Source organism: Cheilinus undulatus, linkage group 13 (assembly GCF_018320785.1).
Source record: "Cheilinus undulatus linkage group 13, ASM1832078v1, whole genome shotgun sequence".
Taxonomy (NCBI): Eukaryota; Metazoa; Chordata; class Actinopteri; order Labriformes; family Labridae; genus Cheilinus; species Cheilinus undulatus.
The window spans coordinates 39,242,534-39,314,204 of NC_054877.1; the positions used below are offsets into that span (position 1 = coordinate 39,242,534).

Consider the following 71,671-nt stretch of genomic DNA (forward strand, 5'->3'; position numbering starts at 1 on the left):
GCCCTGGAGGGCTTGTAAAGGTAGAGGGTAAAATGAATTTTGCGAAGAAGGACAATCCTATTAAGTCTGCAAGAGAACTACAGCTTGGGAGAAGATTTAGTTTCCAGCAAGACAATGACCCAAAGCATACAGCGAAAGCTACACAGATATGGTTTAAAGACAACAAGGTGAATGTTCTGGAGTGGCTGAGTCAAAGCTCAGACCTCAATGCAATAGAGAATTTGTGGCTTGACTTAAAAAGGGATGTTCATGCCTGACCCCTGTGCAACCTGACAGAGAATGCCAATTTTATTTAATTAACATTACTTTGTGGGAAAATGTTTTCACTTTGACATTAGAGAGGTTTTTTTTTTACTTATTTTTTTGTCAAAAAAGCCAAATTATATTGATCTATACTGATTTATAAAATCAATAAAAGGGTAAAGCATCCTAGGAGGTTGAACTTTTTATAGACACTGTATTCCCACCAATTTTCAGAAGTTAAACCTGCTGCTGGGATGAATTTTTTAAATATTGTGTGAGGCACCACTGTACCAATAAGCCATGCCCACCACCAATAACCGGATCAGTCATCTCAATTTTCCACTTTTTTAAAGTTTTTCTTGTTGGTGATGGAAACATGCTCACACTACATTTTCTTGTAGAATTCCACAACACTCACCTGCTCACGAAAAATCAGAAATTCAGGTCAAAGTTAAAGGAGACAGCTTTGCTTTGAAAACTGTAAGGGGTCATTATTGAGACTGTCTGGACTGGGTTAGTCCATGTTGGAGACCCCCCCCCCCTGAAAAAAGGTCTGATGTTCCCCCTAAATTTCATAAATGTTTGAACCTGTTCAGGCCCTCAAAAGGACGCAAAGAAAACTGAACTGGGACGATCCAAGCAATGACAATGTGGTCCTTTTACCACTCAGTGCTTGAGCCCTTTAATAATAATAATAATAATAATAATAATAATAATAATGATAATTTATGTCAAACTTTTGGTGAAAGAAATGCACAGAAATTCAATATTTCAACAATAGAAGTTCAAAAACATTCACTGATAAGCAAATTTGAGGTACACACTTAAAGTTTTTAGTGATCAGTTTGATCAAAAATTAATAAACTCCCCATGCAGAGCTCATTAAAAGCTATCCTAAAAGAACTCTTTATCAACAAATCCTGGGGGCAGAAACCCCAGACCCTCTACTGAGGTCTGACAAAACAAATCTTTGCTGGTATTAGAGAGTAGACTTTCTTTACTTTTCTCCAAGGTGAAGACAAAGTACCTGGGATGGGGGCACCAAATAATTATCTTGTCTAGTGGCTAGAGCCAGCGCCACTTTGTGTTAAGGTACTGTTTACCCTGTCCAGGTTTCATTCCACTATAACAACAGGTTAAAGCCACACTATCACATTTTCCCCTGCATGCTTAGTAGAAATTCTGCAGTTTTTCTGAGCACTGGATTAAAGAAAGCAAACATAATATAGAAATGTCATTTCTGTCTTTGTTTACCTGCATTTATCTGGACACAGCTCAGCTGTCACAGTAAACGCAAGAGTTTACTGTCATTTTCAGCACAATACTGCCACCTACTGGACTTTACCTGAACTCCAAGGAAAAGGCAGGGATTTAAGTATTACTTAAAAGGTTTTAAAATTATGAAAGGTTTTACTTGCAGAAAAGGTTGAACTGTCTGGCACAATCATAAATTCATCTTCCTTTTTCCAGGCTTTTAATGGAAGAATGTTCTTGATATTTTCATGTTCCTGCTTCTCAATCTGTTGGATTAAGAATTCTGTTAACATTTGAGGAAAATAAATGGATTTCACAACATTGATTTATAAATTAGATGTCATCTGTCTCTCTTTCTCTCAATTACGAGATATTGAGACCACCTCTACCAGGAGCAGCAGCTCTAGTATCCGACTGTCCAGGAGAGGTGGATGTTTTGCACCCTGGTTTTCCTCAGTGACCGGTGAGTTCACCTGGATTTGTATACAGAGACAAATGTCACACAGCAGGAAGAAGTGCACCATGGCAACACAGTGTAAATAAAGACCAATAAACCAACTCAGAACAGAAATCATTTTAGTGTTATTATAGTGAGGTAATATTATAAACAGCTTGAACAATATAACAACATGGACATTTAAAATACCAACTGCCATCAAGACTCAAACAGTGCAGATAAACAAGTGGGAAATATTGTAACAGTCCAGTGATACTACCCCCTCCCCCAGACTTGACGCTGTAAAAATGCATTTGGGACAAAGGCCATAAGTCTAATAGTGATGAGCAGTGAATGTCTGAGTCAATGCCTGTCTTTTCTACTCCTCTGTTAGCCTTGTTGCACATGTTCAATCAGGATTTTTCCCCTCTTCTCCATCTCTGTCCACCTTTGGATGTGACGTAGGCTCCTGGTTCTCCTCCATGACTGGGTAGACCACTGAGCAGAGCTTTTGGCACAGATGAGTCATTTTACCTGGGTTAAGTTAGAAGAGACCAGTCATTTGTGGTTCATGGTAAATTCATATTCATCCTGACCATTTAACTCTCTCCATGTTTGTGCCATGCTCTGTAAAAACTGTAAATCTACTACATACATGTGTGATTTAGGGGCAGTGCCTATAGATCATGCTATAGATTATATAGCAGAAGCTGTTCAAGTTAGCCCACGTCTGCTGAAATACATTTCTGTTTAGCTAGTAAAACCATGTCTGAATTACGCTTGCAGTATTAGCCGGTCGCAAGGGCTAATGTTTCAAGCACATACATGTAACAATTTTCTAATGCTTGACATTTAACAAATAATTTGATTTATTCAAACATTTTCATTAATTTTTCCCTAATCAAACATTTCCTCAAATGGATGAGTGATTATGAAATAATTAGGAAAATCATTTTCCAAATGATGGAAGTTAGTCATTTTGGTCAAATAAAACAGTGTCAGCCTTCCTATTATAGATGCAGTAAAAAGGCACATCTAAACCCCTCCATTTAATAAAACCCCATTTCCAAGAAAAGTTGGGGCAATGTGTAAAATGTAAATAAAAAAAAGAATGCAATGATTTGCTTTTCTCATAAATCCACATTGTATTCACAATAGAGCATAAACAACATTTTAAGAGACATTTTACCATTTCATAAAAAAATTTAAGTTAATTTTAAATTTGATGGCAGCAACACCTCAAAAAAGGCGGGACAGAGCCATGTTCACCATTGTGTAGCATCCTCTATTATTTCAACAGACTAAATGCTTTGGAAGTGGGGAGAACATGCTGGAGTTTTGGGAGAGGAATGCTGTCCCATTCTTGTCAAATTTAGGATTTTAGCTGCTCAACAGTCCTGGGTTTTCTTTGCCAAATGTTTCCTATTGATGAAGGGTCTGGACTGCAGACAGGCCAGTTCAGCACCCAGACTCTTCTACTGTGAAGCCATGCTGTTGTGATGGATGTGGTAAGTGGTTTGCCTTCGCTTAAATAGTCGAGGCCTTCCCTGAGAGAGGTGTTAGCCATTTCTCAAAGTCTAGGATCCTTTATTCGTAGGATGGATCCTCCTGAATCAGGTTGTCAAAGGCAAGGCCAGTCCTCCCTGGCAATTGTTAAACACACATTTGGAACAGGCTAGCAGGTGTGTGCAATTATTGGAATAGTCGAACCTATATATTTAAGGTGGAAACAGGACGTTTAAAAGTGTACTGAACGCCCAAGGATCTGGCTTCCTCCTGATATTGCACTGTTTTTTGAAGAGAAGGAAAACTGTGTGCACTACATTGTGGGTAATTCCTGTGAGCAGAGGATACATATGTGCGTCAATGGAAATTCTGTCTCTTGAAACATTTGGAGGATCCTCAATGTTAGAACAATCCTCCAATGGCAGTCAGTGATGTACCTTTTAAAAACTGCTGTTCCAGGATCCTTCCTTGGCTTTGAGAAACAGCAGTTTTCTGGATAGGAACATACGCTGCTCTGAAACCTCTATACTTTTCAAAATTTGTAGTGTCTTTCCAGACATGTAAGCTGCCCATATAGGCAGTAATGCAACCTCATACCATCAGAGATGCAGGCTTTTGAACTGTGTGCTGAAAACAAGCCGGATGGTCCCTCTCCTCTTTAGTCTGCAGGACACACATCCATGGTGTCCAAAAAGAATTTCACCATCATTTCATCTGACCACAGAACAGTTTTCCATTTAGCCTCAGTCCATTTTCATTAGCTTTGGCCCAGAGAAGACAGCTGCATTTCCGGATTGTGTTCATATATGGCTTTTTTATTACATGAGTTGTTCCACAGTTTTTAAATGCAGTTTTTTGCAGATTGGTGAACCTCTGCCCATCTTTACTTAGAGACTCTAAAATGCTCTTTATCATACCCAGTCATGTTACTGACTTGACACCATTTAACCAAATTAGTCGTCAAATACAGCTCCAGCCGTTTATCATTAGTACCACTTATTTTGTCCAGCCTTTTGTTGCCCTGTCCCTACTTTTGAGATTTGTTGCTGCCATCAAACTCAAAATAAGCCAGTATTTTTCATGACATTGTAAAATGTCCGTTTTATGAGAATGACATTTGCAAATCATTACATCCTGTTTTTATTTACATTTTACTCAGTATCACAACTTTTTTGGAATAGAGGCTGTATAATGAATACAAAGTTGCCTTACCAAGAGTGACATCAAAACACTGTGGCTTTTTTTCCCAGTAGACTCCCAGATAATAAACAGGGACGCCGGTCATCATGATAGCCAGACCGATACCACAGACAACAGGCTCGGAGTAGAGAGAAAAGATGAGCAGGAAGGCCCAGAACAGCAGGTAGATCACTGGCCAAACCAGGCTCACCTGGAGGATGAAAAGACAGATATTCATGTAAAAAATTACAAAATTGCACATTGGGTTTAGATGTTCACATTACAGTTCTACCTTTTTATTGATTTTATAAATCAATCATGGTCAAAATAATTTGGTTTTTTGACCAAAAAATGTCTTTGATATCAAATTAAAAACAGATTTCAACAAAGTAATGTCAAGTAAATAAATATATGTAATGAAAAATAAGTGACTGCATAAATATTCACTGGTTAATCCATAAACCTGGCTACCATTACACCATGAAGACAAAGAACAACAAGCAACTCAAAAGGGTTATTGAGCAGTATATGTCAGGGGATCAATGCAGAGTAATTCCAAGGCATTGAACATACCCCAGCAACAGTTAAATCCATGTTAAAGAAATGGAGGAATGTGGCACATGTGTAAATCTGCCAATATCGGGCTGTCCCCACAAATTGAGTGACCTTGCAAGGAGGAGACTAGTGAGAGAGGCCATTGGCCAGGGTACTAAAGTATTATTTATTTTGAAAGGGCATATGGAAAACAAGAAAATGGCCCGTAAGTTAACGTAAACTTTTCAAAATAATAGCCTGAGTAAGAAAATAAATGTCTATCCATCTATCCAAGTTATTGTAGATGAAGTTGTGGTAAAGAAAGGCTAAAAGAAACAGTTATAAAAACAAATATCAACTGCACATCTTTGCAGTTTTCTTGATTTTCATACAGTCAAATGCCCTTTCAAAATCAATGATACTTTGGTGCACTGACCAGCCACCAAGACTACCCTGAAGGAGAGACTGCATCCAACTGTTACCCAGGTTTTTCACCAGTCAAAGCTTTATGGGAGAGTAGCAAAGAGGAAGCCACTGTTGAAGAAAACTCAGGTTAAATCTGGACTAGAGTTCACCACAAGGCACATGGGAGACTCCATGGTCAAGAGGCAGAAAGTTCAAAGGTCTGATGAGACCAAAATGGGGCTTTTTGGCCATCAGACGACAGAATATTTGGAGACACCAAACCCTGCACATCCCCACAGACGCACCATCCCCACTGTAAAGCACAGTGGTGGCAGCATCATGCTGTGGGGATGTTTCTCAGCAGCCAGCCCTGGAAGGCTTGAAAAGGTAGAGGGTAAAATGAATGTGACAAAATACAGGAAAATTATGGAAGACGATCTTATTCAGTCTGCAAAAGAACCATGGCTTGGGAGAAGTTTTATTTTCCATCAAGACAAGGACCCGAAGCATACAGCAAAAGCTATTCAGAAATGGTTTAAAGACAACAAGGTGAATGTTGACAGAGTTTTTTTTAGAGGGGTCAAAAAAGCCAAACTATATTGACAATGACTGATTCTTAAATCAATACAAGGGTAAAGCATCCAAGAGAGTAAACACTGTTTATAGGCACCATAGCTGTCCAATGTGTTTCTTTACCTTGATTGGTCGATACATGTTGGGCTCTTTGATGCGCAGCACAATCTGCCCAGCGACAGTGACGCCGTAGAAGAGGTAGTTGATGAAACCCACATAGTTTATGAGGGTGTAAATGTCACTGGTGCACAACATCAGGAGAGTGGAGATCAACTGTATGTGGTTAGAGAGGAGAAATGTTTGAATGTTGCTGCTGGTGAGAACACAAGATGTATAAAAGTTGAAAGTAAGAAGTTGTGTTCTAGGACTCACAGTAAACAGTAAGGCTGGGATGGGAGTGCAGCGCTTAACATGAATCATAGCCAACAGACGTGGGAGATGACCTTCCCTCGCCCCGGCAAAAAACAGCCTGAGATACAAAGACAACGATGGGTTAGGTCATCAGAGAAGAGCCAGCTGGTACATGATCAAACATGTGCACTCGCCATTGAAAATAGAAGCCTGTAAAGTAAGAAAATAAAAGGTGCAAAATGTGCAGCTCTATCAAGTGTGTTGGGACATGTAACTCAAGCAGGACCATCTTGGTAGAGTCCAATATGCTTCTCAAAGAGGAGAGAATATGATTCAGGCAGTGTCCCCTCAATCTCACACTGAGTTTGTTAACACAGAGATGAATAGCTGTGCTTGTTTATTTTACTCCTGTTTATCTTCTTAATTTCACCCTGCTTGCCCTGATTTTCCATGTAAATCAAATGGAAGTAAAAGGCGAATAATTAAAAAGGGAAAATGCTCAACAAAAGCAAAAATACCATTAATAAAAGCAGCAGCTGAAACTGGACAGAGAAGGAAAGGAGGACAAGACAAGTGTGGAGACATGGGAGACAAACTGACCGCGATGACGTGAAGAGGGAGCCATTGACCCCCCCGAACGTAGAGAGAGCCACAGAGATGGGCATGATCCATGACATTACTCCTAGCAATTTCTCTCCAAATGTCTGGGAGAAATATTAGGAGTAGAGAAAGAAAAGAGGAGCAGACAACAAAACACTTATAATTGCAACTAATCTGGATATTTCTAAGTGAAGTGTTTGAGGGAAACAGATTAAGCATGGCTTGGATAGATGTCATCACTCTAAATGGCTGCTGCAAAGACAAAACTACATATCTAGGTGATAACAGGCTGTGCTAACTAAATGCCTAGTCATGCATTATCAGATTTAAATTATGTAGGGTTGTTTTCTTACCACTGCCACAGCATTGGAGGCCAGGAGCTCCTGTGGGCTCATGGCGGTGACATAGGCCACGTTGGCAAACACATAAACAAAGGTGACCACAGGGATGGAGATGAAGATCGCACGAGGTAAATTCCTAAGAAAACGAAGCAAACAGTTACTTATTGTACGTGAATCCTTTTCTGTGACATTAAGTTTATGTTCCCATAAAAAACACACAAAGTAAAAAGAAATCTTATTGTAAATAAGTTCTCGTGAGCATAAATGTAAAGATGTGAATCTTCCACACAGTTGTATAGTTATAATGATGATGTATGGTTGAACAAATTCCCACTCCACACCTGGACTTTCCTCAAGGCACACCAGTGTGACTCTGCACACCATCTAGGAACCACAGGTGTCCACTATTAAGTGTTTGGAATTTCCCCTTGTAGGACTAACAAAGAAATATCTTATACTATGACTTTAGTTAATATAATTTGACAACCTAGGAGAAGACAGAGCCTCATGCCCTCATGCCATTTAGCACTGATGATAAATGATTTTGAGATTTAAAAAAGTAAAAATGGTAAGTTTAAAGACTCAGAACCTGAGATTAAAATTTTAACTTATGAGCTAAAAAGGCATTTAAAGTCAAAATCATGTTTTTAAAAGGCAAATATATAAGAAAGAAAGATTTTATTGTGATTTTTATTGGTCAAAATGTGATAAAATTAGAAATCATAAGTTTTAAAAGATCAAAATATGAGATAAATTTCCAAATCATTGGTTTAAAATGTTAATAGTTGAGGAAAAAAATAGATTTTGAGTTTAACAGGTAAAATATTACTTAAAATTTAGAATTGAGTATACAAAAGACCAAATTATGAGATAAAAGTCAAGGCAAGGAGCTCAAAATGTAAAAACGCAAGAAAAAAAACCATAAAAATCGTGAGTTTAAAAAGGTCAAAATATTACTCAAGAATTTAAAATTGAGGATCTTGCAGATAAAAAAATAAGATTAAAGTTCAAAAATGTGAATTGAAAAGGTCAAAACATGAAATAAAAGCTCAAAACCTTAGCTTTGCGTGATAACTGTGAGATCCAAAATCAAGAAAATGAAATTAAAAACAGAAATATATTTTCCCACATTCCTGACTTTTTATCTAATTATTTTATTTTTTTCTTATTTTTATGACAGAACAAGGATATTTTAAATCATCGGGGTTAGGCTGACATGTTTAAACTGGAGGAAATCTGCAGATCTCAAACCAGTGGGCCAGTTAGCCTATAATAAAAATATGTTATGACCTGGCGGGCCAGGTATAACTGTACCACGGCCAGATTGGGCCCCCGGGCCTTGAGTTTGACACCCCTGCTTTGTGGTTAACAATTTCTTCAGAAATTGTAAGGGAATTCATGTGGATTTTTGAATGGAAAATGTCCAGGAAATCCCGTTTTTTTTAGTGCTTGGGATTAACAAGTCCTTGTGGTCCATCTGCATGACACTGGTGCATGTCATTACTAAGGGAGCCACAAGAGGGGGTCAGAGTGCCAGTAAGCATTACTGTAATGCACTGACTATTCATTATTGTCTCTGACATAAATATGCTGTTTGTTTAATAAACGTGTGATGACTGCAGAAGCTAAATGAAGCTGTGTGATTCTGAATCTGATTACCAGAGGTACAAGGTCTCAGACAGAAGCCATTCCTTTCAGAGAAGCCTGTTTTTATTTTTTGGCAAGATCCAAAAGATAACCAAATAAAGTAATTTTGCTGCAGAATATTTTCATACCACCATCCATTTAACAAACCACAGATTTCAAAGTGAAAAAAAAAATGCTAAGAAATATGGTTGGCTTTAATTTACCTCCTGTAGGGGTGTCTGAAAACCTTTTCTGGGAGTCTGTCTTTTACCATTTTTATCTCTAATTGTATTTATTTATGGTGCTGTACTCCCCTTTGTCAGTGCCGCTGTGTTACCTGTAAGGATCAACCAACTCCTCTGTGACGTAGTTGAGGAAGTTCCAGCCCCCATAAGCGAAGGAGCCTTGTAGGAAAGACAGAGCGATCAGACCAACTTCATAGTCCCTGAAGGTCTCAAAGGCGTGGACGGGCTCCAACCAGTAATAGTGGCCTGTAAACCAAAAAGCAAGGATATGTTTCATTAAAAACTATGCCTTAATGTCAGCTTTTTATCAACTGGCTGGCATTTTGTCTTTAGTATCTAGGTTTTTATAATCAAAATAAAATAGAAATAGTATTTAATCAGCTGAAATAATTGTACTTGATTCAATTGCTGTGCACATGTAAGTCCCTGTTTATTTGAACTGGAATGAAACCCAGTAACTCCTCTCATGACCTCAGAAAAAAGTCAGGAAATAGTTCCTAAAATAACCAAAAACAAAGGCCTGAGTCAGATGAAGATGTTCTCTGTGCTCATGTCAGGATTATATGCATGACTTGGTGCTGTGACTCTAAAATCACATGAGAAATAAAAGAGGGCTTCATTGTAATAACAGCTAAAGCCAGTTTCTGTTTACACATCATGCAGACAGTAACTTTCAAACTGATACAGGAAAATGGAGGATACATGATATGAAGGAGCAAACATTACCCTTGCATATTTGGACGACACCCATGATGATGATAAGGCCCAGGGCTAAAAGCTTTCCTGCAGTGAAAACATCTTGGACACATGTCGCCCAACGCACACTGTAGCAGTTCACCCACGTCAGCAGCACTAAAAGAAAAGTAAGGGATTTTTTTATGTGGGCTGATATTCCAACAAGTGAAATATTAATATGAGAGCTCAATCTCAAGCAATTTGAGTGCATTCGGAAGTGCCAACAATTTTTCTCACATCAAATTTAGCTTTTTGAAAGAGACAACACTGTAAATGACATGTTATCGTCACTTGAGTAGAAATCTCTCATTCTAGCTTGGTTTTAGCTTAGCTTGATTTTTCCTTAGATGAAGCTCACAGACCCAAACAGCTGTTCTGATACACTGAGGCAGAAGAACATATAGCCAGTAGCCAAAACTCAAACTGCAAAATGCCAAACAGAGGCTTTCTGGATGAAAAATAAAACTCTTCAAAGATTTCTGAGCCAGCATTGTTTCTTGGCCCTTTTTAACCTTGAACTCACTAAATTACACAGAGCAGCTTTAACCGTCTGTGGCGCCATATAGCCTAGCTTCTCTAAGCTCATCCTATATGAAGGTGCAAGGCACACTGAAATCTCTGAAGGACAATGGCACCACTATATATACAAAGCAACTTCAAAAATACAGAAAAATCCCTTTTAGCTTTGAAATGCCTCTATGCACAATGCAGAAATTACATTTTCATTCTCTGATTTAAAAAGAAGGCATGAAAAACTAGTGTCAAAAAGAATGGCAGCTTCAGAAATGGGGGCAACCTGCAGGAAATACCAAATTTGGTAAAGAATATACTTGAACTATATCAACCCTAGTCTTACAAACGTATAAAACTGTGGAGACGTAGAGCAAGAACACGAAATAAAGCACGCCATCCCTGAAATAAAACCGCTGTGCTGCTTCATAAGCCATATCTGTAAATGCACAAACCTTAATCGATACACCAACAGCCATTTAAACTTAGGTTTTACTGAATGACTCACGCAGGCAGACAGCAGCCAGCAGGCGCAGGCTGCTCTCAGGGGGGAGGCAGGAGGGGAAGAGGGGCTGCAAGATGTAGTTGGAGAAGGTGAGAGCGATCACAGCCTGGTTAGTCGGGTAGATAACCAACAGTGCAATCCACAGCCGCAGAAATCTAAAGGAAAACAAAGAGGTGGTTAATGAGCCGTGAAACAGACCGGTGTCTCACATTCTCAGAACAACAGTGTTATAGAATACCAGCCATTATTATAGATAAATGTAATAGGAAAACAAAGCCTAATAAGCACATTAGCTGAGAGCATTATAGGGAAGCACTAGAGCGTTGTTTAAAGACAAGAGGAATGACTAAGTGGGTCAGCGACATCACTAGATGCTCTTAATGTACAAAAATGCATTAAGAGAGGCTTTAATCACACAGAAAGTATAGTGGTGGAGGAGCAGAGAGGGGCGGAGGTTTGCTGAAAATTCTCATCAATTACTAAAGGCTTGTAACAACCTTATTATGTGCATTTTTAGAGCGCTTTCATGCATCATTTGGCACAATACTGCAGCAAGAACAATGGACTGGAACAAAGCTTTTTCATACAGAAACCCGTGTGATTTCTATAAGCCTCACTGTGGATAATCATGTCATTTTTGGCGTGCTTCAAAAGGATTCTGACTCAGGTTTGTGTTTGTGGGAAAGAAATGCAACGCTGGTCAACCTGCAACTAAACTACCTTCAATATTTTGAAGTTAATATCTACTTTAACCACATAAGGCATTTTCTGTGAAATCCTGTAGTTCTGCTACCTGATATCCAGCTACAAGTGCATCTAAAAAATCAGAACATGAAAAAGTTCTTTCTAATACAGAAATGCCAGCCTGCTGGGAAATCATGTTCATTCAAGATTCAGTATTTGGTTGAGGTTCCTTTTACTTTAATCACTGCATCAATGTGAATTAGCATGGAGGCAATCAGCCTGTGTCACTGAGGTGTTATGAAGCCCAGGTTGCTCTGCCTTCAGCTCACCTGTATTGTTAAGTCTGGTGTCTCATCTTCCTCTTGACATTTTCTAGGAGATTCTCTACAAGCTTCAGGTCAGGTCGGTTGGCTAGCCAATCAAACACAATAACACCATGGTCAACAAACCAGTTTGTGGTAGTTCTGGTTTTACTGTGGACCGGTTTCCTGCTGGAAAAGGAAATCAGTATCTCCATAAAGCTTCTCAGCAGATGGAAGCATGAGGTGCTCTAGAATCTCCTGGCAGATGGCTCATAGCATTGACTCTGGACTTGACAAAGCACAATGGACCAACAGCAGCAGATGACATGGCCCCCCAACACCATTTCTGACTGTGGAAACTGAAAACACCGGACTTCAAGCACCTTCAATTCTTTGCCTTGAGCCATTAGCCAGAGTAATAAAAGTTTCTAATGTTTTTGAGTTTTGGTGAAAGTAACGACTTCTCACATATCCTAGCCACATGAGTGTAAATTGAAGATCCTGATGTTAGTTGTTGAGGTCTAACCACATGGTGCGCCATCTTTTCAGAACAAAACTGTTAGCCTCTAAGGCTAACAAAGTTTGCTAGCTTCTAAGCTAAAAAATGCTATGCAAGTGCCATTTAGTTATGCTAAATGTGTTAGCCTTGACATTTTTTCATCTGAAAATAGCAGCTGTTTGATATAATACATCTAATAAGCTGAAATCTCTTTAAGAATCCTTCTGAAGTTGTTGCAAAACAAACCCAATTACAGCTGCTTCTCAGAGGCGGTGATGCCTCTCTGTGGTTCTGGAGTGGCTTGACACCAGGAACACAACATTTGAGGCCATATCCTGGACCCATCTGTGTATTGTGACTCTTGATGCACTGGCTCAATCTTAATCTCCTCCTTAAACCCTGAACCCTTAAGGACTTAACTGAATGCACCTGGAAAGTGATCAAGTGTGTGAGGCTGCAAGTGCTAAAAGTGGAATGAATAGGAATTGTACAGCCCTTTGTGTTTCTCGTTGACAGCATGGCGTCATATTACCGAAGATTGCAACATTGGGAATGTTAATTTATTGAACAAGCAAGACAAGTGTGCCTCGCCCATAGACCTGTTTCCACAGTGGATGAAGGCTGTTTGATATAATATAACCAGAGGAAAACTTATTTTTTGCAGTGTCAACACTGATTGCACCCTCCATGTTTTTAGTTTACCGTACACTTCACTTTTACAGTGTTCACTACCAGGCTTTGCCAGGGAATCCCCGTCAGTGGTCGCAATCCCATGAACTATGGGTAATTCCTTCATGCCAAGTCTGCAGATATGCCCACTCATGAGAAGGGCTCAAAAAGTCTGTGAAAGATCCCTCATGCACTTTACAACCTGCCAGTGTGACAGCCCTAGGCCCTTACGGACTTAGTGGGAACGTGCCTCAAAGTCACTGAGTGTGGCCACTGACTCCAGCATCAGTCTACCCCCTGTGAACCTCACCCAAGTTCTTGAATTGGCTTTGTGTGACAACCGCCTAAAGGTTTGTCTCATTCCTGTCGTTTGTGCATCTTTTCTTACCACACCTTTCCCTTCCAGTTAAACTATTAATATGCTTTGATACAGCCTCTGAGAACAGCCTGCCCTTCTGTTGCTTACCCTCATTGTTAAGGGTGTCATTGATTGTCTTTTGGACAACTGTCGAGTCAGCAGTCTTCCCTGAGACTGTGGTTGTGTGAACTCAACAAAAGAGAGAATGAAGGCCCCTGAAACTTTTGCAAAGTGGATTTTTCCACAATATTCTGATATTCTGAGTTGCACCTGTACATGTGTGCACTATCAGGCCAGGTCTACATGCATAAGAACCTCAACTTCCTGGGTTAGTATACCATACATACTTGGGCATTTTAGTGGTTCTGAATGAGCATGTATTCACCAATTCAAACTGTTGGACATGGACATAAACAAAGCCTGAATTCCCTTAAATCTTCGCCTGATAATATCTTCCTAACTCACCCAGCCAGACCTCCAAAGATGTCCTTCACATACGAGTAGTCTCCTCCTGACTTTGGGATAGTGACGCCCAACTCTGCATAGCAGAGGGCTCCAATGGCTGTGATAGCTCCTGTAGTTACCCAGACAATGATGGCTACACCCACTGAGCTGGCATTCCCCAGGACCCCCTTTGGACTCACAAAAATCCCCGATCCAATGATGTTGCCTGGGGAATAAAGGACACAGCAGATGAGGACAAGTCAGAAAATAACTTCTTAAAAGCTCATAAAATAATGGAAGTGATGACGTTTGGCTTATTCACAGGAGGCTAAAAACAGCTTGAAAACAAGCTCAAAGTACAAACACAGGAAGAGATCGAATTTCTTCATACAAACTGTCCTGTTTCCTGTGGTGTTTGTGTTTACAGTTTCTCCAAACAAAATTAACTCAACTTTGCGTGGGTTTGTTGGTCAGCCCCTGTGGGAAATCTTGTTTGAAATCTTCCCGCACTATTTCAAGGCGAGTAAAACTGAACGTAGCCACAACTGAGCTGTTCGCTGTGATATCGGACAAGTGTGTAAATGCTTTTATTTGCAGCAGACTTTGTAAAAGAAAACAGAAAAGACATCTGATTTGTCTTTTAATGCCTGAGGAGATGACAGAATGAGTTCACATGCTGTGCCTGCTGGGACCAGCAGGAAACAATAAATCAAGTTCAGAGATAAATACAGTTTGTTTCTTGGGTGAAAGCATCAACATTGAAGAAATGACGGGCTGGGTAAATGTGGGAAAAGAGAAGAGTTTATCAAACTGACTACTGACGGAAGTTTAAAAGAAAAACACTGAACCTGTGATGGCAACACTTGTCAATTACTGGTTGTACAAAGTAATAAGCTAGCACTGAGAGTTACTGCATTTCACTGCAGTGCCAAAGGAGTTCTTACCAATTCTGCCTCAGCATGGCAGGGGTAAAGTTCAGACAGTCTGTCCATATTTCAAAGATTAATTAAATCAAGTTAATTTAATTCTGCCCTCTACTAATGTTTGGATTATTAAGTTGTGCCAAAGTGTAAGTCGTTCTATGAATTTATACACATGTATAAGAATCAGGCCATGAACATAAAGATGATAAGGCTGCATCTTGTCCGTGGTGCTGCAGCCCCATTATGATATACATTTCTCTCGTTAATGGTGGACCCCCAGCCATCAGTGGGATTGCCTTTTTTTATTGGATATTTTTTCTTTGTGCAATATGTTAGAGCTAAACAGAGAATATGGCAGCCAACAGATCACTGGAGTAATGGAACTGCCAATGAAATATCATGCACTAGATGTACAGACAGAGACAAACAAAACAAAGATAGCCTCACTAAACACAAAATGCTGTCTCTCAATGATGATTCAGTTTATTAGAGGTACAAAGCCATCCCAACCTACCTGGCACTGTGTGAGAAAGTAATTGCCCCCCTCTTATATAAACATGAATTACTATGATGAACCACATATTTAGTGGAAACTGTGTTAGATTTCTCTTGACTGATTGCTGCCAGACCTTTGAAATCAAGAAATCCCTTAAAGGTCACATATTATGCATAACACACTTTTTCAGGCTTTTCTAACAAAAATATGTGCCCCTGGCCTGGCCATAATCCCCCCCCCCCCCCCCCCCCAAGAATCTCAGATTTTCCCCTCATGATGTCATGCGGGGAGTTAGCACCACCCACAGGTTCGGTTGGCCCCCCAACTCTGAAGAAAGTTCCACCCTCCTCTCCTGATCTTCCTCTCAGGTGGCAGCTGAGAGGAGCATCAGGAGAGCCACATCCATCAATCCACATCCATTTCCTGAAAGGGGTGGAGTCAAAGGCGGAGTCAGACAGTTTAGTAAGATTTAAAGCCACAGACACAGAAACAGCTCGTTCTGAGCAGGGCTGAAACAGAGGGGGCTTTTTAGACATGCAAAAATCCAATACTGGTGTGTCTTTTCAGCAACAAACATCACAGGCATGTTTTGGGGACCTCTGAGACCAATATAAACTTGTCTTAAAGGGGTCAAATGTGTGACCTTTAAATCGAACCTGTCTGACAAAGTGAAGTCGGCTAAAAGATCTCAAAAAGCAACACACCATGCTGCCATCTAAAGAAATTCAACAACAGATGACAACAAAGTCACTGACATCTATCAGTCTTGAAAGGGTTACAAAACCATTTCTGAGGCTTTGGAGATCCAGTGAACTATGGTGATGATTGCCATTATCCACAAATGACAATCCACAAAAACTTTGACCCAGTGGTGAATCTTCACAGGATTTCCTGGCCAACCAAAATGACTCACATCAATGATTCATCCTGGCCACAAAAGAACCCAGAACATCTAAAGACCTGCAGGCCTCACATGACTCAGTTACAATCATTGTTCATAATTCAAAGATAAAAAAGACACGGGGGAAAAAATGCAATCCAAGGCAAAACCACTGCTGGCAAAAAAGAACACAAAGGCTCATCTCACATTTGCCAGAAAAACATCTTGACATCTTAGGAAAATACTCTGCGAACGCATGAGACAAAAGTTGAACTTTTTGGAAGGTGTGTGTCCTGTTACATCTGGTGTAAAACTAACTGTGCATTTCATAAGAACGACATCACACAGACAAACATGGTGGTGGTGGTGGTGTGATGGGCTGGGGCTGATTTGCTCTTCAGGACCTGGATGACTTGCTGTGACTGATGGATGCCAACACCAGCAAGTCCACCTCTGAATGGCTTGCAAAAAAAGAACATTTTGGAGTGGCCCCGTCAAAATATGGATTCAAATCTGGTAGAGATGTTATGGCATTATCTTAAACAACCCATTCATGCTCAAAAACCCTCCAGTGTGGCAGAATTAAAAACATTTCTGCAAAGAAGAGTGGGCCAAAATCCCTCCAAGGATGTGAAAGACTCATTGCCAGTGATTATAAATGCTTGCTTGCAGTTGTATCATTTTTTAGCAGCTGTCAGGTGATGTTGCTGTAGCACCAAAACCAAAATAAACTATAACTTTCCCACAGGAGAATGAACCCAACAGATTAAGGTACATAAAGCAATTCAGTAGGCTATATAGTAATGCTGACTCAAATGAAGGGTGAGATGGATTTTTGTACAAACATATCAAAGCTGAGTGATGTGCTCTTACCGATTATAATTCCACAGGCGCTGACTAAGCCGATCTGTTTCTTCAGAGCCACCCCGGAGTCTCCTGCATCCTTCCCCTCACCAGACTGAGGGTCTGAGGGCTCTGGCTGACCCCCACCACCGCTGGTGCTACTCCTCTTCCTCGGCACCTTCGTCATCCTCAACACCTGGCCAGTGTGTCCCCCTTAGGGTCCTGTTACCTGGGGGTTATCTACCCTATCAAGCATAAACAGAGTATAAAAAGTGAATTGTTTACTAAAAGTTAAACAGCTCTGGCTATCTTTTTCCTGCTCACACTGCTGATGAACTCCCTTCTGACCATTAGATGTGAAAATGCCGGTGGCATTGGTTGTGTCGTACTGTAGTAGACTAAAGTGGAGCTAAGAATAGAAACCACATCCTAGCATTAATAATTCAGAGTGCTACACGAACTGCGGTACAGGCGGAGACTTTAACTACAACAGAATACTGAAGACCACAAACATGGGCTGCGCTTAAATTCTCTACTTAGAAATACAGAGTAAAATTAAGCACGAAATATTGGAAACTTAGGCGTAAATTCAACAATTCAAAGGCTTTTAAAAGGAACAGCACGAGCTTTCCTCTTCTCTCCGCGTAGCTAACAAACGAAACTTCTGGGATTTGCAATTAACCAATCAGCACAGCGCTCGTGCGCTTTGTTTCCCAGTTTTAACCCTAAAAAGAGAAACTTATAAATCAATGACTCACCTCCACAGCAGCAGTAGTGCCTGCGAAAACGCCTGAAAGCTCCGTGTTAAGTGACAGACTTCATGTTCGGCGTTCTTGTTGTCGTCTGTCGGTGAAGAGGAGCGAGGAGGTCTAACAAAAGACTTTCAGCTGACAGCCTCGATAAATGGAAAAGCGGTTCCTTTTCAGCCAATCAGCGCAACTGTCAACACGATTCAGGCCCCGCCCGCTGTAGTTTTACTACCATTGACTGCAAAAGACAGGCTTACCTCCAGCTTTTCCCTCATAAACTAACTGCAATGAGTGAAATAAATACAATTTTAAAAAAGAGAGGAAATCGTGGTAATTTTATTGAATCAGAAAAACGACAAAAAGTTCAAATTCAGGATGAATTCAATGGGCTGGTTTTATTATTTTTTGTAAATTGTCCATTTGACCGTTGAATTTGACATGCACAAGCTCTGACATTATAAAACAGTGGTTCCCAAGTGGTTCCCATAGGGGGGACACTGAGAGGGGGTTGCAAGATGCTTTCACACAGAGTATTTGTAAGTTGTTTAAAATTGTAGGCTATATTGTACCTGTTATTGAAGAAATATAAGCATATGAGTGGTCCAGTGAAAGCATGGCCATTTCATGAGATTTATGCTAAACTCAATGTAATAATAAAAAAAACTCTTAAAATGTTATCGAGCACATGACTGTCCTTGAATGTGCACAGCTGTGTTCAACTATGCTGCAACCACTCTGCTATAAATGACAAATTGATTATTAATTTGTTAAAAAAAAGTGGGAAAATTACATCTATTTTTTCATTATCAGAGCTAAAGTTCACCCACTTTTGAGCAACACCACATGCTCAGGTAAAATGGGCCAACAGTGATTTTTTTTAATAAGATATTTTTTAATCGCAACAGTGACTGTTTACTTCGATGAAAATATTTCATGCGTTCGGATATATCTTATTAAAGATTAAACTATTCGTTAAAAACGTGGGGAAATTACATTTATTCTTAAATTATTAGAGCAAATATTAACCCACATTTGAGATACACCAGCATGCCTAGATAAAATTATTATTTTTCTATTCAACATGTTTTTAAAAAGTATTTTAATTTTTTTCATCCTATTTTTTTTTGTCAAATTGAATGTAAACATGTATTTATGTGGCCTATTTTAGCTGAAAACATGATCCTAATTCCCTTCCTGGATATGCTAAAATAGGCCAGTGTCTGAAATGACTTTTTCCCCAAAAAAGACAAGTTTGTTTTCAGATTTAAATTTATTTCCATTTAAAAAAGCAAGTAAAATAATCGATCAAAAAGATTTTACTTTATTGGTAAACTTATTAAATGATCTCTATCCCTCTCATTCGGATTTTCTCTCTGTCCCTGCATGTTAACACTGTCCTTCCCACCTCAGCAGCCTCAGTCCAATAAAAACTGACACTAAATATCAAAAAAAAGTTGAAAACAAAATTCAAGGTCAGTCGTTGTGATTGGCAGTTACATTATAAAGAGCCGTGATGCTCAAACGTTATTTAGCCTATTTTAGTTCATCCTTTGTAGACAAGCACGATAATTTTACTGAAAATTAAAGAAATAATAAGATTTACTTAACAACAAAATACAATTAAGATGTAGCACTACCTGTTGTACTGCATATGTACTTTTTCACAAGTAGTATAGATCAACAACTTCTACAATTACTGTTCAAATACTTATGAACCAAACAGTTTATGTTCTCCTGTCACAGCTGATGTTGATCCCACTTGATAAAATGTAATGACAACATGACATTTTTCAGCTTTGCCCTACTAACAACCGTCTTTCCTTCACTCTTAGAAGTCTCCTAAATATCACCATAGTCTAATTTCACGCATGTCAGGCCACGCACACACCCTTTCTGCTCTTATCATGTTGCATACACTTGCTGTACATATCTAACAAGTTTCAGTAACTGAAGACAAACAACAGAGACGGGGTCAGAGGAGGATTGCAGCATATAGAATGACTGACTCTTTCAACTGGAATTAAAATAAACTAGAATGTTGTAAGTGATTTCTGGCAATGTGACAGAAATAGTAAAAATGGTCAAATCTGAATTGTCATCAAATGAAAAATTAGCATCTTGTTTTAAAAACTGTATAAAAAATAGTGACACTAAAGACAAGCTATGAATGATGTAGGACGGTGGTTCCCAACCTTGGGTCCAGGCACTGGCCAAAGATCTCAAGGGGGGAGACGTACCCTGTCTGCTCTGATGTTTAAAAATTAGATGTAAATTTATACATTTTTTAAAATCATGATTAGAAACAATATATATAAATTATATGACAGCGTATTAAAGAAGGATCTGCTCATCTAAGAGCGTAAAAGCTGAAATTTTGGGAAAAAAATAAAATTTTTGAGATTAAAAAGTTGTATATTTACAAGACAGAAACTCTGAATTTTTAGAGTTTAAAAAGTTGCTCATTTACAAGAAGAACTCGAAATTTCCAAGTTAAAAAATGTTAAATTCTGAAATTAAAAATTCAAAAATTTCAAGTGTTTAAAATCATAAATTTAGAACAGTGTAATGTTAAAAACAGACAGGAAACAAAACTGACAACAGCAATTGGATTTCTGGATTTTTTGAAAAATTCCAAGTCTTGGTTCATGTGCATTTTTGACTTTTAAAGTAAAAAAAATAAATCTTTTTTTTCTCTTACATGAATAACTTTTTATTATGTTGGGATTTTTTTCAATGAAAATTCAAACTGATTATCAGGAGAGCAAAATGATTCAGACAAACTAAGAAAAAATGAATGTCTATTTTTAATACTTGGATGAAAATCTTTTGCATGGCTCCCATGGACATCACTGAATTCTGGGTTTCCTCCCAGTATGATTTGCCAAGCCTTTATTGCAACTGCCTTTCTGCCTTCAGTTTTGTCTTCATTCACTAAAAAGTGTGCTGCTCTATTGGGTTGAGATCTGGTGACTGACTCGGCCATGAAAGTTTTTTTCCCTCTTCTCTGCCTGAAGAAACTCTTGGGTTGCTTTCACAGTATGATTTGTGGTCTTAATCCATCTGCACCAAAGTGCAGTCCTATTAGTTTGGCAACTTTTGGCTGAATGTGAGCAGAGAGTTAAGCCATACACACTACATAATTCATCTTGCTACTCCCCTCAACGGTCACATTGTCAATAAACACCAATGACCTGTCCCATTACTAATAACTCTGCCTCTACTATAAGTTTATCTTGTTTTCATCTGTCCTTAAAATCCAATTCCAGACCTGGGAGGGTTTTTAGATGTTTTCTAGTAAGGTCTAATCTGTACTCTTCCTGTTCTTGAATGTTACCAGTGGTTTGCACCTTGTAAAGCCTCCTTGTTTACATTCAAGTGTTTCTTGATTGTAGACTTTGACAATAATACGACAACCAAGCGTTTTTAAATTGTCAACATGTTATACAGAAGTGTCCTCCAACAGAGAAGGAATCTGTGTTCACCCACTTTCTACTGTGGTCTTTCAGGCCTTTTGGCATTGCTGAGCCTTCCAGCCTACTTTATAACATTCAACCAAATATCCAATCTGCTCTCCTGAAGTGTTTGCTATGTATAAGATTTATCTCTTTTTCTCCAGCCTGATTATGGCCTTCCACTCAAAATTATCTCCAGACCTTTTATCTGCTTCATTAGTCCTGAAGTAACAGGCTACAACAGGCTATTAAACTGCTAATTTTACAAATCCCTTTGAACCCCTGATTCTAGAGGAGCCCTCTGTGGTCAGCACACACAAGTTGAGGATGGGTTGCGAATCCCATCAGTAAGTACCTCTGATCTATCCGACATCTAAGATGACACCTACTGAACAACCCACATCATTACAGTCTTGGCTGCATCTGAGCTGGACATGTCTTATTTCTTTATTTTTTCATTTCTGACAACAGCTAAGAAAAAAAATCTGAAGAAAGGCCTGAAAAGGTGATTTTTGCATATGTCCCCTTCAATGCACTAACAAAACATAATCTGATCTGTAATAGACTGAAGAAAATACTGACATACCTACATGCACATTAGAGAAATGTCACAGATTTTGAATGTCCAGCACTAACATTTTAGTCGTTTTAGACTCCTTGATAAAAAAATTAACGTAATTTTTCAGTTATTTATAACCAGAGATCTATTTAGTCTCGTCTTCCTCTGGGAAAAAAAAAAGTCATCTAACATTTTTAAAATTGCCACTAGTGCAGATCATTTTTTACTTGTCCATTGAGCTGTTGGTCAGTTGTTTTTTTATATATTTTGGGGCTTTTTATGCCTTTATTGATAGAGGAGGACAGTGGATAGAATCAGGAACGAGGATGTAAGTAATGTGAGTCAAGTATTCCCTAAACCTACGTTCTGGAAACCCAAAAACTCTCAGATTGTAAGAATAACATTACAGTGTTGTTTTTATTGACATGGTTCAAACATACAGAAACAGAATAACAAAAGGTATTCAGACAGACTTTTAACAACATGGTATGGGACCTGAACTGCATAACTTTCCTCGGACCCACTTTACGCCGTGGGGTGGGGCATTTCATCAGTGTTTACATGGAATGTGTGTTTGATAAGGCAAAGGTTTGGTAGGATTGAGTGCGAGACATCGGAGACAACAAGTTCAGAACAGGAGGGGAAAACAGACTGAAAAACAAACATTGGCGTGGGGTTTAAACTCATCTCTCACAGCAACAATACACTTCGTGTACAGAAGAAAGTCCATGTTTGCTGGAACAAACTTCTCAAAATCACACACTGTGAAATCCCATTAACATCTTCACTGCTGGCTCAAAAGTCCAGATTTTAACGTGGTATAGAAAAAGAGCCACCTTTAACTCAACTGCTGTTAGGTCTTACAGTAACGCGTGTGCTCTCCTGTGGATCTGAGGCGACTTCACAGGCCGATGGTGTAGGAGCGCCCTGCTGGATTGTGGATGGCAGAGCAGGACGGCTCGGTCACGGCCCACTCGTACCACACCTTCTTCCCGTTGTTGCAGCGCCAGAATCGCACTGTGACATCGTCATCCCGGGATATCGAGATGGGTTGCTGTTGAAAGAAATAAGGGAGGATTACACAGTTTAGTCCTCCAGAAATGTGTCTTTTGTAAGGAACTTTCTGTTCTATTTTAAATTTAGTGTTCCCCAATGAAAAAGCAGTATCTCTGGATCTTTTCCTGTATTTATTTATGCACTGTTTTCTTCAATAAACTCAATCTGGTTTCATGTAGCTGTCAAATTCTTAACTCAGAGAATCTTTTCTGTAGAAAGGGGACTGGGCCAGTTCCTGCCTGTCATTAGTGAGGATTAGATCCTAAATTATACAACAGAAAGACTATTGTGGCTTCATTTTCTAAAAGTTTTTAAAGAGTCATTAAAGAGCCTAAGCTATGTGACATACCTTGAGGGGGAAGAGAATAGGGAACCAGGAAAACATTCCAGGTGAATGTGTCTCTGGCTTTATACCTGTCACAAACAAAAATAAGACATTAATGCTTAAATTTAACCATTAAACAGTGAGATGTCCTCTTTTTAATGATCACTTACTAAGTGTGACATCTTTGTACAGCGTTGTCTCAAAGTATCCAGCAAAACCATGAAGCACCGAGTTACATCCCACTGAGAACCTGAGGCACTGATACCGGTTATTGTTCATGTCTGAAGGAAGAGGGAGAGAGTTTTTAATGCATATACTTTAAAGTGTAGGGCATAAACTTGTCACGATACTATTTCAGCTTAGTGTTTGTGCGTACCTGTTGTGGGGTGTTTGAAGGTGAAGCATGGTTTGGGGTCAGCCAGCTGGTGGAAGTTGTGGAGGCGAACGACGTATGGCGTCTCAAAATGACACTCCGGGTCCTTGTCACGCTCCCGACATCCCCGTACTTCATTGTAAAGCTTGGAGGAGGAGAGGGGGGCCAGGAAAGACGTGTAGGAACACGGGATGCTCACACCATCATCTGAAAGAGGCATGATGAAATAAGAAAACATAGAAAGAGAAAGTGTTTTGAGGTTCAAGGAAGCATGACAGTCATGGAGATGCTTTTAATGTTGGATTTAGGAGAGGTTCTCTGCATTCAGTCACTATATTAACAAGCTGCAATCGTCAAAATGTTCCATACTTCAAAACCTTTATAAACCCAGCAAAGCTGATGGACTGGCCAGAGTCCGTGTCTGTCACAAGGCAAATCCATTTCGCAAAGTCCCAATCTGAAACAGCTGAGCATGATCTGACAACAAACTTGACCAGTCAGCCACATTTGAGGAGAAGCAGCTATGGGTGGGGTTTAATTGTACTGGAAGTCTTCTGATAGGAAGCTGCAGTTTTCCTAAAATTAAAGCAGCATTTCCATCTGGTGGTCCTGTTTAGATCGAGTTTGGTATGGTTTGGTTGCATTTCCACAGACAGCCGTACCCTCACTTGGTGGGCGGGCTGTAAAGGCTATGATAGTGAAGTCACATGTAGTGCAAGTCTGCCAGTCCAGCTGTGGAGTTGAACAAACCAAAGGTGACAGAAATCAGTAGGGAATAAGCAGCTTTATTTAAACTGAAAGAGCTGTTTTTTAATAACTACAGCTTGTGTCCATGGTCAAGGAAACAGTTTGGATCTCTTTCAAGGCCAAATATCCCCAATTTAAACAGATACTAGTCTGTTTTTCTCCTTCTCTTCTTCCATGTTATGTGTTGCAGCCAGGAGCCAAGTAGTCGTGTCACATGCCAACATGACGTCAGTGTGACCCCCTATTGTTGTGTGTGTAACTCCACCTTTTGGGATGGATAGGACAGGATACGATTGGTACCCCAACGGAAAGGTGCCAAAAAAGTGGGACGGTACGGGTCAGGTTTTAGGGACCTTTCCAACTTTTGCTAAGTGGAAACACAAAAAAATGTGTGCAGGCTGTCATGCTTAACAAATGGAGATGTTTGGGGTCTGTTTTTTTCTTTTAACTGCATAAGTCTGAAATAAAGAGAGCTGATGTTTTACAAAAAGATTTAAAATATGCACTGATGTAAGTCATATCAGAAATAGGTTAAAAATGTTAAGAACACCGTGCTCTGTGGCTAAACTTCTGTTCCTAATGTGGATCAGACTGAATGAAACCACATCAAACAGAGAAGGCAAGGATATGTCCATGAAAGTAGCCGTGAATCAGGAGACTGTCAGACTGATTTTGTCATTTTTAGCATTGCGTTCAGGTATTAGCCTTTGGCTTGGTCCTAATGCCTGCAGCTAAGGCTAGCGGCCAGTGGCGACTGCCACTTCGCTTTAACGTTGTTAAGATGATGTCTTTTGAGTGACTTTTAAGATCTGTTGTGTTAAAATTCAAGGACTTTTCCCCACTTTTTGGGATCTTTGCGGGGCAAATTTGACCATCACTGTTGTAAATACTGAGTAACTCCACCGTGTAATTAGCCTCTATTCGCCTCTTAGCATTAAGGCTGCTTCCTTTTCTTCTCTGGTGCTTAACAGCAGGCCATGTACCTAAGAATCTAAGATCCTGTCCTTCCCAAACACCATCCATGGGGTTTTGTGCAGATAAATACAAAATATATCCCAAGTCATGGATATGTGACAGTCTACCTGGCATGTCAGGTTAAGTAAAGGCTAATTTGGAAAGATGGTTTAAAATCAGCATGAATGTGCACCATCTGCATATTTACTTCACTGATAAAAAGACAAGAACGAGCAATCAACACTGTCGTACCTTTAAGGAAGTGCTGTGCTCCATCTAAGCATTCAGGGGAAAGTTCATTGTCACCAAACGATCCCAGCAGCTCGCTGACGATGATGTCCGCTTTCTCAGGAGCGGCCCAGTCTCGCATGTCACATGACACCACCGTCACCTGATCACCCCACTCCTCAAAGCGCCAGTTCTCCAGCCTGAACAGGTACAGACTCATTTAAATGCTTGTGCAAAGATGCAATCACATCAGCGTTTAATGATCTCAGGCTTCACTCCACTGCACTGACATAGAGCACACATTTAATCTGTGAAATCTAACACAGTAGACTAAAAACTTCCCCAAAGCCATGACCCAATGAGAAACAACTTGTCACTGATATGTTCAAATGATGGAATAAAACACATAAAGTATTGAGCAGTTAGGAGTTTACCACATGTGTACAGACATGAGCTCATAGAGTAGTGACTCACGTGATTACAGCATTGGGATTTTTCTCCACAGCATACACCTTCAGCTTCCTGCCTGCCAATCTGGCAGCCCGCAGGGATGCATTGACCAGAGGACCCCGACCTGCTCCCAACACCATCAACACCCTGTGAAGATGAGAACACAGTTTGAGGAAGCTGCAATCACTGCGTTGTGGCTTTTCTTTCAGCTGGAGTTGTAGTATCAAATAATATTTCCCAGCAGAGCTACAGAACATTTGTTAAAGCTAGCACTGTATCAGCGGAAGTTAATGTTTGTTGCTGAACTCAAACTCAATTTCTAGGTCATTATCAAGACACTGACGAGAATTTAAGTACTGCTGTAATGTATGAGTCTACGCTTAATGTTTTATTGGGAATATTTAGATTTAAGAACTGATACTCACTGAACGTTTGTGTCTTTCTGTTCCTCTGGAACTCTGTCCAGTAGACATTTATACACAGCCTGCAGATGCAAACACAGAACAAGAGTATGAAAGAATGTGCAAAACTTAGACAAATAATCAATGCTGCACATGAAAGCACCTAGTCTGGTACTCTGACATAGTTGTTATCGTACAGGCACTTATTGAATTAACTCAATGCTGGAAATTCACGGATGAAAAGGACTGTGCACTCAGAATGTACGGTATCCAAGGGTTGGGATGTTCAATATCAGAGTTACTAGTGTGAGGGTTCATGGTAAAGTCTGAAAATGTTTTAGTGTAGTGGGAATGTTCGTGACTTTGCATGGACAGTCTGTTAAGCTCCCTTGCAGCAGCTGTATGAAATAGTCTCACCTGTTGATACTGGGAATATTTAATAGGGTCCTTTTCAAACACTTCATACGTCTGAGACTCCAAGTTGTCCATGAGTGGCTAAAGGGACAAAGCACAAACATTCTGTCAGAATTGCATTACCTAAAGGTCAAAACCATTCTAATACTGCATGTGCACATCCATTTCAGATATGTGACCACTTACCTGGAGGGGAGACTGCAGGTAGTCTTCATATCCCTTGGCGAAGAGCTCGTAGGCGTTGGGTGCAGGCCGGTTCTGGTTGAGGTATTCCAGGTACTGCAGGTAGGATCTGAAGTCCTTCTCAGTGTGCCGACTGGTTCCTGTGAAAATGAACTGGGCCTCCAACTAAAGAAAGAGATTTCTATTAAAGCACTTCTGCATTTGTCTGGTGATTTCTAACAGCTGAATGGGTTGAATTATACCTTGAAGAGAGAGTAGATTAATCGCTGATGAGCTTTGGAGAGCACAGGGAAGCCCTTCTTATTGGTAAGAAAGATGCTGGTAGGAAGTATTGCTGCTTTGATTGGTTCCCCGAGCCACTTATCGATCACAGCCTCTGACGGCATGTCTGCTCCCAACTCGATGGCTTCAGAAATACAAACAAAAAAAACAGTTTTATAGGAGGACTAGACCATAATAATTTTTTAATACACTGACTTTGCCACAGGCTGTTTCTTCACAGTGTGTCCTCTCACCAAGACAGATCCTCTTGTTGTAATCACAAAGGGTTCTAAATGAGTGCCACCTAAAGGAGCAGAGGCAAATAAACGCAATGCATCAGGGTTTTAAAGGAAATCAATAAAAGCCATATTAGCATGCAGACAGCGCCCGGCTGCTCGGGAAGTAGACTATGTGAGACTAACCAGCTCCAGGTCTTCTCATCTACGCTTGAATCATCAATGCAGGAATTCGGCTCATTCTCAATCAGATCCTCCTGCATGTCCTCTGGAGCCATCAGCGGGACACGAATCCAAAACTAATCACACAGAGGTCAAAAGCAGTTAGCTTGTTATCTGGCTTCTCTGCTGTCTGAACAAATGTACAACTTCAGGCTGAACTATTTAATTCTGTTTGTCTTACATTCGAGGTGTGGTGTCCAGTTTGGATGTGGTTTAGCAGCACGCGGGCGAGATTAGCGTTATGAGTGCCCTTTAAGGGGACCATAAAGACCGGCAGACCCAGGTAGGCTGAGAAATTTAGCTCCTGTACTAGAGCCTGAAGAGAAACAAAAAGAAGAAAGCATACGGCAGGATTACAAAAAGGGATGCATTGAGAGGAATATGGGTATAAAATCAACAAGGTAAACTCACTTATGGCAAAATATCTTTCAATCAATTCATTCTCTTGAGAGATTAAATCAACTACAAAATAAAGAAACTGACAAAGAAAGGCACTTACAGCCTCTGAGTTTCTGCGTTCTGTCTCGATTTCTGAATCTGCATCGATCCATGGAGAGAGCTTTCCAACAATAAGAGTATTCCAATCTAGACAGAAAAAAAAGTGAAGAGAAAGAAAGTAAGAAGAAACAAATGTTTTACTTGACCTGATATTGAAAAAAACACAGAAATGAAGGCAGTCAAAAGTATGTTTTTAAATGCAACTAATCTCAAAATTTGTTAGCAATCACATCCTTTTATCACATTTTAAAATCCCACTTTTTATATTTAAAACAGGTTTTGTGTCATTTTGTAACTAAATACTGGTTTGGATAAAGACCTGCTTATATAGGTAGACTGAGGTCTGTGAGTTTGTTTTTTTTAATGAAAGCATACATTGAGGAGTAGTGGTGGTCTTATTTTGCATCACTGTGGCTGCAGAGAGATGCTGCAGCAGCTTAACTATTGCTAAGCTAAAAGGGACAATAAAGGATATCAGTTGAGCTTTATAAAAATAGTAAAATAATAGTAAACCTTGATTAATCACAAACAATGTGATTAAACTTGATAGCCCTAATAGCAATGTACTCCCAATCAGATATTTGCATTTGCCAATGGTGTAATTAACAAAATAAGTATATTGTATACCATTCTACAGTTTTAATGTCTGCTAAAAAGTTTGAATTATAATGGCAAGGAAGACAAGCAATGATTTAAGACACAGAGCTATTGATTAATGTTGGTGTAAAACAAAGTGTAAATTTCAACTATAATGAATAAGCATTGGCTCATGCATCCATTTATAGTCAGAGGCCCCAATTCCAGGCAGCATATGGGGGTCCATTAATCTATGGTGGGTGTAAGATAGGTCAAATAAACTAATGTATGATATGATCCAATATGAGAGTGAAGAAACACCTACCTCTTCCACATAGCAGCAGGTCTGATCGGGTCTGAGCACCGGGTCTGGATTTAGCGGGCTCCAACTCAAAATCTCTCCTGAACCTCGGGTGGAACAGGGGCATGCAGAGGAAGTCAAACCTGAAAACGAGAGTGAGAAAGCACATTATTTAAGCACTGGTCAATGCCATATTTCCAAAGAATAATGTTAAGAAAATTTGTTTCATTATTCAAGAGTCAGCTAAAGTGATTTAAAGAGCAGCATGAGCAAGTATCACAAACTATGACAACCAGTGTCAAGCATCATTGTGATTGGGCACGTGCTAGTAATTTACCGGCTAGCTTAGCAAGCATCACAGGCATCATGCTAGCGGACCCGTACACCGATAGTACTAGCGAACCAGCAGGACCCAGTGGTAAGCTCACTTCCAATAAGAAATAGGAAAGTATTCTCCTCACCCAAGCTTGGCGACCGCGGCTAACGTGTCTGCAACCTCCGGCACACAATTCAAATCTCTCCCGCAGGACACCCTGCTCCCCGTACTGGCGGACGCCATGATTTTAGCCGACTGATTTGATGGAGACGTTACTCGTGTTCTCGGGGAAACAGGCGCCATGTTGGATCCGCAGAGTCGTTGTGATCAATAGGCAGCAAGGTGCTTGAGAGCCAAGATGGCTTTGCAGGTACTCCAGTTGCATATCGCGTGAGTTACCGCGATAGCTAAAAACAGTTATCGGTTTATAACTGAACTCAACAGTTTATATTATTTACATTTTAACGGCAAAAGATAGACAACCAAGCAGAGAAATAGACGGATAAATAGATAAATAAATGAATAAATAAATAGAGATGAACAAATAAATATTTGCTGTAAAATAATAAATAGCTAAAATAACTGTCATAAATTTATCTTCTAACAAAATATATTGTAATATTGTAATGTCATGCCCTCAGATTAATTTCTGGTCTACCTCATTCATACTTATTTTACTTTATTCTAAAATGTTCACAGTAATTCATTTTTCAGTTATCTGCAATGAGAAAATTACACTCAGTATTATAATCAGGGTTTTTATATTTAACTTAAACCAATTAACCTAAACTGAAATGTAAATAATGGTAACTGAAGGTATAATGAAAATTAAGCTTTGCAAAAAAACAAAAAAAACAAAAGAAAACAAATAAAACCAAAAAAAAAAAAAAAACAAACAAACAAACAATTTTCTGTGCTTTCATGTGAACTTAAATTAAATAAATTTACTGAAATAATATGCTTAAAATAGTATTTGGCACAAATATGAATACAGACATATCTTTTATGATGCATTAAGCACAGTGGTTTACATTTTCAAGATTGTTCATTGCAAAAGTTAGAAATTTGTTATTTTCTATAACAGTATTTTTTAACTTTAAGACGTTCAGGGCACCTGTGACTCTGACTTTCGCAAGAAGGCATCAAGTTTGTGTCCACAGATTGTCCTCCAGCAATCATATGTGTCTATAAAAAGTATTCACTCCACTTCGATGTTTTACCCTTTCATTGGTTCTATAAATCAGTCATGGTCAATATAGTTTGTCTTTTTGACAAAATAACAAAAAAAACAACCACCCTTAAATGTCAAATTGAAAACAGAATTCTACAAAGTAATGTTAATTAAATGAAAATATGCATTGTAAAATAAGTGACGCTATTGGATTGAGGTCTGGGCTTTGATTTAGCAACTCCAGAACATTAACCTTGTTGTCTTAAAACCATTTCTGTGCAGCTTTCACTGTATGCTTCATGTTATTGTCTTGCTGGAAAAATAAATCTTCTCCCACACCCTAGTTCTCTTGCAGACGGAATAAGACTGTCCTCATGGATTTTACATATTTTCTCCTCCAAAAGTCTTCCAGCGCTGGCTGCTGAGAAGCATCCCCACAGCATGATGTTGCCACCAGAGTGCCTCACAGTGGGGATGGTGTGTTTGTGGTGATGTGCAGTGTTAGGTGTCCGCCAAACGTTTTGTCTGATGAACACAAAGCACCATTTTGGTCTCATCAGACCAAAGGAATTTCGCACACTTGACCATGGAGTCTCTCACATACCTTTTTGTGAACTCTAGTTATAATTTAATGAGTTTCCTTCAACAGTGGCTCTCTCTTTGCCACTCTCCCATACAGCTTTGACTGGTCAAGAACCCAGGCAACAGTTGTTGTATGCAGAGTCTCTCCCATCATAGGTGTCTTGGTGGCCTCTCTCACTAGTCTCCTTCTTGCACGGTCACTCAGTTTGTGATGACGGCCTGATCTAGGCAGATTTACACATGTGCTATATACTTCCATTTCTTGATGATGGATTTAACTGAACTCCGGGGATGTTCAGTATTTTGGAAATGTTTTCGTACCCATCCCCTGACTTACACTTTTCAATAGCCTTTTCTCTGAGTTGATTGGAGTGTTCTTTTGTCTTCTTGCCATACTGGTAGCCATGAATACTGATGAACCAGTGACTGGACCTTTCAGACACAGGTGTCTTTATACTACAATCACTTGAGACACATTCACTGCACTCAGGTGATCCCCATTTCGCTGATTGTGAGAGTACCACCAACTGGCTGGACCTCTGTTGAATTAGGTCAGTCAGTTTAAAGAGGGTGAGTATTTATGCAGTCTCTTATTTTACATTAAATATTTTTGTTTTATTTTGTGAAGCAGGTTTAAAGAAAATGACAAATGCTGCTTCTGCTTGAAGCGTTACTTTTACAAACAGAACTAAAAGGCATGAACTGATACAGTTACCAAGATGACTTGACACTCAGCAGAAATGTGCACTTTGCAGAAAGTGGCTTCTCTGGTTCTTACATTCACAGCAGAAACAGGGTGAAATATCCCTTCTGTCAAACTGATGGCTTTGGGCTGTGCTTCTGTGTTTCTACAAGGTGTCATATTTAAGATGGTTATAAAAGGGTTAGGAGTGTATCTTTCAGGCCAGAAGATTTGACAGTGATGCTGCAGCCACAACACCTCAGAAGGATTTATACTTTGTTTGAAAAGTTTCTTGGATGAACTCTGGTTTTATCTGTGTTTAAGGAGTATGTTTTATCTACTAATCTGTGGGAAAGACTCTCTCACTCTCTGATTTATCTTCATCACTTACATCAGGATGGCTTTGGAAGATATCTGCGGCTTCAAAGACACCCCCGTGCATCACGAGTGGTTTCCTGCAACTCAGTTTCAGAAAACAGCCTTATCTATTCATATGACTGACTATTACAACTTTGGTTCTAGAACATCAAAGACATCAGGAAGCACTAATGGGATGCCACTGCATTTCTTCATACCATCTCTGCCAAACTCTGCTCCTCTCAACCACAGACCTTTGCTCTCTCGTCCTCCAGCCAAGCATTCAGCGACTGTCCGTCTGCCTTTTCCTCTCTCTCACGGGACAACTACCCTTGGATTTATCTTCCAAGGTGGGGTCATTGCAGCTGCAGACACACGAGCCAGTGCTGGGGGTCTTGTTGCATGCCCAGCTGTTCACAAGATCACTCCTATTCACTCCCATTTAGTGGTCACCTCTTCTGGGAGTGGTGCAGACTGCATGCTATGGGAACGAATTCTGATCAGAGAAATTAGACTCTACCAGCTACGGAACAGGCGTCGCCTTTCCATACGTGGCACTGCTAAGCTCCTGTCATTTATGCTGCACCCCTTTAAGGGCACTAATGTGTGTGTGGCCCTCACTTTGTGTGGCTGGGATAAGGAAGTTGCCACATCCCCAAACAATGGCCCAAAGGTGATATATGTCTGCAGCGATGGAGCTCGGCTCCAAGGGGACGTATTTTCTGTGGGTTCAGGCTCTCCTTATGCTTACGGAGTCCTAGACAGAGAGCTGAGATGGGGCTTGAGTAAGGAAGAAGCCATCTCCTTAGCGAGAGAAGCAGTTTTCAGAGCCACTCACAGAGATGCTTACTCAGGGAACAACGTGGACCTCTTCCACATCACAGCTCAGGGATGGACCCAAAGGGAGAGAGAGGACCTGAAAGAGGAGTATTATAGAGACATGAAGAGGAAGGAGAAGATAGTGAAGGAAAGAAAAAGACTGACTGAATAAAAGGCTGTAGGATAACTGCTAGAAATGTTGTGGTTAGAAGTAGTTTGAAATCAGAAATACTTTCAATTTTATTTACCCCATCTCAGTGCTGAGTTTGTCAACTAAAATTATTGCTAAAAATTGATGTTGACTAGACTAAAACAAGAGAAAATCGGATGTTTAGTGATTAAAAAAAGGGATAAAAGGTATGTTTATTTTTGTCAGGACTAAACAAGACTTGTGCTGGTGACGGGTGGTCATTCAAAATCTGTTTGAAACTGTGCATATAAAGTATGTGAGTATTTTTATCATTATATTTCTAAACTATTAAAATATTGATAGTAAGTAATATGATTGTTATGCATTAATGCAACAATTTGGCCAATTAAATATTTTCAAAAAAATGATTAGACTTGACTTGAATATTTCGGAGCTGAAACTACAATATAAGGGTTCAAAAATGATTAAAATGTGACCAAAACTCAGTCATTTTAATTTAAAGACAGAAATTAAATAGTAAATTTAAAACAGCTGTCAAAGTAAACCCTTTTTTATCTGCAACCTAAATAACGTATATGGTACATAATTTATTTGTAGAATCATTTCTAGTCTTAAAACGTTGTTTTTTTAGCGTCTTTGTCACAGTTAAGATTTTTTTTCCCCACAATATCTTCATTACTGCATTGAATTTTGCAGTCCTCCAAAACACAGGGGGCGCTGTGGTGGCGTGAAAATATGACTCCAGACTTTTTGGCCTTAAACGGCGGAAGTTGCTTGGTCATCCTCAGACAGTTTCAAAGATGGCTCTTGCTAGTGTGTTAAACAGTGATTGTGCGGATTATTCTTCTGATAATTGTCAGTCCTCTGCCTTTGGATGTGGGCCCAGACAGAGCGGGTGTTTGAGCTTCGACGCCACGCCGGGAGACGGTCTCAATTTTGCCGTTAAAAACTCACTCTTTGCTGGGGAAGAGGATGGCGTCGAGAGGAAAATAGAGTTCCTGCATGGAACCACCACCTTAGCATTCAAAGTAAGTATGTGGGTTTCTCTTGTTAGTGGCGGTCACAGTGAAACAAAGTAATTTGTTAAACAATCAGAGCAAGCTTTTATTTAATTGTTAAGCCTTAAAACGTCGTTCAGAAGCTCCAACATAGCTCTAAAATTACGTTAGGAACGTTAGCATGCTAGCGCGGCTACAAACCGCTTTCTCATTGTAAGGTACACATGACAGCTGGCCTTGGACGGAGATTGTTGTTGGATATTTACTTTTGTATTGAGATGAAACACAGAGGACATAGGGGAAATCGGCCATTTATAGCTATGGCTTACGTCTGTTTATGGGTGACACTCGGTTTTAGGTGCTCTGCCATTTAATTTAAATGTACGTTTCTAACAGTGAATGAATGGGGAAAAGATGCATCACATCACCTGCTTTGCAGCATCCACACAAAGCCTGTCATGTTTATATTTATCTTTAAAATACTAAAAACAAAGTTACCTGTGAGCCAAATCTACTCGAGTCAAATGCCAAATATCACACAGCTCTGTAAACAGCTTGCCCCACATGTTCAGGGCTGGGCGATATAGTTAAACAACTGAATCCGGGTTTTTTCCCACATCCAATTTGACTTACGATTTCGTCTTTTTTGCAAATGAATAAGAAGCTTCTCAATGATGTTTCTGTTATTTGTTTATTTGTTGAGCTGAATTTCCCTTTACAGTTTAAAGTATGAGCTGTAATGTTGTCTTTTTAAAGTTTACTTTGAGGTTTATTTACATGAACTTTTAGGGACTGAATGTTTTTATCTGTTGAAGAATCAGACTGACAACAATGCTAATGTCTCCACAATCTATGCAAGTTAACAAGCCCATCAGAAGGACACTGACTATTTCTGTATTTGTATTTGATTGTTTGTCATTTCTGCCACAGTATCAGTGTCAGATAAAAATGTTGGCAAGCAGATCAAAACTACATTTAAATCAATTTCTGCTAGTAGGATCATGATTATTGAAACTGAGCAGGATGTTTTTCTTTGTTTTAGGGGATTTTGTCCTTGAGTTTGAGAACATGGGTTTCTCATGAACAATATGTAAGGAAAAAATGTATGATTTTATATCCAGTGTTGCCAGAACTAACATAAAATTAAAGCTCCTGACAGTAGTTTTTAGTTCTGATATTACAGGAGCAACATGGTAATATCACGCTATTTTTTGAAAACAAAACACCACTCTCACTCGCTCTCCTTTCTCACTCATCGTCTGCCAAAGCTGATGTTTTCGTGGTGCTGTTCGACATTACTGTAATATTTACCACACATCATATATTGCCAGAAAGCACAGATTTACAGCTCTCTGTCAGCATTGAATTTTTTTAAATTGAGCAAACTTTGGAGGAGTTAAGATGTTGAGAATCTGTGTAGCTGTCTCTCCAAACTTCTGGTGTATTGTTATGAATGCCCACGTAATATGGTTGTGAGTACTGTAATGAACCATATATGTGCGCATGCCCACAATTCTTAGCTTTCCAACACCGTTGGAATTTTTTCAAATTGGACAAACTTTGACAGAGTTATGGTAATAATACTCCAGACATATAAAACACATCACCGGCGCTGGCTCCGTAGGTAAAGGGTTAATCTCAGTCAGTGAATTTGTTTAGTGCAGATTCATATCAAATGCTTTGTCAAGACACTTTTCAAAAAGAGCAGCTGTAGGCCGTACTGTTTTAAATTATGATCAGAGACCCAACATTAAACCATCATGAGCACAGCACTCATCAACAATGAGTAAAATAATGGTGGCAAGTAAAAACTTCCTTAATTTGGCCAAGAACTTGAGCAGAACAAGACTTCTTTTTACAGTCATGACAGGGGATTGAGGGGGATTAGGAAAAGGAGACTGATAAGCAAACAGCTACAACAATAGAATCATCAAAGAACAAGAATTTTACAGCTACAATGCCAGTAAGATGGGTAAATGTACGTGTAGTGTTAGCAGGAACAACAATGTATGACAACATGCTGATTATTCTAACATCAACTATTCTAATGATGCAGATATAGGGAAGACCGGCTAAATTTTAGATGTTACATACTACATCAGCTTGTGTGCTACTTAGCACTGTTGCTTTTTATTTTTTTATTGCTCAAAAACAAAAAGAACCTGTCAGAAATATATACAGCAGCATTTTGTTCCCCCCTGACTTGTGTATATCCATAGTCCTAAATAGTTATACTTTGACAATTTGACATTTGTGAGTCTTTCTGACTCCTTGTGTTGTTGCTTTTCATATTAATGAGGGTAATATGAAGAGAATTATGGTCCTCCAAAGACAAAATTGACAGCAGATTAAAAGAAGATAAAGACATTGTGATAATGTCGAACAGTGGTGAATAGAAGTTGAGGCCTGTCACATGATTACGGATTGAGCTGAGAGCATATTGCAGTAATATAAATACATATATTACAGAGGGACTTAAGCTCATTGAATATATTAGCAAAAGTTGTTGCAGAATTGCTGTATTATCATTTTTGGGCCATATACTAGTGAGTTAGCCTAACTAATGATTGTCCATTATCAGGTGAAGAGCTGCATGTCCATGGAGGCAAAGATGAGATGTATTATGGTTTATTTGTTAGTGACAAATACAAACATAGACACACTGAGAACAGCCATCCTATGAAAGTATCAAAGTGTTTATAGTGAATGTTAATTTGTGACACCCATCCTTAGAAGGGTTAGTAATGAAAAATCTAAGATTTAAACTGTTAGTAAAAAGGGGAACATGAAACAGTAAAATCATATCTAACAGTGACAGTGTTGCAGATAATCAGACATGAGTGCAGCTTTCTTGCTGAAGTACAAGATATTGCAGCTCTATTAAAAGTCGTGAAGTTTGTAATAAGTTTCAAGTGATCAGGGAGAAAGTTTCAGGATTTGACTTCCTTCACAGAGAAAAGAGTCTGAGCAAATGGGGTTTCACACAATGAACCATACAATTTCCATTAGAAGCTGATCTGGTCGACCTGCTGCAGCTCTGTCGTCTTTTTATAGTTGTGCAGTAAGACAGAGGAGCGAGTAGATTGAACATTTGAACACAAACTTTCATATCATAAAAAAATTGAAATTACTAAAACTTAAAATTTTGTATTTACTTAAAATGTGACAGTGATGTATTATTTGTACTGGAGTTTTCAAGCCCAAATGTGGAGGTGTTATAAGCTTTTGTTGTTTTTGCTCAACATATTGTCATTGGTTTGTCAATTTTTAAAAAATCTCTTTGGCTGATACCACCAATACATAAATGTACACTCACTGGCCACAGAATGGGAAAGAAAGAGTATAAAGTGACTTTGAACGTGGCATGGTTGTTTGTGCCAGACAGGCTGGTCTGAGTTTTTCAGATACTGTTGATCTACTGGGATTTTCATGCAGAACCATCTCTAGGGTTTACAGAGAATGGTCTGAAAAGGGAAAATATCCAGTAAGCGGCAGTTGTGTGGACAAAAAGGCCTTGTTGATGTCAGTTAAGAACAAGAAACTCATGCTACAATTCACGAGGGCTCAACAAAATGGGACAGTAAAAGATTGGAAAAACATTGCTTGGTCTGATGAGTCTTAAATTTCAGCTGCAACATTCAGATGGTAGGTTCAGAATTTGGCATAAACATCAAGAAAACATGGATCCATCCTGCCTTGTATTAACAGTTCAGGCTGCTGGTGGTTGAGTAGTGGTGTGGAGGATATTACTTTTGCACACTTTGGACCCCTTTGTACCAACTGAGCATGGTTTAAACACCACAGTCTACCTGAGTATTTTTGCTGACCATGTCCATCCATTTATGAACAGTGTACCCATCTTCTTATGGCTACTTCCAGCAGGATTATGCATCATGTCACCAAGCTCAAATCATCTCAAACTGGTTTCTTGAACATACAAATTGAAATGATTTATTAGTAATAACTCTTTGAGATGTGCCATCTCATTTTCGAGGGGATTCTTTTGTCAGAAATACACATTTGAAATACAGATTTACAAAGTAAAGTAGAGCACAAAACAAAACTGACAGAAATAATGCAGATCATGTAGTGATGGGTATACAAGATCAGGAAATCCTTCTTGTGGGGAATTTGAGCTAGAGTGGTTTATCCACTCATATCAAGTCATCAGTTTGTAGTGAACATTCTGGGCAGTAATAGTCACATTGAAGATGAGAATATTTACAAAGAGAACATGGTTAAAGTTATACAGGTATAATGGAAATGTTTAAAACAAGTACAGTTAGTTTTGAGGTAAGAGGGCAGGGCATTTTTAAATGAGTAGAAAGAGGTTATAGACCTAATATTTGCTGAAAGATGATTCCAATCTGAGGGAGCTTTGAATTTAAATGCTTTCTTAGCTAGTGATTTAGAAATCCCAGGAACAGAAGGAAATAGCTGTGTAGTATGTCTCAGTTGACGAGTAGAGGAGAATGGTACCATAAGCTGTTTTAGATAGAGGGGATAATTGAGATATATGCATCTGTAGATAAACTGTAACCAATGACACTGCCTTCTTATTGTGGGGGAGGGTAAATTAAGCTCTTCAAATATGGTGTAGTGGTGAGTTTTGAGGGACAATCAAGTATAAACCTACAGAGTTTTTTGAATTGGTTCACTGTATTCCAGTGGCCTCCACAGTCACCAGATCTCAATCCAATACAACACCTTTGGAATGTGGGGAAACAGGAGATTTGCATCATGGATGTGAAGCTGACAAATCTACAACTGCGTGATGCTATCATGTCAATATGGACCACAATCTCTGAGGAATGTTCCAACATCTTGTTGAAACCATATCACCAAGATTTAAGGTCATTTGAAGAGGGTTAAACCTGGTACTAGCAAGGTGTACCTAATAAAGTGGCCGGTGGGTGTAGTTCAGACTTAAAACTGCAGTCCTTCATACACACTTTAAAACACAACGAACAAGGAAGAACAAAGATTCTGCCCTTAACCCCACAAACTTTTTTTAACATATGGCCAAAGTTTAAAGATGATGTATTTGTTTTATTGTTGGCAGAAGTTTTCTTATTGGCTGACACGGATAATTAACTTAATGCTAATAGCTGCCAATACAATATAATGCAGATAATATTGTGCATCCCTACTGTGAACCATGCAGCAGGCCAAGACTGATGATCAGTATAATCAGAGGTGAAGTGTTCTGGTGGGCTTATGCAGGAGAACAACCAGTAATTTTGATGAGATAATTTCTCCAAATTAACTGCTTGATAAGTGCTTCAGTCCCTGATGTAAGTAAGTTAAAAACTACTGTAAACTTTTATGAAGATCTGTTTTGGGTGTTACTGCAGTAAAGAAAGTATGGACTCCTAAAGCCCTAATAAATCATGTCAACCAAAATTCAGTTGAGTTTTTAAAGGTCACAGTGGCTTTCTTCTGCTACAAAGATATAAGCTAAACTCTGAAGCTGAATAAAGTGTCTTTATGTTGAATTTAAAGATGGAAATTGCATGTTTTTATTCTCAACAAGCCCTTACAAAAACACCAAACCCAACAATAAATTTACTCTCCTAACTAGATTGTGTAATTGCCTGTTGTAAGCTCTCCCTCTGTGCCTGAGAACCCCACTGGGTCCAAAACTATTAAAAACACATAAAAGAGAAGCATTGTCTTTGGGTGACATATCATTTTATTACAGTAAAAACAGCCAGTGGACCATTTTCTTTTGGCAGAGAAAATACTGAACCACATCTCTGCAGTTGATTTTTGTCTCTTCAGGGGATTTTCTGATAAAAAGAAGAGATAAAATAGCGCCATCTTTATCCCTTAATCCCTGAGAGTGTTGGATGAAACCCTCCCTGGCAGACATCTTCTGACTGGCCAAATCTGTTGTTTTCACTTAGTGCTATACCATTACAGCTGTTATGCCTGTCAGTTTAGTGATACAGAGATTTCTGAGAAAATAAGTCTTCACTCTTATCCAGCAGCTTAATGGCAAGCTGAATTATATCTTTTTACTTCTGACAGCTGAAGAGCAGAACAAATTTCTGCCTTGTCTAAATGGATCAAAAGGGGAATTTAAAGTGACATAATGATGTGTACACAATGATCACAGGTCCATCAGTGAATGCATTTCTCTAACATGTTCATCCTCTGCCGTTGTCTCTTTCAGTTCCAGCATGGTGTTATTGTAGCAGTGGACTCTCGGGCCACAGCAGGCTCCTACATCGCCTCGCAGACGGTGAAGAAGGTGATCGAGATCAACCCCTACCTGCTGGGTACTATGGCTGGAGGCGCTGCAGACTGCAGCTTCTGGGAGCGCCTGCTGGCCCGCCAGTGCCGCATCTACGAGCTTCGTAACAAAGAGCGCATCTCTGTGGCAGCAGCCTCCAAACTGCTCGCTAACATGGTGTACCAGTACAAGGGTATGGGACTCAGCATGGGAACCATGGTGTGTGGCTGGGACAAGAGAGGGCCAGGTAAATATAACAGCAGAACATGAATACACATTTAGCCTTAGTTTTATAATTAGAGGAACTACAGTAGCTAACAGGCAGATCACTGTCACATGTTGTATTTAGTTGATGATTAATAAAAAAAAAAATCACAAATATGACTCCATAAACTGATGGATCAGTTTAGCATTGGGACTGGCTGAAATCTGCCCTGTTTACAAACATTTGCCATTGGTCAAATGATAATACATGAACTTGCTAGGTTAATTTGCAACATGTCAGTAACATAACTGGGAATTAAAGGTCATTTATTATGCAGAATACTCTTTTTCAGGCTTTTGTAGCAAAAACATATATACCCCCAAAGAATCAGAAAAATCCACTAATTTAATCAGAGATGGACTGATTGTGAAAACTAGGGCTAATACCCAGGTTTTACATATCAAGCCAGCCAAAGTCAATACCAATGGACTTTTAGGTTTTCAACATTTTCTCTCACATTTAACCATAACAGTGGATCAGTTTGGCCAATTGGTCACTTCTTCTACTTGGTAAAAAAAAATCGCTCTGATGATTCAGCTGCTAGATTTATTGGCATAAAAACAATTTGACAACACAACTGTTGGACATTAGTAACTGATATCTGTTCATGCCACACCACTTGGCTAGTGTTTGTAAACAGGACAGAAACTGGCTGATACCAATGTTAATCCAATTAATCTGTTTATCTCTAAATTTAATGAATACATTTGGTGTTTAAAGTGATGTCAGGGGCTTAATGTTAGGAGCTAAGATTTTAAAATTGTGAAGAAGAAATGTTTAAAAATATGATCAGAATTCAAAAGTTATGTGGCCTTCATCGTAAAATGATGGAAAAAATCTTTACATTTGAACATGATAGATGTGAGACTTTGTAAATTTACTTATTGAAGGGATGGAGATGAATCATCTCATTTTCAAGATGGTCCCAAAATCACTTTGAAGTGATTGATATCTTTGAGTAGCTTTGAAGAAAACCGGGTTTTAATATCAGAAATGTTTCAGTAATAACACTTTTAACACTTTTCTTGGGCTGAAATGTGACAGATTGAGGTAAATGGGCATACAACATGGTCTGAAACAGGTCACAGGCCCCTGAAACAAAACAATTCAATATCATATCATGGCAGTGTTTGAAATATGTTTTAAAATCCTGAAAATCAAGAGTGTTTTAGCTTATTAATACTGCTATCGAGTCTCACAGACTTTGCAACTAAATGTCATTTTATGACATCATTGGTGTAAAAACATCACTTTTTAAGGGTAACATTGGATAGAAGCATATCGGTTGTGCTTCAAATCAAACCAAAATGCGGTACATTTAACTGTCAGCTTGAAGAAGAAAAACACTATTACTGTGCTAGCATGTAATCATAACACTGCCTTCAGCTGCTACATAACAATTTTCTCCTTTGTCTGCTCGGATCAGTGCTGAAAAGGGCTCCCAAATTTTGTTGCAAGTCCTGTTTGTTAAAAATATTGATCTAGTATAGAAATCTGTGGTGGGATTCGTTAATTAGTGAACTCAATGAGCTGTAAGATGGTTATATTGTGATGTAAGCTCAGTAAATTAGATGATTGTGAATACAATGTTGTGATTTATCAAAATACATCAAGAAACACAAAATTCAGTTCTTTGATGAGAAGATGGACTGTGTTTATTTCAGGGACAGAACATAGATATAACACTGAATCATAACTTCTTAAACACAAGCTCTTCTTGTCTTACACCACTTCTGTTGTAAATGTATTGCCATCTTGTCCTTCCACCAACCAAAAGAAAATTATTGAAGTTGTACTGTTAACAACTCTGATTGATAAAGAGTATCAACTGGGGGTATTAATATCAATAAATACAAACAATCTCTGTCCCTAAATATACTGTTTTGGTCCAAAGAACTGATTCATCACGAAGAATCTGGTGATTTACGCAACTTCTCTTTATCATCTTTTCCTTTCAAAAGGGGATGCACAATATCTGTTTGATATTGGTATTTTAAAATTTCTGCTGATAAATCAGGGGTACATCAGCTGATTTATATCATAGATCAGCCTTAGACACTGGTGAAAAAGTGAGGTATAGATGGTATACCATGAGGTATAGATGGTTGCTTAGGGTGCTACACACTCCAGGTGGCTCACCGTGATCCCTGAACATTTTAAATGAATCCCCAAAAATAAAATGAGGTCATCATGACTCAGCCTCTCTTTGTACAGGAGCCTCTTTGCATTTTTTACCATTTAAAAAAAAATGTGATTGTATGGTATGGTATCAGTATCTTAACTTACATGGGGTTGGAAATTATGGCATATTAGATATAGTCACAAATCCAATATCCTGCAACCCTACCTGCAAGCTAAAACTAGTATGACGTATTTCTCTGAAAAACAAAAAATATGAGTCGTACATTAAAACCAGCACACGTAGTAACTCCTACTTTTGGCATGTTGTGGGTTTTTGTGTTGAGTCAGGGTTCTGCATGTTAATTTGTATTTCAGTTTACACTGCAAGCATAATAATCAGCTCCTTTAAATGCACAATGTTTCTGTTTTAAATTCAGACAAAACTGCTAGTTAATTTATCTGCAAACAAGAAGACGATTTAATGCCAGTCATTAATTCCAAACCGAGAGTGCTTAGCTGTTTAACCAAAGCTTAAAGCCTGGCAGTTTCATTACTAAGTGACATCAAGACTCTGTCCTGTTTTTTTTTTTTTCTCTGAAACATGAAGATTCACTCACTTAAAGCTGTCTATTCATGTGGCTTTTCATTAATGTGTGCTCTTCCTCTGAAGTAGACACACACTTGTGGTTCACAGAGACTTCCACTAGATGGCACTGCAGCCCCTCTCATTCTCTGCCCCTCTCTGTAGTTAAAGCTTTGAGTTTTGGATGCCTCACAGTGTGAGGCCGTACATCACGGAACGTGTGCTTAAGGAGGCCGCCACAGTGACACAGTAATGGGAAATCGATGAGGCTGGGAGTGCAGGCCAGAGAGAGCGCGGCGGGATGATGGACGTTGGGTCTCAGCCCTGGACAATTGGGTCGCATGCATAATGCCAGTACACCTTCAGAGATCGATGCCAGCTTTGTCTGGAAAGCACACAGGACTATGTGAACAACAGCGGACCGCCTGGTATGCCAACAAACCTAAATGACACGTGTTAAATCTTGAGCAATCAATTGGGGAAATAATGATCCTTTTATAAGTTCAATAGGTGTGGGAGCTCTGCCATGGCCACCACAATGCCCGTGATTGAATGGAGAGGTAAATGTCATGTAAATTAAATCAATCGCGATTAGGTGGGAAGCTCATTAGCCAGCTACAATCATGTCAAGAGCACTTATTCCCCTGATGGAGTGTCTTAGGCTGCATGCTAAATAAATCAAATAAAAGCTATGTTGAAGAGCTTGTCAAATACGGCTCTTTGTAATAACGTTAAATGTTATGACACTTGTAATCAGTGTATAGTTAATTCCTGATAACTCTGTAGTGTCTTTGTAATTGACAGAGAAGAGTGGCTCTACTCTGCACAGCATCCTCTGCTTCTCCCCACAAGGACACAGAAGGTTTCTTTATATGAGATTAAATGGGATGTAACACCCATGATGAAAAAGAATAAAAGTGTATGATATGAGACCCATGTGGCAGTCAGTTTTACAGCCACTCTCAGGGGAGTGATGTAATAGTTTTTTTTGTCCGTCAGTACAACTGCTGCTCTCTTTGTACTCTTGGTCCAGGGGTGAAATCTAGTGGGAAGGACGGATGGCGGACAAAAATGCACCCATTTGCTGCCAGCTACCCATCTCACTCCTCTCAGCTCCTCACTGGCCTCTAAAAGCTGTCAGTCCAGCCAGCTGCACAGGCTTCTGTTCAGAAAAGGCTCCTTAAGCACCTGTCAGTTGATCGATGGAGTGGAAGAAGCCTCACTTGGCCGCCACTGCCGCAACGCCTCACCATCCAGGCAGCCCGGTCTCCGCTTCCGCGTTAAGTGGGTCTCATGAATTTCTTTTGCTTTCCTTGCTCTGTTTTCAAGGTGCAGGGACCGTTAATCGATCTGGCATTGGGTTTTACAAAGGCCCCAGGTGCGTTTGGAAAGGCATAGATTTGGCAAAGTGCTTTTGGTGCTGCTCTGCTTCTAAACTTGGACCTCCTGAAGAGTCCTCATCCACCTCCGACAACTGCGCTACTCAACACAAGAGGCCGCCTTTACAACTCTCTCTCCCCCCGACTATTATGTTTTTAACGAGTGCCTTGCAGTTTTCAAGAGGAACAGGCAGGTCTCAGAATGGCAAATTACCCCCGTGCATAGACAGGCACTGGATGATTATCGTGGCAAGCTAACGACAGGCTGAGGAAGCTGCAATTTCCCAGTTGAAAGCGATGGTAAGCCCCCTTTTTTCAGAAAAGCAAGTGGCTCTCTACCCGTAATAGACTGTCACTGGTTTAGCTGAGAAACTCTGCAGGCGAGGATGTGCAATCTGAGGGCAGTTTGAAGTGTTTTTTAATGTGAGAGATGAGCGATAGCTGTGGATATTGAGCAGTTTTACATGCATGTGTCGCTGTATCTCTCCGTGTGAGTATCATTTTCACAGGTTTCTCTCAGTGAAGTGCAATGAAAAACATTCCTTTTCTGCTGGCTGTGTTTTTACCATCTGCAGGCAGGCTGTGGGCGAGCTCGCAGGCTGCTGCTAGTCACCCATTCCACGTCACTCTGGGATCAGGCATAGTGAGAGTGTCGTGGCGTGGAACAAAATGTCTCGCATGTATCCACAAAGCGTGGTGTGGAGCAAACTGTCCCTCACAGGTCCATCAGAGCATTTTGGGTCTGCAGTGCACGTGGTAATACATATTTGGTGGGTTTTGTTTGGAGTGAACTCGTGCCTCAAGTGCCATTCAAGTGTGAGTATGAGTGGAGATGAAAGAAAAATCTGTGTAGAAGAAAGTGCAAATGTGTGTGAAGTAGAGATGAAATGGTTTTAATGATAACCATGATAAACCTCCCCCACAGTTATCATGCCATTCATATTTTAATGATGATTAAAACCATTTGCAATAACCATGCTTTAATATCACACTAAATAATGTCCAGAACGCATGCCATGTTGGTTTGTTTACTGAGATAGATGGGTAATAAACATCCACAGGTCAACTGGAGATGTAAAGAAACATCTCAGGGAGGAGGAGACATCAGTGTCTCTGTCCTCTGCTCTCTCGGCTGCACTACTCCCTGCCACTGTCTGAAGTATAGACACAAACAAGTGGGCCTAAAGACCACTTTAGCTGTATGATAATCAGTTGTAATGTTGCAAAGCATATGGATTGACCATCCCTGTCATCGGGCGAGTATTTTTAAAGTTTACATCTCATGTGTTTTTTAACAAACTCAAGCAACAAATCAGTCTATATTTTTGCTAACACAATATTAGACAGATTGAACTAGGCCATGTAGATTTTGGAAACATGAATTTGTGATTATTTTGACTGGCATTGCAAATTAAATAAAATTATTTTATTAAACGGAAGAGTCATTTTTACTGAGAAACACATATACAAAAATAAGGACAGTAGGATTCTTTTTTTTGCAAATAATTCTGTAAAATTTGCACTTGAATGTTTGCATGATCTGTAAAGCATCACACCTCTGCTGCAAATTTTTTAATCAAACTATTACTTTGACACATTTCATGTTAAAGGTATTTGCACCTTTTGCAATTTAAAAATTGCAGTAGGCTTTTTTGCAGTTTTATCTAAATTTTGATTAACTGTCCATCCTTAGATCCAATCTGCACAATTGTGCAAGATTTTGGTTTTACAGGAAGCCAATAGCAATAGCCAGTGTAGCCATAAGTTTGATGTAGCTATAGTATAGCAACAGTTTTATCAGAGCTTGAACACATTTCTCTAGTCAAAACAGGGCGTCTGCTGGGTCTTAAAAAGTTAAGAAGGGTATAAAGTTGATAAATCAACTGAGTGAAAATTAAGGCTTTTTAAAGTATTAAACAGTCTAAAATGCAAGACTATGAGGCAGTGTTAATTTTGTCAGCTATTTTTAATTTTAGTTTTAGTCCCATTTTAGTCATTTCTATCCTTTTTAGTTTTAGTCGAGGAAAACTCAAAACATCATAGTCTAGTTTTAGTCCATAAAAAGTCTTCACATTTTACTCTTTACTTTTCGTCCAAACATTCATTTTCTTGCCTAAATCTGGTACCAAATCATGGTAGTGTGTTCTCTCTACCCTGCCAAATCTGGATCCCTGCTCTCTACAGCTGAGGCAGAATCGCTACAGCTGCCTTGTTTCTTGACAGATTTATCTACAGTGAAGAAATATCACGTGTTTTGAATGTCCGACAAAAACTATATAACATTTTAGTCTAGTTTTAGTCATCTTGATGAAAACTAAACTTAGTTTTTGTCAGTTTAAGTAATTACAGATCTATTTTTGCTAGTCTTGGTCTAGTTTTTGTCATGCAAAAAACAGCTGTTGATGAATTTTAGTCATCGCTTTAGTCAATGAAATTATCACTGCTATGAGGTCTTAAATTTTGTAGCTTTTGGAATATGTACTTTAAACACAAGTTTTTGTTTTTAATTTTAAAATTTTATTTTAATCACGAGTGAGGTTTTTTGGGAACAATGCCGGATCTGATGGTGCTGAGCTGTCAGTGCGTCCTTCTATGGCAGGTTTGGCTGGTATGGCAACTCCAGGTTGTTGACATAAAAGACCCTGCATTGCCAGCTACCTTATGGTACCTGTGGTCTATGTCGTTGTATTCTCCAAATTCTCTAAGAAAGCTCTATTTTCATACTACGGTAAGACGTACTGCTGGCATTTTCTTTTCTACATTGCTACATTTTTATCCTACAATCAGCACAAAATGTATGAAACCATGTTGCTAATGAAAGGGGTTAGAAATTGAAGATGCCACAGAGTCTTAAAAAGAACTAAGAGGGTCTTGGAAAAAGGTCTTCAAAAGTATTAAATTTGATGTCAGATTTTCTGCAAGTTTTTCGCTCTTCTCCCAACCTGCTTCAGCATGAGTAGTTGTGCTTTTAACTGGTAGATCCAGTGGCAACTCATGGAGTAGTTAGCTGGGATGTAGCTTTAGTAACAGTTTTAACTCAGATCTGGAGTTACAGTGACAGGATTAGAATGCACTCGGTGGCTTCAGCTGCTCCTCATCTGTTCAGAAAGTCCATGTAAAGCACTCCCAAACTTTGAGGTGAATCCTGTTAGTTAAAAATATTTATCCATTGCTGAAATCTGCAGATTGCTATAATAGACAATTAGCTCATTTAACAAGCTGGCCTTTGTCTGTAGGTTTTATTATGATGCATTAAAAGGACAGTTAAAAAACACACATTTGGATCAAAGAAGTTTAAAGAGAAGTTCAGAAGTTATATTAGAAAAAAATCAGATTTTGACAGAAAACTTGAATAAATACAGTTGCAAGGACAAGAAATGTGTTTGCTTTTTCAGCAATAAAAAAGATAACAGATGATATAATGCTGCTTAACTTTTAACTCGATCTACTCATCTTCACCCACTTCTTATATCAAACTTGATGAAATGATGAATCAGTACTTTTTATATTCTCAGCAAACTCTAACAAAACTGTGATAATACTGATAACAGAGCTTTTTAAGGTCATGGTAATGTTTTAAGAGTTTAAGATTTTATCCAGAGAGAAATAATTATTCTGCATGCCGTTCAGCTGTACGTATGAGTGGTGATGACAGAAATCTGTGTAGAGGAAAGAGCGCTATGTGTGAAAAGATGAATGTGTTGCACTCATCAGATGTCCACAGGATGTGTTGTTTTTTTTTTTTTTGTCCTTCTTGAGGGGTGAGGTGCAGTTACCTGTGCAGCTCGAGTTACGGGTCGATAGTTAATTTTTGGCGTGTTTGCAGGGATCAATAAGGCCCAGAGAGGGGCCCCTGGGCAGACAGCGACGTGGCCCATGCCTCGTCAGCAGGTTCTGCGGCCGGCTTCGTTTTACTTGAAGAGGATGCAGCTGTTCATATCTGCCAGCCTTTCTTCACTTGGAGAGGTTGCAGCTGTTCATATTTTCTCTCTGGAGGATCTGGAGTGTGCGTGCTTATAAGTTTGTGTGTTTGTTTATGCAAGAGCGGCAGCGTTAGACGTACACCATCTCAGTTTCTCGACAAAGCTCTACACCTGAGTGAGAAAAAAGGAGGATGCTTTTTCTTTAAACACAACTCCCTCTATGCGGTTTCCTCCCTTCTCCGTTTTGTCTTCCCACCCTTCTGACCAACCTTTTGTCCTCCCTCCTCAGGGCTGTACTATGTCGACTCAGAGGGGAACAGAGTGTGCGGCGACCTGTTCGCTGTCGGCTCAGGCTCTATGTACGCCTACGGTGTTATGGACAGCGGCCTGAGGTACGATCTGTCAGTGGAGGAGGCCTGTGAGCTGGGTCGCCGCGCCATCTACCAGGCCACATACCGTGACGCATACAGCGGAGGCCAAGTCAACCTGTACCATGTGCACAGTGAAGGCTGGACCAGGATCTCCCAGGATGATGTGCACATGCTGCACCAGCAGTACAAGGAGCAGGCATAGGCATGAGAATCAGGAAGGCAGGGAGAGAGCAGGGATGGTTAGGAGTTTATTCTAGTATCTGATGTTTGTTATATTCTGAATATGTAAGAAGGGTTGACCCATGAATAAAAAGGACTCATCTGCCGATTGATTTCCACTTGTATTACTTTTCTGACACATTTTGACTTGTTGCTAGCTGAAGCCTTTATAGCGTACGTTTTCAAGAATGTCAGTGAGCTCTACTACCCCCCCATGCACAGTATGATTTGGGCAGCAAAGAAGGAGGGCGATGACTCAAACATGCTTTAATACAGTGTGGGAGTAGTATGCTGCTTGCCCTACATACGATTCATTTGGATCTACTCTGAAAAAGTACATCTTTCACAATAAAACCTATGATGTTCTTTTTTTCAAAGCAGCGTCTTTGTTTGTTTTATTCTATATGAGGGCTTTAAGGCTCAAGATGGTGGAAAACGTTTCTTTGAATTTCCTGTTCATGTAAATGTAAAGTTCTGTTGCTTCATCTTCCTTTGTAGCTATTTTGTCGCAGTTTGTGTTTACTTTTCTGTCATCTGTTCCCCCAGCTGTTACAATTTGGAGGTACTTTTTTTTCTCCTCTATAAGTTCAGTGTTTATTAATGACAAGTAGCGCTGTCTAAATAGCGCTGTTTAATTGCATAGAGCCAGCCTCAGTAATTGTGCCTCCTGAGTTGTAGCAGTATGTTTTCTTTTCCTCATTGATAATGTTCCCTTTCCTCCACTCACATTGCACAAATTCACCTTTTAATTGGAACGGGAAATTTATTCTTTAATTCCTCCTCGACACACTTAGCTTCTCAGTGCCCAATGTTGTGTGCTACCCTGCCACTGTGTTATACAACGTAACGACCTGTGCTGGCAGCGTGCACCTCTTCAGCAGTTTTTATAGTGGGAAATAAACACGAGGGAAGGGGGATCAGGCAGACATCTGAAGCCAGCTTCTGCGCTTCCAGATCATGGTTAAAAACTAGTTTCACAGGTGACTAGCTGGCAGATGGAATAGAAATGGGATTTCGATAAATGGAAATGAGCGAGGTCTCGTCTGTGTCGCTGCTCTTGGTAAATGAAGTGATGGAGATTGCAACATCAATAGAAACAGAAACTGACAGGATGACTGCATGGACCCATAAAGATATGTTTAAATGCAGCAAATATGCATAAAAAACATCAGGGAGACTCCTGTAACCCTGGAACAGCTCTCCTGAAATAACAAGGTAAAGAAATGGTTTTCACTAACAGACTGAATGCGTGTCTAAATTATACCCTCAGAGTAGTCGATAAATGCCCTCCAGCACCATTAAACATCCAGCATAATGCACTGTCATTAAAATATAGTGTAGAAAGCGCTCCTAAGATAAAAATAGTCAGGTTTTAGCGCCTACAATTTAAGTCTGCAAGGTTTGATGGGATGAATTAGATTTTTTTAAAAGCAAATACATGGAAATAATTGCTATTTTTATTAAGTGCACCAATGTTTTAGTTCTACAAATTAAACGACAAAGTAGAAATATTACCCGAACATTGTGCAAAAAACAGACACTTTATAAAATAAATTTTCAAAATGGGTGTCCCAGCCTCTAGGGGGATGCCAGTAGGCACCAGGGGGGTTGCTGAATGAAACAAAACAATGCCATTATTTCTGACAATAATACTTTAATATGTTTTTTAATGCTGTCAGCATGAATACATTAATCCCAATTGATAAGGGTACATCATTAATGCTTTTATTTTTTATATGGCAATTATAACATGCTTCATTGTCCCTTTCAGTACACTTTGGTTAAGCCGCTGCCACATCCTGCACAGTGATGTAAAATAAGCCCACCCGCTTTAAAAAAAACTCACTGACAGCTCAGTGGACAAGTCAGAAATCACCTGCATCTTGTAATATCAAGCACTGACCATTTTACTGTTCCCTTTTTTAGTTTCAATCTATGATGAGTTATTTTTTTCAGCAGGTAAGTTTATATTATAATCTTTGATCCTGCCAAAGTTTCTTATTTTCTTTCAAAATAAAAAACAGGTCTGATCCCAAACAGGAAGTCAACAATCCTTGGTTTAAGAATATACAAAAAAATCCTAAAGGCAAAATAATGGAATTTTAAAATGTGAGTGACTAACCACAGAAATTCTGAGATTAACCATGATCAAAAATTGTTAAGATTTGACAGCCCTTGTCTTTTTTAATTTTCTCCTCCACTTTTTAATTTTTCACCCAGAATGCCTCTGTGTTTGTTACTATTTTACTAAGATAAGTAAGTCATACTTTATTAATCCCTGAAGGGAAATTTAGTTTACACTCTATTGTTATACATGTGACCCAAACATAGGCTGAATTACATGCAAATACACATGCACAAACATAATTCCCATGGACATGCACTAATGGAGAGATGTCAGAGTGATGGCCTTGCTGCCCTCGTTGGAGTGCTGTCGTGAGCTCTTGGGGGGGTTCAGTGCCTTGCTCAAGGGCACTTCGGCAGTGCTCAGGAAGTGTCCTGGCACCTCTCCAGCTGACAGGCCGAAGTCCAAATATGGCCTGACCGGGACTTAAACTGGCAACCCTCCGATTCCCAGCCCAAGTCCTTCCAGACTGAGCTACTGCCGCCCTCGAAGCAATATTCGGTTATGTGTTCGCCTTCTGCCGATCAGCTGTTTGGGCATGCAGGCTTCATTTCAGAATTTCTACAAATTATACATTTAAATATTTTTTTACAGGAAAACATCATAAGATTGGATATTTTTCAGGAATAAAAATGTATTTAATAAATTATTTGAATTACTTAAACCTCCAGTTTGCCCTACTAGCTGCTAAAGTTGAAGGTAAAAGACTGATAAGAATTCCTGATTTTACTGCTGAGACAGTGAGTCATTGTTAAAGTAAAAGCTTAATATAAGGGAGGTACTGTGTGTAGCTGTTGCATCACAGGAAACACACACTGAACATTTATTAAATAGTGAAAAAGACTGATTAGTCTATGAATTAAATCGATGTCCTGCAGCGTTGTCCTTGTCTTTCTGTGCTGCAGTAGTGATGGTTTTACTGCCATTGGTTTAATGTATTCATCATTATTTTAATCTTACAGAAGCACATAGTCAGTGATTGATCATTTCTGTGTGGAAAAAGAGCCAAATGATGTGCTAAGTGAAGCTTAAGCCTGAGTCAACACAGGGAAGTTACAACCAGCTACATGATAACAGGATATTTCTACCTGGAGCTTTAGGCTTGGTTGAGCCTGCTTACTCAGAGAAAGCCTGGCTATGTTGAGCTCGCTTGGTGTTACTCTGCTCTTGAGTTCTTTGTCGGGAATCATACTCCCTTGATTAGACTTAACTTTTTCCCCGGTGTGTTTCAAATCTGAGGACTTATTTTCCTCTCAGCAATAATCTGCCTATTTTATATTACTTCACAGAGACAAAGTGCTTCATAGTGAGATCACAGAATACCATAAAAGCAAATGAATAAATTCAAGTTAAAACAATCAAAGTCAGAAATGAATCTTCTGTTGGTTATCTCATTGAAGAAACACTTTCTTCTGCTCTGATCTTACCAGGAGACTAATTCCCAGATCAATCAACCCTTGTAGTAAAGGCTCCATCACCTTTGTGTTAAGGTCCAAGTCTTGGAACAATGAGTCGAGGAGGATCTGAGGATTTCAGATCAAAGGGTGAACCTGAACATAAGGCGCTAATTGATTATTTTTGTTCAAAGCTTTCTGGTTAAAGGCATCAAATGAAGGACTTGTCAGATCATCAAACAGCATCTGAAACCGCCTTCAAACACTCCTCTGAATTTCCAGTCAGACGGGACCAATAATTTTTAGATTTTACCAAATCTAACAATCTGATAAGCAAGTGCTCGCCATACAGCAGCAGGCGTGACAGGGTAAGATTTTTTTTCATCTTGTTTTATCTGAACCAATCGTTATTTGCTCTTCTTTTGCAATGTCGGATTTTTTTTTTATGATGATAAACTTCACTCCTCATAGCTGGACATGGTGGATGAAGCAACTGTGTCTGAAACATTGATAGTTTTTGCCTTTATGTCAGTGCAACAGCAAAAACTGGAGCGCTGATATCTAAGAGTTAAACATTTCAGAGTTGATTTTAACTCTCAAAGTGTAATTTTACCCATTCTGAGTTACACAGTCTGGTCAGTTAATCGAAGCTCTGCTCACTACGTGTGCATTTCAAATCTACTGTTGGGGGAAAAAAAAATCAGTTCTTGCCAGGGGAAAGTAAAATAAAAGCACATCAGCATTATTGTCAAATTTAACCAAAATACGCTTGAACTGTAGGTTTGAAGGGAAAAAAGACTGGTTGCACCATGAGTAAGATGCAGTCAAAGAGGGTTCAGCATGGTGTTGTCCTGTCACAATGCTCTCTGAGAGCAAGGCCACCCATAAGGGGAGAGCTCTTTGTACCATTTGTAAAGTAAGCTGTGATAACCATGCTTAACTTTTTTACCAGAAAAATAGCCGCTCTTATCAGAGCAACATTTTTAATGCCATAGTATACAGGCTTTCTAATAAAAAAATAAAGCCCTTTCCTTAAAACAGAATTATAATGGGTTAAAAAAGTAACTAAACTAAATGCCTGATACATAAAAAATTATCCAAAATAATATTTATGTGAAATTTTATGGCATTTTTTTTTTTTGTCCCGGTGGAAGGTTAACTAAACATCTCATTTAAAAAACAGAATTTTCCGGCTTTTTTTTTTTTTTTTGAGATGTCAGGCTTAAAGTGTTAAAGTGGAGAAACCTGGTATAAAAATTTGTTGAAAGTGGTTACCAGTGGCAAAAAAGGGCATGGGCACAAATAGTGAAATGCAGTTCAAATGAGTAAAAAATGGGCGAAGAGTGTGGTAAAAAGGGGTTAATGGTGGCAAAAATAGGTCAATAGAGGCAACAGCAGGAAAAATGGTGGAAAAGATTGGCAAAAAGGGCATTAAAGTGGCAAGAATTGGTGGTACAAGTGGTGACATGGGGTAGAAAAAGGTAAATGTGTTTGAAGTGGTGAAAATGGGCAGAAAAGGTGGATAAATGGTATGTTGAAGGAAGCAGAAATGGTTTGTCGTGGCAAAATGGGATAAGAGAGTAATACAAAGAGGTTAAGATGTGGCAAGAATTGGTTTGAAGTAGCAGGAACTGGTAGTATATGCAGTGAAATGGGGTTAAAAAGTGGCAGTTATGGGTTTAAAGTGGCAAAAATGGGTGGAAAATGTGATGAAATGGTAATTTAAAGGAAGCAGAAATGGTTTGTAGTTGCAAAATGGGGAAGAGAGCGATGAAAAGGGGTTAAAATGTGGCAAAAATGAGTAAAAAGAGGCAAAATTGGTGAAAATTGATGAACAATGGTAAACAATAGTGTCAAAAAAGTGAGGAAAATAAGTGGTTTCAGGGATTAAGGAATGGGCACAAAAAATAACTATAACCCCAGAATCCAATAATAGTTTGGCATACTTACAGCTCCAAATTGAAGTAACCGTTAGCCAGGAAGCTAGCATTATTGCTAACAGTGTAGCACACATGCATTGACATCACTGTAACTCACAAATGGGAGGGTCTATTCTCTGGATTTGTCAGGGGCAGAGCTACTTCTGTGGCCAGGCCTGGTTTTGGTAAACACTGCATGTGTCTTGCCATTTTATTTTACATGCACACACTGGAACCTTATGAAGGAGACAAGAGGTTAAAAAGTGGCACCAAGCCCTGCTGGTCTGGTTCAGTATGTGTTTCAGTGAGCAATGAAGCAGCCACATGCAAGACACAATGAATTGGAGAATTTTTCAATTGCATTAGGTCCAAAGGTGGAAAAAGTACAAGACTATTGTACTCAAGTAAAAATACAGTTACTTTGGTTCAAATTTACTTAAATAGAAGTAAAATTTCTTGCCTATGAATGTCTTCGTAGGTAAAAAGTAGTTTAAAGTTAACTTAAAGTACTGAGTAACGATTAGCTACAGGGAAGTTGCACAGTTAAACATGATCTTTCCTTACTGTGCAAACACAACAGACTACAAGCCTCCACACCTTTATTTAATGTGAAATGCAACAGCTGCTTTGACATGTGATGGGGAGTCATGAACGCTACTGTGTTGTCAAAGCCAACATTTCCATGTCATTGACAGAAAGAACCTCCCCTTACAGAAAAAATACTCATTTCCAAAATGCACTCAAAAATACTAATACACAAAAAGCTACGCAATTACAGTAACTTGAATAACTGTCATTAGTTACTTTCCAGGTCTTCACGGTGACACAGGAGTTTTGGCTGTTGCCTCCCCAACAAAAAGCTTCCTAGTTTGATGCCTGGCTGGGATGAAGAGTTTGGAAGTTCCCCCCAGGCATGTGTGGGTTCTCTCCAGGTACCCTGGCCCCATCCCACCACCAAAAACATGCTCCTTTGGTTAACTGGCGACTCTAAATTGGACACAGGTGTGAACGTGCCTGGTTGTTTACCGCATATGTCAGCCCTACTATTGGCTGGTGACCACTCCAGGGTGTACCCCGCCTCTGACAGCTGGTATAGACAATGGCCCTGTGACCCTGAATGAGAAAAGCTGTAGAGAAAATGGACCTTTCCACCTCTGGTCTTATGCAGAGGTTGATAGTGGCATACATGCACTGTCAGTAGTGATGTTGCATGTCAGCACTTCATAAGGTCCTGGTGTTCTGACTATTTCTCCTGCTGTGTTGAATTTTGCTAAACGATAGCAGAGTCTATCTAAGGCAAAGTAGCACATCTCAATAGGTAGCACAAATCAAACAAATTGCCAGCATTTAAGCCACAGCCAACTTTTTTGATATAAAAAATAGGCATTAAAAGTGACGTTAATACACCACATTTAACCTTAATAGCTCCCTTTCATTCTTTTTGTCATGCCTTTAACAGTAGTTCTTGACCTGCTTTGAAGAAAATTCAAATTAACTGTGTTGTCTTAAGCCCCCCTCCCTCTCCTCTTTTTTTAGCTGTCTTTGGGATGCTCGATTCTGTTCAGCGCTTGGAAACCTGTAGCTGCAGGTGTGGATCCTGTCTGACCTTTTGGCCTGTCTAGTCATGTATAGAGAAAACACTTCTCACCTGTGGTTTTTATCTGTGTTTCGACTCCACCTGTCTGTGTGTGTGTGTGACCTTGGCGCTGGCCCAGCTGACTGTAGCCAGCGTGCTGCCAGTGTAAACGGTCATCTATGTCAGGCACAGAGATTACACGTTGTCAAAAGGTATTTTCACAATAGCTGCTATTAAGGAACCAGCTCTCAGGGTAGTTTCACCAAGCTTTAGAGTCAGGGTAAGACGGCGACACGCAGAGGAGGCATGACAAAATGAAGAAAATAGCTTTCTTATTTTGCCTAAATTAGATTGAATGTTATGAAAAAGACCAGCTGGCGGTATTGAAAGGTGCCAGCATGATGATTTTCACACAGTCAGAAAATAACCCCAATGCCCACATTTTACCATCTGCCAGGTGGTCATATGTGATTCCACCAGCAGACATGCCATCATATCTGAACACAGTCATCAGGATGCTCTGACAGCCTTTTTTTGGATTCACATACCTCACATTTGAGCTGTTATTTCCCATGATTTGATGCTGGGACTTTGTAATTGGATCTTCAGAAAGAAAAACACCCACTGCAAGGGTGCTCCCCTTTGCTGATTGAGAATCAATCAGCCATTGTTTATTCCTGTTGACGCATTATCCCGATGGAAAAATAAATGAGAAGTCTATTTGGCTTGGGTAATGACTCCCTGCTGGCTGCCTCTTGTCCACCCCGAAGGCACTCCGGGTGTCATATAATCAGTACACCCAAGTCCTTAAATGCGTGCCAGTTCTGACAAACAACAAAGCTGGCATGAGGATAATTGTGTTTGTGGTCCCCGTGCATCCCTTTCCTTTCTGGCGCAAGAGGCTGCCGCTGCCTCGCCTCGTTTGAGAGGTGCTGTTTTTCATCCCTCGGGATGACAGCCACGCTCTTGTCATTCCCTTCGCACGCTCTCTGCAGCCACCTTGCTCTACTCGAGGCTGTTCTTTTTTACCCTCTTCTTCAGCAATTGCCTTTTTTTGCCCCTATTAATTCAGCGACACGAGTGAATACAGCTCAGCAAAGTAAACAGTGCGACCCTTGAGTTGTGTCCAATATGAGTCAGTGCTCGTCCGTTTACCAGCAGGCACCTACGAGCTTCTGCCAACACGGCTATCGCTGCTCTTGATGATGATGATCATGAGGGTGATGGTGAGGAAGAGGAGCATGATAGCCTCCTTCTATTAGTGCAGACCGAGCCTGGAGAGGCCTGAAGCGGTCCGCTGTTTATCCCTTGTCATGACACCTGACTGTATAAATGGAGCCTGTCTGTTTGTTTTATCGTCAACAGCGTCGGGCCTGGCCTCCCAGGCAAACAGAGACAGGGTCAGGGAGACTCCAGCTAAAGATGTGGCAGAAAGAGCGATGGTGGCTGCCACGGTCACTCCACTTACTCCCATGTGGCTCCTGGCTTTTTTTCTATACCGCTCTGCGTGCTTTAATACCGGGTGACTAAGTCCCTCAGGGGAGAGAAAAGTGAATTGCGTATTCTGTTGTTTCGCCGTATCAATTGGCTTTTCCCCGTCTTCCTGCTATTTTAGTGGCAGTTCAGTTCTGGTTATGTGAGCTCTTACATTTGTTTGGGTGACGCATCATTACTGCATGTTGTTTTTCTTTTCCTGACCTTGCACAGTGGCTGATACTTTGCTTTTTTATCGTCTGCGTTCTTATTTGTGGAAATTTGCTTTTCATTGATGAGGTTTATTGTTTTTGTCTCATAAAGTTGCCTCCTTCTCTGTGGATAAAACCTTGATTTAATTCTATCAAGCTTTTATTTAATCCCCTCTGCTTGTTTCCTGTGTTTCTTGGGTTGGTAACCTGTCTTTTTAAACTAAAATGCGCACCTCATACTACCCTGTTGTCTATTAATTCTTTACAGCATAAGGCAGCCTCTATATTCAATGACTCCTCTCATTTTTTAAAACAGAGTTTCAGCGTCTTTGCTCTTACTGTCGGTTTGTGGTTCCTAAGGGGAGAACAAAACCTAAAGAAACACCGTTGAACCTGCAGCTTTAGCACTACTTAACCATATAAACCGGATGAAAGATATTTTATACACAATTTTAAAGACCTCTGCATCCTCAGTGAGATCATTTCCTTCCCTAAAACACCTGATGCATGGCAGATATGCAGAGGGCACAAATAATTTACCAGGGAATGGAAAGCATTCTCTATAGCAGTGGCTCCCAAATGGTGTACCTTGATGCAAGTTTAGGTGTGTTGTGGGAATTTGTACCACGATACGTCATAAAACTACAGCTATACAATGGCTAAAGATATTATAGTATGTTTTAAAGAATATTTTTCTATGAATGTGGTGCATCTTCAGATTTTGACTTGATGTAACGTGTTCCTTGGGCTAAAAGAGTTTGAAAACCACTGCTCCAAAACATCTTTTTAAAGGCAAAAGCCAATTAGTGACACAAATCTGAGCCATTCTAGACTTTTTTGGTATTATTAGAGGCTCAGCATTGCACTATGAATCTCAGAACCCATCAGCAGTTTGATGTTGTATGCTTTGGACTTTCTTTTCCATAAAGCATTGACCCTGAAACACAAACACCATCATTTCTTGGTCAATACCATCCCGGGTGGCGCCCGTTCATTCTCAGTTCAACAGTAGGGGACGTATGCAGCACAGCACATACCACAAGGTAATCATAATGATTTCTGTCCTGATTGCCACCTTCTGACCAAAATCGGTGAAGACCAGACCGTCTGATGATTCTAAGGATTACCTTGCCAGATTCTCCTGTGGTGTCAGGTGTGTTAGATTGATCTGTCCCTCCCCTGTCTGCCTCAAAGACATTCAGGGCCTCACTAAGAGACCATACATACTGTATGATCAATATTTACAATCAGAATTCCTGTTGTGTGTATGTATCTTGGGGGACTCAGAGGACAGCCGAACATGTACTCTGTGGATTGTCAGGTAAATAGAACGACAGCCAACCAGGAAGCAAGCTGAAGACAAAGAAAGCAGAACAAATCCAGCTATGCTACTATAGTTTACATGAAGCATAAAGCCTCTTAATTGTCGAAGTGGAAACAGATTCCTATAGAGTAATGCCAATCAAATAAGTGACTGGATAAATATTCACCCCAGTATTTAGTAGATGCATTGTTGGCTGCAATCACAGCACCTAGTCTGTGTGGATAGGTCTCAATCAGGCTTGCACATCTAGACACTGATATTTTACTCCATTCTTCTTTGCAAAACTACTCAAGCTCTGTCAGGTTGCACAGAGATCAGGCATGAGCAGCCCTTTTCAAGTCCAGCCACAAATTCTCTATTGGTTTGAGGTCTGGGCTTTGACTCAGCCACTCCAGAACATTTACCTTATTGTTTTTAAACCATTTCTGGTCAGCTTTCGCTGCTTCATGTCATTGTCTTGCTGGAAAATAAATCTTACCCCAAGCTGTAGTTCTCTTGCAGACCCTCTTACCCTCTACCTTTACAAGCCTTCCAGGGCCGGCTGCCGAGAGCATCCCCACAGCATGATGCCGCCACCACAGTGCTTCACAGTGGGGATGATGTGTTTGTAGTGATGTGCGAAACATAGCATCTTGTCTGATGGCCAAAAAGCACCATTTTGCTCAAACCAAAAAATATTCTTTCACTTGACCATGTAGTCTCCCACATGCCTTTTGGCAATCTGTCATCAAGATTTAACACGAGTTTTCTTCAACAGTGACTTTCTCTTTGCCAGTTTCCCATAAAATGTTGGCTGATGACGAACATGGGTATTTTCTATTGACCTTAATTGATGTGTAAAATCAGTGAAAGGGTAAAACATTCAAGGGGATGAATGCTTGTATAGGTGTTGTACTGTTTCACTCGCATACACTGCAGCCTGCTGTTATTGATCAATAAAACTCTGATTGTAAATGTACCACCAGCGGATTATATTTTTTTGTGTGGAATCCATCAATGGGGATTACTTCACTGATGAGCAAGCACTTGACAACATGGATTCTTCAAGTAGAACCAGAATTTCAGGTGTGCTGCCATATACAACATCCAGCTCTGTGAGTTGCAGCTTGGATATTTTTCCAGGTGAATGACTCTGCTTTACAATTCTAATAGAAAGTACAAAACTACTGTGTGTTTTCTGTGGTTTGAAGTGTCAGTCAAAGCTGCAGGCTTTCTGACAGAGTATCCAGCCCCAGCGGAAGACCCATCTCGAGAGCAGTAGCTCGGCCAGGCTTGAAACCCCCCCCAACCCCTATGCTTGTCTTTTCTCCCTCCCTTTCACCTCTCCATCCATCCATCCCTTTTTCTGCTCCACATTCTGACTTAATCCCCCCTGAGGTGCCCTCGGCCTGTCGCCCACTTCCCTCCAGCCTGATCCTGCTCTGATCAATGCCACCCCCCTCTCCCCGACAATCCAAACAGGGAGGAAATGGAGGCATTAATTACCCACCCCAGAGCTCGTTACCCGGTCTCAGCCCTCGCAGCTTCCTGACTCTTCATTGACTCTGCAATTGTAATTCAGCTGGGAGCCCGAGACGTGAGGGTAATAACAGAGGGTACCCTTCCAAACGGACGATCGCCCGCTGATAGATGATCCGCTGGGCCCGGACGTGACGGAACTGACGTGAGAGGGCCGGGAGTGACTCCGAAAGTGATTGACACACTGCTTTGGCACCAGGATTATGTGTGAGGGAAATAATTTATGACTTGTTCTTCCAGAGCCGAGACGAATGCCAGAAATGAGTAATGACCTCTTGGAAGTTCAGCTTCTCTGATCGCAAACAATAGGCCGAGGTTGTCACCGCCGTGGAGATGACGGAGATGATGGCGTTATGAGAACGAGAAGCTAATGGGGTATATCATGGAAATGGCAGTTTAATTAAATATCAGCACCATGCTATGAACAACATTTTGAAATTAGAGACGTCCTTGATGATCAACATCGTCCCTAGTTGTGCTGTGAAGAATTTGAGAAGAATTATTCTTTCTTCTGCCGAATCCCGCCTTTTTATGACAGACTTGATTGTCACCATTTCTTTTCTTTGCCCTTTTTGTGTGATATCTTTCTGACAGTTTGAGTGCCAAAGTCTAGAGTGCCGAGCAGTTGGCTTCCTTTGTGTAATTCAGCTTCTGATGTTTTCACGTACGCACTTTGTGGGGAAAATAAATGTTTGTTTGCTGATATACAGTCTCTTTTTAAGCATTTTCCTCCATTTTTCCACAGCCCTTCATCACTTTACCACCTCTGCTTCTATAGCCAACTCTCTCTCCACCTATTCTATTTTCTACATCAGCCTCTCTCTTATTTTCTCCTTTTCTATGCCCCACCACTCTGCAGCTTCAACCCTCTCCTCGTTCTCTCCCTACTTACCCCATTATCCTTCCTCTTTCCTCTGTCTCACCCCTCCCTTTCTCCCTCTTCTCGCTCCTCGCCTTTTCTTTGCTCAGGACCGATCCGCTCTCATTACATTGATGGCCCTGATGATACAGTTGAATGGTGCACTTTCTCCCCAGTGCCTCTTCAAGGCCTTTCTCTGCAGCGCGCTCCTGCGGCAGCCTCAGCCTCATCTTTGGAAGAACAATATCTAGTCGGAAGCACCATCTACTCACCCTTTTGACCTCTTCAGATCATAGTACAGGTCAGTGAGGCCCATTTGCAATGATGTGTGCTCTCTTTAACCAGGCCTCTCCATGTGTAAATGTACAAATAAATGTAAATGTAAATACAACCTCAGTTCCAAAGAAGTTGGGGCGCTGTGTAAACTGTAAATGAAAACAGAATGATTGGAATTGCAAATCTCATAAACCTGTGATTTATTCACAATAGAACATCAACAACACATCAGATGTTTAAACTGAGACATTTTAACCATTTCATTAAATATCTTAGCTCATTTTCAATTTGATGGCAGGAACACATATTTATATTGCAAAAAGCATTCACTCACCCACCCAAATAATTCAAATCAGGTGTTTCAATCACTCCCATGGCCACAGGTGTAGAAATTCAAGCACCTAGGCATGCAGGCTGTTTCTACAAACATTTGTGAAAGAATGGCTCGCTCTCAGGAGCTCAGTGAATTCCAGCTTATACTACTTCATGTGGCCTTCAGATGAGCTCATCTGGCAATCTGATGGACCAGTCTGGGTTTGGCAGTTGCCAGGAAAACAGTACTTGTCTGACTGCATTGTGCCAAGTGTAAAGTTTGGTGGAGGGGGGGTTATGCTGTGGGGTTGTTTTTCAGGAGCTGGGATTGGCCCCTTAGTTCCAGTGAAAGGAACTCTGAATGCTTCAGCATACCAAGAGATTTCGGACTATTCCTTGCTCCCAACTTTGTGGGAACAGTTTGGGGATGGCCCCTTCCTGTTCCAACATGACTGTGCACCAGTGCACAAAGCAAGGTCCATACAGACATGGATGAGAGAGTTTGGTGTGGATGAACTTGACTGGCCTGCACCTCAAGCCGATAGAACACCTTTGGGATGAATTGAAGCAGAGACTGAGAGCTAGGCCTATTCTTCCAACATCAGTGTGTGACCTCACAAATGCACTTCTGGAAGAATGGTCAAAAATTCCCATAAACACACTCCTAAACCTTGTGGAAAGTCTTCCCAGAAGAGTTGAAGCTGTTATAGCTGCAAAGGGTGGACTGACGTCATATTAAACCCTATGGATTAAGAATGGGATGTCACTTAAGTTCATATGCAAATCAAGGCAGGTGAGTGAATACTTTTGGCAATGTAGTATATCAAAAAAGTACAAACAGGGCCATGTTTTGGTACACAATGGTAAACATAGCCCTGTCCCTACTTTTTTGAGAAGTGTTGCTGGCATCAAATTTAAAATGAGCAAATGTTTTCATGAAATTGAAAAATGTCTCAGTTTCAAAATCTGATATGTTGTTTATTCTGAATAAAATATGGGTTCAAGAGATTTGCAAATCATTGCATTCTGATTTCATTTTCCTTCACACAGTGGTCCAGCTTTACTGGAGGACAAGGCACACAGTGGTCCAGCTTTACTGGAATTGGGGTTGTATGAGAAAAGAGAGTAAACACTAAAATGTCACAAGGAAAAGTCTGGTAGATGCTGATGAAGAGTGTATGGGTGGATGTAGATTTTAGTTTAACCTCTTCATGACTTTCTTATTGAACCAGTCTATTTCAGATCTCCGGTATAATTCTTTCTTTTTGATCTCGGCAACGGCCAGTGAGTGGCAGCTCTCCACGCACACATACACCCAGAAAAACATCTACCACCTCTATTATTCATCCCTTAAGGTGCATGTTTCACACATTCAGTTTTTACCTGCACTGCAGTGGACTTTGGTTTGCCTCTACTCCAACTCACATTCTTGTTACTAACACTGCAGTTCTTGGTAAAATGCAAATAGCTCAGGCTCAATCTAATGCCTTGTCCTATTTTTCCCTCTCTATCCTCACCCTTAATACGTCGCCATCTGACTTAAATCCTCTTTCTCTCCCACAACAGCACTTCTATTACAGCAAAGTTTCATCCTAATACAATTTTACCCTTTAAGCTCACTTTGCGTCATTTTAAGACTACTCTGATTCAGCGTGGCACCACAACATTTGTTGGATTTAAAATGGACAGTCTGACTGTATATAGAGAGCAACAGCACTCCATCACCTCCTTGTTGTACAGTAGTGAAGCTAAAAACACTTCTAAAGTTCATCTCAGTAGCTGTAAAAGGATAGTTCCTGTCCAGCTTTTTGAAGTTTGAGTATATTGAGTATAAGAGTATATTGCAAATAACAATCTATTTTTAAGCATTATTTGTAATAATGCATAGTAACACTTTTTTAATCTAGGTTTAATCAAAAGAAGCCACTGGACCAGCAAGCTACACATAGCAGTGAAATAGTGAAGTATTATAAGCCAAGTTATATTTGGAACTGGCCACAGAATGTAACGCTCCCTTATTCAGTTATTTGGTTTGCTAGTTATGGCTGTTACTGTAAATCATAATTATGATTCAATACAATCAGTCAATCCAAAACAGACAAGCTGAAGGCTGCTAGAGCAACCTGGGCTACATGACACCCCAGCAGTGCCACGGGCTGAGTGCCTCCATGCCACATTACATACACTATATTGCCAAAAGTATTCGCACACCTGTCCTGATTTGCATATGAACTTAAGTGACATCCCATTCTTAATCCATAGGGTTTAATATGACGTCAGTCCACCCTTTGCACCTTTAACAGCTTCAACTCTTCTGGGAAGGCTTTCCACAAGGTTTAGGAGTGTGTTTATGGGAATTTTTGACCATTCTTCCAGAAGCGTATTTGTGAGGTCACACACTGATGTTGAACGAGAAGGCCTGGCTCTCAGTCTCTGCTTTAATTCATCCCAAAGGTGTTCTATCAGGTTGAGGTCAGGACTCTGTGCAGAACAGTCATGTTCATCCACACCAAACTCTCTCATCCATGTCTGTATGGACCTTGCTTTGTGCACTGGTGCACAGTCATGTTGGAACAGGAAGGGGCCATCCCCAAACTGTTCCCACAAAGTTGGGAGCAAGGAATAGTCCGAAATCTCTTGGTATGCTGAAGCATTCAGAGTTCCTTTCACTGGAACTAAGGGGCCAATCCCAGCTCCTGAAAAACAACCCCACAGCATAACCCCCCCTCCACCAAACTTTACACTTGGCACAATGCAGTCAGACAAGTACTGTTTTCCTGGCAACTGCCAAACCCAGACTGGTCCATCAGATTGCCAGATGGAGAAGCGTGATTCGTCACTCCAGAGAACGCGTCTCCACTGCTGTAGAGTCCAGTGGCGGCGTGCTTTACACCACTGCATTTGACACTTTGCATTGCGCTTGGTGATGTATGGCTTGGATGCAGCTGCTCGGCCATGGAAACCCATTCCATGAAGCTCTCTCTGCACTCTTCTTGACCTAATCTGAAAGCCACATGAAGTTTGGAGGTCTGTAGCTATTGACTCCGCAGAAAGTTGGTGACCTCTGTGTACTATGCGCCCCACCATCTGCTGACCCCGCTCCATCATTTCACATGGCCTACCACTTCATAGCTGTTGTTTCCAATCGCTTCCAATTTGTTATAATACCACTAACAGTTGGCTGTGGAATATTTAGGAGCCAGGAAATTTCACCACTGGACTTGTTGCACAGGTGGCATCCTATTACAGTGCCACGCTCGAATTCACTGAGCTCCTGAGAGCGAGCCATTCTTTCACAAATATTTGTAAAAACAATCTGCATGCCTAGGTGCTTGATTTTATACACCTGTGGCCATGGAAGTGAGTGGAACACCTGATTTGAATTATTTGGATTGGTGAGTGAATACTTTTGGCAATATAGTGTAGCTGCAGTAATTTGTGCAAAAAGAGCTTCACCCAATTACTGAGTGCATAGATAGGCATAGTTATCCTGCAGGTTGACATTTCTGTATATAATCCTCTTTTGAACTAATGTTTATGTTATTTTAGTATTTAGAGATAGTTTTTTTTTTTTTTTTTTATTGTTGTGAGCTGTAAGCATTAATAATCAACATTTGATCCCCCAAAAAGTATTGAGATATTTCACTTTGTATATGGGAGTTTCACTTCTTGAATTTAATAAAAGTAAAAAACATAAAAAACTTCTGTTATATTTTCATTTTTTAGATGCACTTGTATATTCTACCTTCCTTTTTCACTGTTCCTACTCTGATGATATTGGAGAGTTAAATATTAAAACCCAAAGTCTTCATGTTGTTATCGCTGAACTATTGGAAACTGGAATACTCCCAATGTCTTGTGCATAATTTAATACACAATTACCCAAGCTTCGGCCAACATATATTTAAAACAATACTTTTCAAAGTGAGTGAGGATTTAAAAAAAAAAATGTTCTGCAAGTTTTTAAGTGACTGCGCAGCATGAATTTGTAATGACTGTCCCAGTGGTGACCCTCAGAAATGTCGATTTTTGCTGTGCCACATAAAACTGAAGGTTATCACCCTTCAAATGGTCAGTCCTACTACATCATCAGAAATCAACTTTTTCAGTCACAGTGGCATCTGTAGAAGTAAATAAAGAAATTCTGGTTATACGTTAGGATATCTTGAGACATATCTTGCAGAAAGTTCTACTCCACATTAACAAATCTGCATAAAATGTTGGGTTTTATAAATAAATGCAGTCTGTACAGGTTATCTGGATTATCAGCACACATCACTGGGAACTGAGGCAACAGCCCCTGTAAAACTAACACAAAAATATGGGTTAAAGCAGTCCACTGTTCAGCTCACAGGGTACACTGGCTGGGGAGTCAGCTAAGCCAAGATTGCTCTGCTGCACTAGATGTCCAGCTGAGTAAATCCCCAGAATGCACTGCACAAAGCAGTGAGCATTGATTGTAAGGGACATCACTGCATCTCCTTCCCTCTGCACCTCCAGCAAACTTCAGCTCAGTGTAATACAAGGACACAACAATGCAGGGCCGCTGTGAGAGAAACAGTACCGCTCTTAAATTATCTTCTTCAAACATTAAAGCTCTCTTTTGAAAACTGCAGAGTTTTCTGATGCAAACAAGAATCTTATTGCGAGACTTTATCCACAGTTTTAAAGACAATTGGGAGTAGGCTGCTGGCAGAGAGTGAAGCAGATGAAGAGAAGATAAGAGAACAAGCTGTCCCTTAAGAAATCATGCAAAATCTTGAATGGCTCTTTGGTTTGCCGAAGTAGCTCTATTGGGTGGGGAAAAAAAATCCCAGAAATAAAGCTGCAGATAAAATGAAATCTTGTCCTCTGTCGTCTTATTAATGACAGCCTCGTGAATATTGCTTGAAGGCAGAACAAGCTAGAATCTCCCTCAAAAACAATGCAATAATCCCTTTCAATCATCAGTTATGACCCACTAGAGAAGTCTGTGTGTATCTGCGGAGACTCTTCCTCTTGCTGTGTGCTGTTATGATGCTGTGTTTGAGACTTTTCTGGGCATCAACATTTGGTGAGACGGGAGCTTGGCCAACTTTAAATCTTGTGTTTACAATTTGAAACCAACAAATCCAACTGTTTCTTCCTTAAACAAGAGCAAAATTTCATCATGTTTTAAGCCTCAACATGAATATTTCATCACCTACTTTAACAGTCCCTTGTTCATTTCTACAGTTTAACAGTAAGAACACTTCTTTCAACTTTTTTATGATCATATAAACTAAAACTGGGACACTATTGCACAATGATGACAATTCTACTACACTGTTAAAGAAGAAACAGCTGCATGTTAAATATCTAACAACAGGATGAAATGCTAATAGAATGCAATGAAACTTACCTGCAAGTTAGCTTCAGCTGTGCTTTCAACAATAAATAAGCACAAGAGTATTCTGAAGCAGACATAAAGAAACTTTATTTGAACTTTTAAAAACACCAGACTAAGGAGACACTTTTCAGTAGGATTGGGTGGTATTCATTTTTGAATAAACTAAACCCTTTTCAAAATCACTAGGGTAGTGGTTCTCAAATGGCGTGGCAGGGCACACTAGTGTACCTTGAGGCAAGTCTAGGTGTGCCTTGGGAACTTGTACAACCATACATTATTACTACAACTTTATGGCATGTAGCCTACTGTAACCAGGCCTGCCCACAGATCTGGCTGGAAAAAACCCAGAGAATGGGCCCTATCCAGTTGTGATTTATTGATGATATCAGTCATGTGAGTTGGATCAGTAAGTGAAAAGCATGGCAAGCTAATGTTGGGTTGATTGGATTGGTTCTTTTGACAGCTCAAACCATTTTCTTGCTTTAATGCCTTTTTGCCACTTCTTTTAACTACTTTTGACCGATTGTTGCAACTTTTTTGGAACTTTTTGCCACACTTAACCCCTTTTTAACCCCTTTCTGCCACTTTACTGCAACTTTAACCCTTTTCTGCCACTTGTGATCTATTTTGCCAACTTTTTGACACTTTCAATCCATTTATGCCATATTTTTGACAATTTTTACCCACTTTTGCCTTCGCTTGATCACTTCTTGCCCAATTTTGCCTTTTTTATATAACTTTTAATCAATTTTTACCACCATTTAACAACATTTAAGCTTTTCAGGCCACTTGTAACCCATTTTTGCCACTATTTTGACACTTTCAACAAGTTCTTGCCAATTCTAACCCATTGTTTGGCCATGTTTTGTTTTCTTTACCAATTTTTGTCCATTTCTGACTTTGTTTTGCCACTCTTTGCCAAATTTTGCCATCTCCATGATCCCCCTGTTTGCTGCGCCCCAGAAAGCTCTCCCCCTTATCTCCCCTTATAGGCCCCCTTCACTGTAACTTTATTTAAAAAGTGTATTTTGTATCGATTTAAATATGGTGTGCCTTGAGGTTTTGGCTTAACCTTAGGCCGATCACACACTAGACGATTTTTTAATCTGAAACAATTTTAAAACCGTGGGTGACCACAGACTTCAGGACAATTTCCAAAGATTTTTCATCTTTAATCCTCTGAACGCACATACTAGACGACAGCCAGACTGTCAGATCACTGGAGACCACACACCTGCCAACCTGCCTACGACCTCGCGGGATCATGTGACTTCAGAAAATAAAACATGGATGTCTGTCAATACCATCTTGCTGTCTCTCCACAACAGTGTCCAGGCATGCATTACAAGTGCAGCAACAATCATAAAACAAGGGAAAGACTCAGGATGAAATCCTGTCTGGATTTAAGGTACCATTGTGTTTATGCTTGTGTGGGGTGAAAGTACGTATGATTCGTCTGGTGACGCTACCCGGTGTGCTCGCTCTCATTGGTTGTTATGGGTACTCCGTCAGCGGCACTACGACCTAGAATCGTAAATATCATTTTTGATATTTACGATTCAGGGTTTGGGAGGCTACAACACAATTTGGAGCCGTAAATTAATCGTGTTGACATCACACACATGCAGACCACTCAGACAAATAATCATTTGCGAAGAGGCTCCAGTCAGTATACGCCCCCACGATCGTCGGGGGAGGCAAATCTTGCCCCAAATCGGGCTTAAAATCCTGAAGTGTGTGGCCGGCCTTAGGTGTGCCTTGGGCAAAAAAGTTTGAAAACTACTGCACTAGGGTATATAGTATAACAGTGAGATGTTTAAAAACCTAACCTAACTGTAGCTCAACTTACCTGCATACAAACTGAATGTCCCTGAGTGTTACCTGCTGCATTCTAACACTGATTTATCCTGACTTCATGCAGAAAATAAGGGTCTGGCAGGAAAAAGTTTACTTAACTTGTCTATTTGTAGCTCACCGTGGGAATTTTGTGGAAATTTCTGCAGAAAGTACCATTACATAACTTTTCAGTGGGTGCCACTTCAAGCAAAGGTGACTTTGAAGCAACGGTGAGAGCTGGGACATAGCCCATCAGAGGCCGGTGGCACACAGTGATATGTACTGTAACAGGGGCTGCCCACCATATGCCAAGGAGAGTGAAAAGTCTGCAGGTATTCAATCCAACAGGTCGCCTCAGCAGGTGACTGTGCTTCCTCCTCTACCTGACAGAGAGCTCATTAACAGACCTATGGTTAAAATCAAACTTGAAGTAAGTAATAAGTACATCTTTACTCAACTGTTTTGGTAAAGAAAGCAATGCTTGCTGCTCGAGTGTCACCTTGAGGGTGGCTGCAACAGCCAAAGAGTGTCCATTAGACTCCAGAGTGCAATTTTTACAGCAGAAATAAACAATTTCTGCTTCTGGTGTTTAAACAGCTAATATTTTAGAGGTGCAGGTGCTACATGTGAAAAAATGATCTCCTACTTATTCTGTTGATTATATTAAAGGTAACATATATTACCCCTTTAAGAAAGGTTAATATTGGTCTCAGAGGTCCCCAAACATGCCTGTGAAGTTTGTTGCTGAAAAAAAACTCCAGCATTGGATTTTTGCATGTCAAAAAAAAAAAAAAAAAAAAAAATGTGTCAGCCCTGCTCAGCCCCGCCCTTCTCAGGAAATGGATGAGGCATAATGGGGCGGTGCTAACTCCCCACATGACATCATGAGGGGAAATTACAAGAAAGGCTTGTTCAGCACACATTTTCTGAAAAGTGGAGAAAGAGGGGCGGGGAGATTTTCTGATTCTTGGGGGGATTGTGGACAGGCCAGGGGCACATATTTTTGTTAGAAAAGCCTAAAAAATGTTTGTTTTGTAAAATATGCGACCTTCAAGTGTAATATGATGCAAAATTAGGGGCGTGGCTGATCTAACTGACAGCTGAGTGGGTTGTAGATGTGCTCTCTGAGGCTGAAAGAGTAACTAAGGTGCCCTTGAGCAGTGGTCCTACTGGTGGGCCAGGACCCAAAAGTGTGTCACGGAGTAGTTTTCAGTGGGTAACAACAAGGTGTCTGAAAAAAAAAAAAGGTGGCAAAAGTCCTTGTTTGACATGCATCGCTACCTTTTATTTTACCCTGTTTTACTGTGAAATTGGGTAAATTTAAATGTTTGATCAATATTTCAAGTAATTTATCTCCTCTTCTTACAATAAATGGCTACTTTTCCCATCATAATGAAGTAATTTCACAAGTTCTCTGGAAAATGTGCAAAAAATGACACATAATGGTAGGAAAAGAGGGTATAAGATTTGGCCGTTTTTCCCCTTTTTCTTTCTTATATCAGGTGTTTTGGTCCAATCATGCTCCAAACTACAACATAATCAATTAGCTAAACGTGTTGTTGAAAATTTTTTTGGAAACTTGGGTCGTGATCTGTCGAAAGACAGACTGGTGGGTCCTGAGGCTGAATCAGTAGAGAATCACTGCCCTAGAGTTTAGAAAAATGTCTTATGACGATGTTGGGGGGAATGTGAAGCAGTATTTTCTATAGCATGGGTCATCAACTACATTTGCACAGGGGCCAATTTTTTCTTTGAAGACACCAAAGGGGCTGGACTACCAAAAACTAAATTCAACTAAATATTTTGACTCAATTAACATTTACTTCTTTATTTATTTTCCCTTAAAAATGTACATATTTTTGCCTTTGGCAGGGAGATCAGCCCCAATTACCTGAACTGCCACTGCCACAAGGGGTAATTGTGATATTTTGGCTGCATATTTCTGGGGCTGGCATGTTCAGGTACATGGAAAATGGGTTGGAAACGGCCCTGTTGTTGTGGTTCTCTGGCAGGAAATGTTAAACTCTCTAAGTGCCTGAAGTGGAAAGTTGACAGGGAAAACAGGCGCTTTAATCAAGAGTGGACTAATGAGTGTTATCACACATCATATTCACTATTAATGACTGATGATGGATTTCTGTAAAAATGGGTCAAACACTAAACCAATGTTTAAAGCCTACA

The 71,671-nt window shown here is 40.0% G+C and overlaps 4 protein-coding genes across 5 annotated transcripts; 2 read left to right on the plus strand and 2 right to left on the minus strand.

The window, feature by feature from the left end:
* Window positions 1–2,056: 2,056 nt before the first annotated feature.
* slc7a8b (solute carrier family 7 member 8b) lies at window positions 2,057–18,041 on the minus strand. Its single transcript, XM_041804238.1, has 12 exons — window positions 17,900–18,041; window positions 17,172–17,386; window positions 14,021–14,225; window positions 11,047–11,198; window positions 10,020–10,145; window positions 9,386–9,539; window positions 7,435–7,558; window positions 7,082–7,185; window positions 6,503–6,599; window positions 6,254–6,403; window positions 4,652–4,829; window positions 2,057–2,467 (listed from the first exon to the last, which is right to left on the minus strand). Exons 2-12 carry the CDS (start codon window positions 17,326–17,328, stop codon window positions 2,343–2,345), a joined length of 1,572 nt encoding a protein of 523 aa, XP_041660172.1. The 5' UTR covers window positions 17,329–17,386; window positions 17,900–18,041; the 3' UTR covers window positions 2,057–2,342.
* A 4,258-nt stretch (window positions 18,042–22,299) lies between these two features.
* Window positions 22,300–29,809, minus strand: prmt5 (protein arginine methyltransferase 5). Its single transcript, XM_041802349.1, has 16 exons — window positions 29,588–29,809; window positions 29,151–29,269; window positions 28,251–28,336; window positions 27,933–28,067; window positions 27,716–27,828; window positions 27,548–27,597; window positions 27,275–27,438; window positions 27,036–27,197; window positions 26,853–26,930; window positions 26,460–26,518; window positions 26,059–26,181; window positions 25,609–25,784; window positions 23,659–23,862; window positions 23,453–23,563; window positions 23,307–23,371; window positions 22,300–22,955 (listed from the first exon to the last, which is right to left on the minus strand). Exons 1-16 carry the CDS (start codon window positions 29,743–29,745, stop codon window positions 22,803–22,805), a joined length of 1,956 nt encoding a protein of 651 aa, XP_041658283.1. The 5' UTR covers window positions 29,746–29,809; the 3' UTR covers window positions 22,300–22,802.
* A 1,938-nt stretch (window positions 29,810–31,747) lies between these two features.
* On the plus strand, window positions 31,748–49,675 carry psmb5 (proteasome 20S subunit beta 5). 2 transcript variants are annotated; one of them, XM_041804032.1, is made up of 3 exons: window positions 31,748–31,765; window positions 40,378–40,684; window positions 48,998–49,675. In XM_041804032.1, the coding sequence occupies exons 2-3, from the start codon at window positions 40,489–40,491 to the stop codon at window positions 49,279–49,281; spliced, it is 480 nt and encodes a 159-aa protein (XP_041659966.1). In that variant the 5' UTR covers window positions 31,748–31,765; window positions 40,378–40,488; the 3' UTR covers window positions 49,282–49,675. The 2 variants fall into 2 exon arrangements, with proteins under 2 accessions (XP_041659966.1, XP_041659967.1); XM_041804033.1 differs by lacking the exon at window positions 31,748–31,765 and adding an exon at window positions 33,972–34,232.
* psmb11a (proteasome 20S subunit beta 11a) lies at window positions 32,275–33,225 on the plus strand. The gene has a single exon (XM_041803614.1). The coding sequence runs from the start codon at window positions 32,275–32,277 to the stop codon at window positions 33,223–33,225; it is 951 nt and encodes a 316-aa protein (XP_041659548.1).
* Window positions 49,676–71,671: the final 21,996 nt, after the last annotated feature.

Coding starts and splice junctions, on each gene's coding strand:
- psmb11a (XM_041803614.1), top strand. CDS start 32,275: ATGGCTTTGGAAGATATCTGCGGCTTCAAAGACACCCCCGTGCATCAC.
- prmt5 (XM_041802349.1), bottom strand. CDS start 29,745: ATGGCGCCTGTTTCCCCGAGAACACGAGTAACGTCTCCATCAAATCAG. Junction 27,598..27,715: donor GATGAGAAGACCTGGAGCTG/GTTAGTCTCACA, acceptor CTGCTCCTTTAG/GTGGCACTCATTTAGAACCC. Junction 23,564..23,658: donor CTTCAAACACCCCACAACAG/GTACGCACAAAC, acceptor CTCTTCCTTCAG/ACATGAACAATAACCGGTAT.
- slc7a8b (XM_041804238.1), bottom strand. CDS start 17,328: ATGACGAAGGTGCCGAGGAAGAGGAGTAGCACCAGCGGTGGTGGGGGT. Junction 14,226..17,171: donor CGCCTGTGGAATTATAATCG/GTAAGAGCACAT, acceptor TTTATTCCCCAG/GCAACATCATTGGATCGGGG. Junction 10,146..11,046: donor GCTGGCTGCTGTCTGCCTGC/GTGAGTCATTCA, acceptor CTTTTCTTTTAG/TGCTGCTGACGTGGGTGAAC.
- psmb5 (XM_041804033.1), top strand. CDS start 34,005: ATGGCTCTTGCTAGTGTGTTAAACAGTGATTGTGCGGATTATTCTTCT. Junction 34,233..40,377: donor CCACCACCTTAGCATTCAAA/GTAAGTATGTGG, acceptor TGTCTCTTTCAG/TTCCAGCATGGTGTTATTGT. Junction 40,685..48,997: donor CTGGGACAAGAGAGGGCCAG/GTAAATATAACA, acceptor CTCCCTCCTCAG/GGCTGTACTATGTCGACTCA.